At 31.8% G+C, this 72,089-nt stretch overlaps 4 protein-coding genes and 1 non-coding gene across 5 annotated transcripts; 3 read left to right on the top strand and 2 right to left on the bottom strand.

Moving 5' to 3' along the window:
* Positions 1–15,852: 15,852 nt before the first annotated feature.
* On the top strand, positions 15,853–17,746 carry LOC25499275 (H/ACA ribonucleoprotein complex subunit 3-like protein). Its single transcript, XM_013594457.3, has 4 exons — positions 15,853–16,009; positions 16,109–16,186; positions 16,294–16,336; positions 17,414–17,746. Exons 2-4 carry the CDS (start codon positions 16,133–16,135, stop codon positions 17,509–17,511), a joined length of 195 nt encoding a protein of 64 aa, XP_013449911.1. The 5' UTR covers positions 15,853–16,009; positions 16,109–16,132; the 3' UTR covers positions 17,512–17,746.
* A 387-nt stretch (positions 17,747–18,133) lies between these two features.
* LOC112416856 (small nucleolar RNA snoR1) lies at positions 18,134–18,218 on the bottom strand. The gene has a single exon (XR_003007367.1). It is a non-coding gene; the product is annotated as a small nucleolar RNA snoR1 (small nucleolar RNA).
* A 21,963-nt stretch (positions 18,219–40,181) lies between these two features.
* LOC25499273 (NAC domain-containing protein 21/22) lies at positions 40,182–45,072 on the top strand. Its single transcript, XM_013594455.3, has 3 exons — positions 40,182–40,662; positions 42,951–43,216; positions 44,294–45,072. Exons 1-3 carry the CDS (start codon positions 40,494–40,496, stop codon positions 44,732–44,734), a joined length of 876 nt encoding a protein of 291 aa, XP_013449909.1. The 5' UTR covers positions 40,182–40,493; the 3' UTR covers positions 44,735–45,072.
* Positions 45,073–53,207: 8,135 nt separating this feature from the next.
* Positions 53,208–60,359, top strand: LOC25499272 (putative lysine-specific demethylase JMJ16). The gene is made up of 9 exons (XM_013594454.3): positions 53,208–53,512; positions 54,607–54,878; positions 56,020–56,091; positions 56,176–56,253; positions 56,434–56,964; positions 57,064–57,294; positions 57,401–57,571; positions 58,486–58,854; positions 59,096–60,359. Exons 2-9 carry the CDS (start codon positions 54,654–54,656, stop codon positions 59,939–59,941), a joined length of 2,523 nt encoding a protein of 840 aa, XP_013449908.1. The 5' UTR covers positions 53,208–53,512; positions 54,607–54,653; the 3' UTR covers positions 59,942–60,359.
* A 538-nt stretch (positions 60,360–60,897) lies between these two features.
* On the bottom strand, positions 60,898–63,395 carry LOC25499271 (probable arabinose 5-phosphate isomerase). Its single transcript, XM_013594453.3, has 3 exons — positions 62,559–63,395; positions 61,965–62,188; positions 60,898–61,369 (listed from the first exon to the last, which is right to left on the bottom strand). Exons 1-3 carry the CDS (start codon positions 63,276–63,278, stop codon positions 61,213–61,215), a joined length of 1,101 nt encoding a protein of 366 aa, XP_013449907.2. The 5' UTR covers positions 63,279–63,395; the 3' UTR covers positions 60,898–61,212.
* Between the last annotated feature and the right edge of the window lie 8,694 nt (positions 63,396–72,089).

The raw sequence follows: 72,089 nt of genomic DNA, 5'->3' as shown, positions 1-72,089 counted from the left end.
CAGATTTTTTTTCGAAAAATAAGTTTTTTAAATTTTCTCAACAAAAAAACAAATCTGGATACAAATTTAGATTTTTATTACGATGTGTTACAAATTTGAGAATATTTTTTAATATTTAAAAATTGAGGATAAAAAAAATCTGGAAATTTTTTTAATATTTAAATTTATTCTTATCTATTTGTTACATGTCTTATTTGTATTGAAAATTGTGGGCATTTTTGAAAAGAAACAGCCAACCCAAAAGCTAAAACGGGTTGTTTTCTTTATATATATTTCCAATACTATTATATAAAAAAAAATTCATACACTTACTATATTTTGAAACTTTCGAAAAATTTAAAAAAAAATCCGAATTAAATTAAAATTTTAAAAATATTCGAAAAAAATAATATAAGCTAATTTTTGAATGTTTTGGTAAAAAAATTAATATTTTTATTTTTTGAAAAAAAATCCAGTTTTTTTTTTTCGTTTTAAAAAAAGAAAAAAAAATTCTTGATTTTAAATTTTTGAAAATTAATTTTCAGTTTTTTTTTATCTTTTTAAAAATAATTTATTAAACAATTACTGTAACGCCCTAGTTATTTATTTAATTAATTTTATACTATGTGGAGTATATATATATATTATTATATATGATGTTGGTGTTTTATGTGGAGTATATGCATGTATTTATATATATGTGATTTTTGGGTGATTTATATGGTGTATCATTTTATTATATGGTTTATTTAATAATAATTAGAATAAGTATGAAATATTAGTTATTTTGGAGTTAGGGGAGTTATTTAATATTTATTAAAATTAATGGGGAGTTAATGGAAATATTAGGGAGTTAAGTTAGAGGGAAGTTGGGAAATAGATGTCAGAAGCAGTTTACGTGAAACCAAGCCAAGGGAGAGAAAACCAGGAACAAGAGAGGAGAACCAAGAGTTGATCATTGCTGTGCATTTCTTCTTCAATTTCTAAGGTAAGGGTGAGGTTTACTTCAATAGTATAGATTTTAAAGTCTGATTTGAGTTTAACAGGTTTTTGGAGTGAAATTGAGGAATTGGGTTTTAATTGAATTTATGGTTTTTGGAGTAGATATTGCTGTTCTGAAGTTAGAATTTGGTTTTGGTTGCATAGAAACATTCATTTCTCATCTGTAAACTGATTTGGGGAGTGATTGGAAGGAAAATGGGATTTTTGGGAAAAACCAGTTTTCTGCCCGTACAGAAGTTCATCGCTCGCCTCGCGAGTAGCTGTGCTCGCCATGGCGAGTGAGCAACTTCATCGCTCGCCTCGCGAGCAGTCCCACTCGCCATGGCGAGTAAGCCCAGATAAAAGTTGATTTTTGAAAAGTTGTTATAAGATGTTTTGGGAATGGTTTAAGGTAACTAGATGATAATAAAGATGAATGGTGGAAGTTTTAGGTTAAAAAGATGAATAGGGAGCTTAGAATTGGAGTTTGAGTGAGAAAATAGCATTTTTCCCGAGAGCACCTAATTTTCACTCGCCTCGAGTTCGCCTTGAACTCGCCATGGCGAGCTAGTGTTTTTGTGAACTCGCCATGGCGAGCAGATGTGCTCGCGAGGCGAGCTTCTCAGTTCCTGAATGTTGAATTTCGTGCTTGAATGGTAGTACCTTAATGTTGTTGTGTTGAGCATAGTTTCATGTAATTATGCATTATTGTGGTTGTTTTGATTGCTGGATTGATGATTGCTGATGATGAATGAAATGTATGCAAAGTATCGAATCATACATGTTGTTTAAGTTGAGTCACATGGAGTTGCATTGCATGGTCAGTTGTATGTAGATATACACAAGTAGGTCCATTGCATATGCATAAAACAGCGATGAGGGCTTCGGTCCTGGAGTACTAGTTGCTCAACAGCGGTGAGGGCTTCGGTCCTGATGAATGCTTTAACCATTCAAAAGCGGTGAGGGCCTCGGTCCTGATTGGTACCACATGCATTATTGCATTTCATTTAAGAAGTCTAAGATGGTGTCTTAGCAGTGGTCATGTCATTTGCATGAGTCTTAGTGGTTATTCAGTTGTTATCTGATAAAATGGTTCCGGTGTTGAATATGTGATATATGTATATATATATATATATATATATATATATATATATTATACTTATTGTGATTATGGTGTGTTGTTGATGTTGTTGTTGCTTGTGGCTTATACCTATATATGTCTACAAGATAATGTGTTGTTGCTTAGGGTGTTAGATTCAATTGATGATTTTTAATATCTATATTTATTGTTGTGAATCTCACCCCTTCTGCTTGAAAACGTTGCCCTTCCTATGGGTAACTTGCAGGTGATCCTGAGTAGTTGGTGGTGGCTCAAAGTCGTGTCTAGGGCTCTGATACGTGGGATGGGATTTATCTTTATTGTTATTGTTGCTTTTCCTTTCCATGTATCAAATTTTGGAACTTGTGGTGTGGAGCCTTTTATTGTCTTTTGAACAATGTTGATGAATTATGCTAAGGCCTTTAATGCCGTAGGATGTTGTTGGATTGAAAACTATTCCGCTGCTATGTTTTCACATTTTATCAAGTGGATTGATTAAATAGTTCTATTTTCTATTTAAGAATTTTGAATTTGCAATGTAGCATGCCCGTTTGGTGAAATACTCTGATGTTTATATGCTATTTAATTGCTTTTGGGTAACGGGGTGTTACAATTTGGTATCAGAGCAGGTTGGTCCGTCCGGCCAAGTAGTAGAGTCGTGTTGAGCCACCTAGGATAGAGTGTCAACTTTAATGTTGCTTTTTGTTGTTGTTCTGAGTTGTTGTTTGTCGTGTAGAATCTCGAGATGACTGGAAGTAGTGATGCTGCTCTTGTTGCTGCGCTTGAGGCTGTAGCTCAAGCTGTTCAACAGCAACCTAAGGTTGAGATTGGTGGTGATGGAACCAGGATGCTAAAGACTTTCCTGAGGAATCATCCACCGACTTTCAAGGGTAGGTATGATCCTGACGGTGCTCAGAAGTGGCTGAAGGAAATTGAAAGGATATTCAGGGTCATGCAATGTTCCGAGGTTCAAAAGGTGCGGTTTGGGACGCACATGCTAGCTGAAGAGGCCGATGATTGGTGGATTAGTTTGTTGCCTGTTCTGGAGCAGGATGATGCTGTGGTAACCTGGGCCGTGTTCAGGAAAGAGTTTCTGGGCAGGTATTTTCCAGAGGATGTCAGAGGTAAGAAGGAGATTGAATTTCTGGAGTTGAAACAGGGTGACATGTCTGTCACAGAGTATGCTGCTAAGTTTGTGGAGCTTGCCACATTCTACCCTCATTACAGTGCGGAGACAGCTGAGTTCTCCAAGTGTATCAAGTTTGAGAATGGATTGAGAGCCGACATCAAAAGAGCTATTGGGTATCAGCAGATCAGAGTCTTCTCTGAGTTGGTTAATAGGTGCAGAATCTATGAAGAAGACACCAAAGCTCATTATAAGATTATGAGTGAGAGGAGGGGTAAGGGACAGCAGAATCGTCCTAAGCCTTACAGTGCTCCTGCTGATAAAGGAAAGCAGAGGATGGGTGATGATAGGAGGCCCAAGAGGAGAGATGCTCCTGTTGAGATTGTTTGCTACAAGTGTGGTGAGAAAGGCCACAAGAGTAATGTTTGTGGGAGAGATGATAGGAAGTGCTTCAGGTGTGGTCAGAAGGGTCACAGTTTAGCTGAATGCAAGCGTGGGGACATTGTCTGTTACAACTGCAATGGGGAAGGTCATATCAGCTCACAGTGTCCTGGGCCGAAGAAGACTAGAATTGGTGGAAAGGTGTTTGCTTTGACTGGTACGCAGACTCCTAATGAAGACCGACTTATCAGAGGTACTTGTTTCTTTAATAGTACTCCTTTAATTGCTATTATTGATACTGGTGCTACTCATTGTTTTATTGCTATTGAATGTGCATATAAGTTGGGTTTGGATGTGTCTGATATGAAAGGGGAAATGGTTGTTGAAACTCCAGCTAAGGGTTCAGTAACCACTTCTCTTGTTTGTCTGCGGTGTCCTATATCTATGTTTGGTAGAGATTTTGTGATTGATTTAGTTTGTCTACCGTTGACGGGTATGGATGTTATTTTTGGTATGAATTGGTTAGAGTATAATCGAGTTCATATCAACTGCTATAATAAGACGGTGCATTTCTCTTCTGCTGAAGAAGAAGGTGAGGTTGAGCTTCTGTCTACAAAACAGATGAAACAGTTTGAACGTGATGGTATTCTGATGTATTCTCTAATGGCACAATTGTCGTTAGAAAATCAAGCTCTGATTGATGGGTTACCCGTAGTGAATGAATTTCCAGAAGTATTTCCTGATGAGATTCCTGATGTGCCACCAGAGAGGGAGGTTGAATTTTCAATTGATCTTGTTCCAGGAACTAAGCCGGTGTCGATGGCACCGTACCGTATGTCAGCTTCTGAGTTAGCTGAGTTGAAGAAACAGTTGGAGGACCTGTTAGATAAGAAGTTTGTAAGACCCAGTGTTTCACCTTGGGGAGCACCGGTGTTGTTGGTTAAGAAGAAGGATGGTAGTATGAGACTGTGTATAGATTACCGTCAGTTGAACAAAGTTACGATCAAGAACAGATATCCACTTCCTAGAATTGACGACTTGATGGATCAATTGGTTGGTGCTAAGATATTTAGTAAGATAGATTTGAGGTTTGGTTATCATCAGATAAAAGTGAAGGATGAGGATATGCAGAAGACGGCCTTTAGGACACGTTACGGTCATTACGAGTACAAAGTGATGCCTTTCGGTGTTACTAATGCGCCTGGTGTTTTTATGGAGTACATGAACCGAATTTTCCATGCTTTTCTGGATAAGTTTGTTGTGGTGTTTATTGATGATATCTTAATCTATTCCAAGAATGAGGAGGAGCATGCAGAGCATCTGAGAATTGTATTGCAAGTGTTGAAGGAAAAGAGGTTGTATGCTAAGTTATCAAAATGTGAGTTCTGGTTAAATGAAGTAAGTTTTCTGGGTCACATTATTTCTGGTAGTGGTATTGCAGTGGATCCTTCAAAGGTTGATGCGGTATCACAATGGGAGACTCCGAAGTCGGTAACTGAGATCAGAAGTTTTCTGGGTTTGGCTGGTTATTACCGCAGGTTCATAGAAGGGTTTTCGAAGTTGGCTCTTCCGTTGACACAGTTGACCTGTAAGGGTAAATCTTTTGTGTGGGATGCTCAGTGTGAGAGTAGTTTCAATGAGTTGAAGCGAAGATTGACGACTGCTCCTGTTTTGATTTTGCCTAAACCAGAAGAACCGTTTGTGGTGTACTGTGATGCATCTAAGCTGGGCTTAGGTGGTGTTCTGATGCAAGATGGTAAGGTGGTAGCGTATGCTTCTAGGCAGTTACGTGTTCGTGAGAAGAATTATCCTACACATGACCTGGAGTTAGCTGCGGTGGTTTTTGTTTTGAAAATTTGGAGGCATTATTTGTACGGTTCCAGATTTGAGGTGTTCAGTGATCATAAAAGTTTGAAGTATTTATTTGACCAGAAGGAACTGAACATGAGGCAGAGGAGGTGGTTAGAGTTACTGAAGGATTTTGATTTTGGCTTGAATTACCATCCTGGTAAGGCCAATGTGGTTGCTGATGCTTTGAGTAGGAAAACGTTGCACGTGTCAGCTTTGATGGTGAAAGAGTTTGAGTTGTTAGAACAGTTCAGAGATATGAGTCTTGTCTGTGAATTGTCACCTCAGAGTATACAGTTGGGAATGTTGAAAATCGATAGTGATTTCTTGAACAGTATCCGAGAAGCTCAGAAAGAAGATTTGAAGTTTGTTGATTTGATGACTCCTGGTAATGACACTGGGGATAGTGATTTCAAAATTGATGATCAGGGCGTGCTGAGGTTCAGAGGTAGAGTTTGTATTCCTGACAATGAAGAGTTGAAGAAGTTGATTCTGGAGGAGAGTCACAAGAGTAGGTTGAGTATTCACCCAGGGGCTACGAAAATGTATCATGATTTGAAGAAACTGTTTTGGTGGTCCGGTTTGAAAAGGGATGTTGCTCAGTTTGTTTATGCCTGTTTGATTTGTCAGAAGTCCAAGGTTGAGCATCAGAAGCCTGCAGGGTTGTTGACACCGTTGGATGTACCGGAGCGGAAGTGGGACAGTATCTCTATGGATTTTGTGACGAGTTTGCCGAACACTCCGAGGGGGCATGACGCTATTTGGGTTGTTGTCGACCGGTTGACGAAGTCGGCACATTTCATTCCTATTAATATCAGTTATCCGGTAGCGCAGTTGGCAGAGATTTATATTCACAGTGTGGTGAAACTTCATGGTGTTCCGTCTAGCATTGTGTCGGATAGAGATCCGAGGTTCACTTCTAGGTTCTGGAAAAGTTTACAGGACGCCTTGGGTTCGAAAATGAAGTTGAGTTCGGCTTATCATCCTCAGACAGATGGTCAGTCGGAGAGGACAATTCAATCATTGGAAGATTTGTTGAGAGTGTGTGTGCTTGAGCAAGGTGGAGCTTGGGACAGTCACTTGCCTTTGATTGAGTTTACTTATAACAACAGCTATCACTCGAGTATTGGTATGGCACCGTTCGAAGCTTTGTATGGTCGGAGGTGTAGGACTCCTTTATGCTGGTTTGAGTCGGGTGAAAGTGTTGTGTTGGGACCGGATTTGGTACATGAGACTACTGAGAAAGTCAGATTGATAAGAGAAAAGATGAAAGCTTCGCAGAGTCGACAGAAGAGTTACCATGACAAGCGAAGGAAGGATCTTGAGTTTCAGGAGGGTGATCATGTTTTTCTGAGGGTCACTCCTTTGACGGGTGTTGGACGTGCCTTGAAGTCGAGGAAGTTGACTCCTAAGTTTATTGGTCCGTATCAGATTTCAGAGAGAATTGGTACAGTGGCATATAGAGTTGGTTTGCCACCACATCTTTCGAACTTGCACGATGTGTTTCATGTTTCTCAGCTTCGGAAGTATGTTGCGGATCCTTCTCATGTGATTCCGAGGGATGATGATGTGCAGGTTAGGGACAACCTGACAGTTGAGACTATGCCATTGAGGATTGATGACAGAAAGGTGAAGTCCTTGAGAGGTAAAGAGATACCTCTTGTGAGAGTCGTTTGGGGTGGAGCGACTGGTGAAAGTTTGACTTGGGAGCTGGAGAGTAAGATGCGGGAGTCGTATCCGGAGTTGTTTGCTTGAGGTAAGATTTCGAGGACGAAATTCTGTGATTTGGGGAGAGTTGTAACGCCCTAGTTATTTATTTAATTAATTTTATACTATGTGGAGTATATATATATATTATTATATATGATGTTGGTGTTTTATGTGGAGTATATGCATGTATTTATATATATGTGATTTTTGGGTGATTTATATGGTGTATCATTTTATTATATGGTTTATTTAATAATAATTAGAATAAGTATGAAATATTAGTTATTTTGGAGTTAGGGGAGTTATTTAATATTTATTAAAATTAATGGGGAGTTAATGGAAATATTAGGGAGTTAAGTTAGAGGGAAGTTGGGAAATAGATGTCAGAAGCAGTTTACGTGAAACCAAGCCAAGGGAGAGAAAACCAGGAACAAGAGAGGAGAACCAAGAGTTGATCATTGCTGTGCATTTCTTCTTCAATTTCTAAGGTAAGGGTGAGGTTTACTTCAATAGTATAGATTTTAAAGTCTGATTTGAGTTTAACAGGTTTTTGGAGTGAAATTGAGGAATTGGGTTTTAATTGAATTTATGGTTTTTGGAGTAGATATTGCTGTTCTGAAGTTAGAATTTGGTTTTGGTTGCATAGAAACATTCATTTCTCATCTGTAAACTGATTTGGGGAGTGATTGGAAGGAAAATGGGATTTTTGGGAAAAACCAGTTTTCTGCCCGTACAGAAGTTCATCGCTCGCCTCGCGAGTAGCTGTGCTCGCCATGGCGAGTGAGCAACTTCATCGCTCGCCTCGCGAGCAGTCCCACTCGCCATGGCGAGTAAGCCCAGATAAAAGTTGATTTTTGAAAAGTTGTTATAAGATGTTTTGGGAATGGTTTAAGGTAACTAGATGATAATAAAGATGAATGGTGGAAGTTTTAGGTTAAAAAGATGAATAGGGAGCTTAGAATTGGAGTTTGAGTGAGAAAATAGCATTTTTCCCGAGAGCACCTAATTTTCACTCGCCTCGAGTTCGCCTTGAACTCGCCATGGCGAGCTAGTGTTTTTGTGAACTCGCCATGGCGAGCAGATGTGCTCGCGAGGCGAGCTTCTCAGTTCCTGAATGTTGAATTTCGTGCTTGAATGGTAGTACCTTAATGTTGTTGTGTTGAGCATAGTTTCATGTAATTATGCATTATTGTGGTTGTTTTGATTGCTGGATTGATGATTGCTGATGATGAATGAAATGTATGCAAAGTATCGAATCATACATGTTGTTTAAGTTGAGTCACATGGAGTTGCATTGCATGGTCAGTTGTATGTAGATATACACAAGTAGGTCCATTGCATATGCATAAAACAGCGGTGAGGGCTTCGGTCCTGGAGTACTAGTTGCTCAACAGCGGTGAGGGCTTCGGTCCTGATGAATGCTTTAACCATTCAAAAGCGGTGAGGGCCTCGGTCCTGATTGGTACCACATGCATTATTGCATTTCATTTAAGAAGTCTAAGATGGTGTCTTAGCAGTGGTCATGTCATTTGCATGAGTCTTAGTGGTTATTCAGTTGTTATCTGATAAAATGGTTCCGGTGTTGAATATGTGATATATATATATATATATATATATATATATATATATATATATATATATATATATTATACTTATTGTGATTATGGTGTGTTGTTGATGTTGTTGTTGCTTGTGGCTTATACCTATATATGTCTACAAGATAATGTGTTGTTGCTTAGGGTGTTAGATTCAATTGATGATTTTTAATATCTATATTTATTGTTGTGAATCTCACCCCTTCTGCTTGAAAACGTTGCCCTTCCTATGGGTAACTTGCAGGTGATCCTGAGTAGTTGGTGGTGGATCAAAGTCGTGTCTAGGGCTCTGATACGTGGGATGGGATTTATCTTTATTGTTATTGTTGCTTTTCCTTTCCATGTATCAAATTTTGGAACTTGTGGTGTGGAGCCTTTTATTGTCTTTTGAACAATGTTGATGAATTATGCTAAGGCCTTTAATGCCGTAGGATGTTGTTGGATTGAAAACTATTCCGCTGCTATGTTTTCACATTTTATCAAGTGGATTGATTAAATAGTTCTATTTTCTATTTAAGAATTTTGAATTTGCAATGTAGCATGCCCGTTTGGTGAAATACTCTAATGTTTATATGCTATTTAATTGCTTTTGGGTAACGGGGTGTTACAATTACACACATGTCAGATTTAAAAAAAATTAAAATTAAAATAATTACACAGTGGCGTGCCACATCAGCGTCTGAATGGGGTCAAGGGTGTTTTGTGGAGAATCTTCATATTACAGGGGTGTTTTGTGGAGAATCTTTATATTATAGGGTTGGAATCTAAACTTTTTTTTTTTACAGGGGGGAAAACCGGAACTCGCCAAAATTACAGGGGGGTAAAGACATATTAACTCTAAATTTAATACAAAAATATGTCAAACTGAGTTCAGAAATATATTATAATGAGTACAAAAATATATAATATTATGTACCAAAATATATTAGACTGTGTTCCGAAATATTTTAGCAAAATTTTGGGGATTAAAAAAACACTTTCTAATACGAGGACTAATATCTTTTTCTAATCATAAAACACTTTCTTTTTTAGTGGAGTGAGGAGTTCGAAACCCGGACCTTACATATATTATGCATTGTGCTTACCAACTGAGTTGAGCTCTCGTGGACAATATTCACCTGAATATTTCAAAAACACTTTCTAATAATGATGAAAACATTTTTTTAATATATTAAATTGCATTTCAAAATATTTCATCAAAATTTAGGGATTAAGAAAACACTTTTTAATATATTAAATTGCATTTCAAAATATTTTACCAAAATTTAGGGATTAAGAAAACACTTTCTAATAATGATTAAATTAATTATTTAATTTAACATTTTCAAATAAAATATATAAATATATTTTTCCAATAATGCTTACAAGACTTCCACTTTTTTCAATTCAGTACTACCTAATATGAAAATTTGTGTTTATCTTTTAGCTCAATTTCCACACATATTCCAATGATGATGATTTTCGAGGGACCTTTCATTCTTTTACTTCATTAGCTAAACTTTAATTTCCTCTTGGTGCCTTAAATGAAATAGTCACATCCAAACATATATCAGAATCAAAAAAACAAAATCATCAAAAGCTGCCTATAAAAAATGAAATCCGCAAACAACAAATCAGCCACCGTAGAATCAATGATCTCTAAGCAATCGGGTAGACAATTCTATAATATTGATTCGTGCTATAATGGATACTTTTATATTGATTCTTCAACCACCACAAAGAAAAAAAAAATTGACAGACTCCGTTAAAAGATATTCATTTTAATCATGCAACATGAACACCAAATATAGGTAATGTTCGATACCTTTTTTTTTCCGTTTAACATGGTGAACAAAAATCATGAAAACTATCGCGACGAAATGTTGTTAAGACAACAGCAAACAATTGAACAAATTGATTGTCTCATTTGTTGGTTTTATGCTCTTGTCTCTTCTAAAACCCTTAAAATCTGAATTTATCAGTGGTTGATTTAGTTTTTAGAATAAAAACTTTCATTACAAAATCATGAAAAGAATTCCATTTAAAGAAACAATGAGAAATTAAGATACATTATATGATAATATAAATAATTTAATAAGATTTATGCAATCTTGTAGTTAGTTTACTCTGCCACAATCGCAATCTATAATGCATCATCCATCACAATCAAAATAGTAAAATCCTTAACATGGTTGTTGCCTCAACCGCAACTGCTATTTAAAACCTTGGGAATGAGTATGGATGTTTCTCTATATTTTTGTGTGTAAACATGGTATATATCCTCCGCACGCAACTACAGGGACTAATCATTGAGCCTTGTGGGATCCAAATTGACGACAAACTATCCTTGTAGAGTTTTAAGTTTGTTAGTTGTTACATATCCAAGACTGCATACGAATCCATAACTTTAATTAAGTTAAAAAAGATTCACGTCATCTCATCTAAACGCTCTTAAGTTATTGAAATATGTTGTTTTCTAGACAATGTTTGTCTATTTATCATATAGCTAAATATGCCACTTTTAAACACATGTACATAATTTAAACTAGATCTCCAAATTGAAGAATTCCGAAATCAAATGCAAAATAAGTAAAGTTGCTCACCATTTGGCCCAACTAGCTCATACTGAACCTAATATGGTTTGGATGGAGGAGGTGCCAGAAGCAACAAGTTCATTGTACTTTCAAGACCTTATTCATTAATATAAGTTTTCCTTTTTTTCAAAAAAAATAAAAAATAAAAAATAAAATTAAATCATAGTATTCATCATCACACATCAACATGATTATCAATAATCAACAATGCCATTCAACATCAACTATCACATATAGTTTCACCAATTCAAACATTTCTTACTTTATAAGTATAATAGCATACACATCTCATGATAAATATCATATCCAAAACAATCATTCATTCATACAACTTCACTTAGTTATATAAACATAGCCACCGCAATTCTTAAGACAATTGGTTCAAGAAACATTTCCGACTAAAAATTGTATCAAGTGGTCACCGACCAACATTGACATAACCCAAGGCAAAACGAAATAGACAAGTTGAAAACCTTCAAACAATCTTAATCGACAATGTAATCATGAAGTTAAGTCGCCTCCGGATCATTAACATTAACCCAAACACCACTTAAGTTCATATAAAAATCCCATTTCACGACTTTTCATATTCCCACCCGAAATATCACTTTTTACATGATTAAGATGTTTGACCAATCTTACAAGTATTACTTAAGTCTATATGAGCTGTAGGTTCAACTTGCAAGCTTCATTAATTTACAAAAGTTGTTTTCGACAAAAGTTTGGAATTCCTAAAATTTCCCAAGTTAAGACTCAATTCAAGAATTTCAAGTTTAGGCAAGCAATCATTGTTCCATTAGGTTTTAGGGGATTAACAGTAGTTAAACATGTTTAAAGAATCATTTAAGAAAGCTCGGATTGGCCCCCAAAGACCCGGAACAAAAGATCAAAGTGGCTGAAACTGAACATGTTCGCTTAAGCGACCACCTGGTTTGCTTAAGCGAACGAGTTACAGTAGCAAAACACTTTGTTCGCTTTCTGGTCGCTCACCAGTTCGCTTAAGCGAACGAATTCCAATAGCTACCAGAAAACTTCGCTTACTAGTTCGCTCGCAGTTCGCTTAGGCGAACTGAACCCAGAAAAAGTATGAATGTTCGCTTACCAGGTCGCTTAAGCGAACCTTCACAAGTTTGCAGAAAATTTTACGGGTTTGGACCCCTTTTCACCCCAAATCCCCAATTTTGATCCTCATTGCCCAAATGTGTTTCCAGAACATGTTTATAGGTCAATATGACTAAAAAGACTCACAAAGACTCAATCAAACTTGAAAACAATTGACAATTGGATCAATTCATCATTTTCATCAAAACACCAACAACATCTCATTTCTCAACAACAGATCAAGAATTATGCAAACCCAAGCCATGAATTATCATCAACAACATGACTAAACAACAACAACAACAATTGATCATGAAACATATCACAATTCATCAACAACAATGCATAATTCACCAATTGAGATATTTTCACATATACTCATTTTTCAATTGAACATACAATTCAACTAACAATAATTCAATCATTCATAACTTCATACATCTAAACATGTCATCACAATTAGAGCACGAATTTCATCACATATGAACAATTAATCAATTCATCCAATTAAGCACTTATCATACAATTAATTGAAAAATAACAAAAGTGATTATGATGAATTCTAACCCCCTTACCTTAGTAGGTTAATCTCCTAAGCTTAAGCTTCAATTTTGCTCCTAGCTTAACCCCAATCCTTGATTCTTCAAGTCCTCTTCTCTCTAACCCTTTTCTCCTCTAGCTCCCACTTTCTCTCTATTCACTCCAAAATATCTTAGTGTAATGAAAGTGTGTGGAAATTTCTCATGAGTGTATGTTTTTGTAGTGTGTCTCACAATTGGGCCTAACCCTCAATTTAATGGACTTAACCCACTGCTATTCAAACCAAAATATTTCTACACTCCAAACGGTATTTAACTAATAACGGTCAAATCTTAATTTACTCTAGTAACTTAATGAAATAACTATTCTCACTAATCACTAAAAGTAATTCTCACCAAAAACTATAATTTTACCCGTTCTCACAAAATGACCAAAATACCCTTCTAACACGGAAACCCATGGAAATGCACCAAATGATGATTAATCACATACAAACACATAAAACACATAATAAAAGTAATTAAAATAAATCTAACTAAAAATCGGACTGTTACAACACCCACTAACACAACATCCAAGACTACACATCTTATCTCGAACAGTCCTTGGGGTTCTAGATCCATTCATAGTACAAACATGGAGGGATTTTGAGCCGCTTTAATTTCCGTTGCCGAAATTAACTATATATTCTTCCCCATATCATTCCTAACTTTTTAAATCACCCAAAGCGTGGTATGCCCCGGTCCTATAAACAAAGTGATGGAACAAACCATAACTAAAATAATTTAAAAGAGAATAAAATTAAATGTTGTTAATTGATATGACTATTTATTATTTTTTATAAGGGATGACTACATTATTTTTGTTTAATTTTTTATTTTATGTGAGTGGTTCAAATATTTTTGATTTGTGATTGTACACACACAACAGACAACGATAGGTATACCTTTAAACGTGCACGTTTTTCTTGTCCATGTAATAGTAACTGTCCAATTTCCTTTTGCATATAATCCACATTTTCCTGTTTTTCATCAAGTAGTGATTTTGCATATTCAGCTGTCTCACGCAAATGATACAACAAAGTTTCCTCTTTCGGCAAAGTATCGCTTAGAAATCCATAAAATTATACATACATGATACATGTAATAAAATGTCGAATATATATATGAAGTCGTTATCAGGTGATTGGCTTGTTGTAGCAACAGGAGATCAAGTTAGAAAACATTGTGTGATCGTTTCTATCAACATCATGGGAAAGGATGTTAATAAACAACATGTGATGTTTAGCATGGGAAAGGCTACTTTTTCCCACCATGGAAAAGTTGTTTTTCAACCCTTTGATTAAATAAAGAACACAGTCTTATCATGCTCCATTAACACTGGATTTTTTTCTCACTTTCTTCCCCAACCATTCTCTCTCCCACATGTCTCTCTCTACCCATTCTCTTCATCTTGGACCTTTCCATTCCATCGTGCTATTTTTTTCCCAATATTTGCATATCAATTAATGCAATAAAATGGTACAAATTACATTTATAAAATGATACAAAAGTTGTTTGCTTCTGTTATCCAATTTCTGCATTCCCTCATCCTTATTATCTTGCTGTCAAAATAGAAATTGGTACAGAAAACCATTGCGGCGAGTTTTGTTGGGGATGGTTGCTGGTGGCGGTGAAAAGAGGGACGGTAGGGAGGTTGATATACATCGAATAGTCTTGCCATTATTAACAGACCACTAAGATGAGTTAAATTGTTTATAGAGAAAGGGATTGAACCAGTGAAGTTGTTTTAAGAAAGATCCAACCGAGTCAAACGAGTCAAGTGAGTTAAACTCGCCGAAGAATTTATTCTTCTTGAAGATAGATGTTACGAAGAAAGGTTAAATTGGAGAAATCGGCGGGGATCTCGCAGGTGAGGCCGTTTGAACGGAGACTGAAAACAGAATCGGAAGTGTTCCAATGAACCCGATTTGAATGTGGTGTTTGTGAAATGAAAGCAAGGAGTGCTTGCTTATCTTGAACCGGTTCTAAGTAGATCTTGAAAGGAAAGCAAGGAGTGCAGAACTGAAACATGTGGGAGAGAGAATGGTTGGGGAAGAAAGTGAGAAAAAAATTCAGTGTTAAAGGAGCATGATAAGATTGTGTTCTTTATTTAATCAAAGGGTTGAAAAACAATTTTCCCATGGTGGGAAAAAGTAACCTTTCCCAGACTAAATGCCACCTAAACAACAATGTTGATAAAGAAAGAAAAAAAAAAAAACATTATGCGAATCTTACATCCTTAAACGAAGCTAATAAACCCTAACAAAAACCCACATAACAAAATGTTCCAAAGAATCTCTTCACAAAATATATTATTATTGATTATGATTATATTTAACTTTGAATCTTTTTTTTTTGGTTACAATTCTGAATTAATTTAGAAAGACATGTATATTTGTTTTATAAATTGAGAATGAATCTTCTCATATATATTTTTTCTATAACGAATCTTCTCTTTTTTTTTTAAACAACAAATCTTCTCATATTTTGTGATAATATTTTAGGTTAACTATAATTTTAGGGTTCGTCTAGTATTTGTATAACATATCTTTAGGGTTAAAAATACTCAATGTTTTATACTTGTCTTTTTCTAGTAGATTGCTCAAGAAGGAATCTTGATATTGGAGATGCTCAAGCTGTATTCAATTTTTTTGTTTGTTTTTGAGGAATAAAAAATGGTATACATTCTTTTTGGTGGTGACTGCGATTCGAACCCCGGACCTAGCATATATTATGCATTGTCCATACCAACTGAGTTAAGCTCATGAAAAAAGAACAAAAATGGTATATATTAACAAAACCAAAGACGCCTCCTTAGCACAGAATATAAAATTATCACAAAATATTCCCACAAACAATGTTGCCTAGTAGCGATTGGGGGTACTAAGTAGAATTTTCAAGAAACAGGCCCGTTACATAAAAGAAAAGCCCATAGACCCATGTAAACAACCTTAAACCCTTCCTTCATCGCTGGTTCCTCGCCTCCATCTTAGGTTTTAGGTTTTCTTTCTTCTGTTTCTCAAGTTCTCGACAAGGTATATCCATCCTTCAACAACGTTGTCACAAACTCTGATTTCAGATTTTCTTTCTCTTGCAACACCTTTTGTTAACAATTTATTCAACTTTTTCTACAGCGACAAGGTTGTTTCAGTGTAACCATGTATCTTCAATTTTACATCAACGATAACGGTGACAAGGTCTACACCACCAAGGTAAAACTTATCTCATTTAAACCTTGGATCAAGATTTTATTTTATTTCATTTTCACTCGTTTATTTAAAAAAATATATGACACTTTTTTTGTTTTTTTTTTTTGCAGAAAGAGTCACCGCTTGGGTTAGCTACTCAATCTGCTCATCCAGGTATTTTGTGCTTCAGTCAATACACTCCGATCAATAGTTGATATTTGTTGTCAAAATATTCAATAGATTTTTTAATCAATTAAATAGATAAATGACGATATGTTTTATGATTCGCCACATCCAATCTTGGAGGTAAAATATTGAAACTGATAGGTCAGCTAGAAACTTTGGATTTGGATTTGCAATTGGATTTAGGGGAGGTATACAGAAAGAAAGTGACATAAAAAGATTTTCAAGTGAATGTGAAAAAACCAGAAGTCAAGAGAAACTTCAAACATGGAGAGGTGTGGGTATTAGAATTGAGACCCGCGACATATTTGAGAATAAAAAACAAGTCTATGTGTCATGAAAATTTAGGGCCTATTCTTTTTCATGGTCCACTCTCAATTCTCAAATGTGCAGCCACTCTTAATTCTCATTGCAAAGATGCACTTAACGCCTCTCCATGTTTAAGTCTATGTGTCAAGTGGTATTAACGACTTATTGTTTTTTTTTTAAAAGGCTTCCAATACTTGTTAACGTGATCACAGTGTATTGACACGTTAAGTACAATACTCACCAAAACTCACGCGTCCATGCTTCAAAAGACCTTTAACTCACAGTGAGTGATTTTGGTTACAACATTAAGCAGAATAAGTAACATTATAATGTTCTCTTACAAATCATGTCTACCGCTAAAACAATTTAACTTAGAGGTTTACATTATTCTCTCTATTGGGGCTTCTGTAGACTCTCATCTAATTCTTTTTTTGTTGATCAATATAGAAAAATTATTTCATTTGGAATTTGGTAGCTTAGTTTATCCTCTCTGTCTTTTTTTGCTAAAAAAAAATGAGACAAGGTGTGAAGCAAATGTTTTGAATTATGATTGTGAAGTAAGGGATACTTTATATATTTATTATGAATGTTTATTTTTGCACTCTTTTGATTCTGCATTGGTGAATTCATCACTGCTAATTTAACACTACCTTTTTTGTTTTGACAACTTTTACAAATGCCGTTCAATATTATTTAGAACCCACGATCCAATTTCCTACAACTATTAATGATTTTTTCTTTTGTTTTCCGGAATTGCAGCCCGGTTTTCACCTGATGACAAATTTTCAGAGCAGAGAGTTAAACTGAAGAAGCGATTTGGACTGTTACCTACTCAGCATCCAGCTCCTAAGTATTGAGCTATATTCAAGCTTTAGCTATTACGATGATTCTCCTTCGGTGCTTAGCAGAGTTTTGTGATCAATAGCTTGTGTGAAGTAGTTGAGTCGTTTATGCTTTTATGTTTTGAAACCGATCCGTGAAAATCTATCCCAAATGTTAGACCTATAAGTGGCAAATGTTGAATGAAGTTCACTGATGAAATGTTTGCAGTTAATTAATATGTTATCAATAGTTTCTTAGAATTTACTTAAATTCTATTGTTGCTTGCAATGTAAGTGCTGCTTTTGCAAGCATTCAAAACCGTATCAAAATTACTATGGATAAAAACAGGTGCATACGTTGAAAAGTTAGGGGGGAAGGCGTAGAGCAAGAGCACAAAAGGACTAGGGATAAAACTAACATCTTAAAATGTGTTTTGACTTTTGAGTCGTTGTTTTTACCAATTTCCATGAAATTGGCGGCCTTAAGATTCTTTTCATGGGTAATGTGTTCGAACATTACTCTCTGGAATCTTCTGGCGGTTTCTTTTTCGAGTGCAAGTATATTCGCATCCACAGAGAAAAATAAACTGCTCAAAAATTACCTCTAATTAGAAATAATTAAAGACAGGTAGTTTTTTTCCATTATTTTTTAATTATAGGACTTAGATATGCTGATAGATGAATCTTCTGATTCATCTTATACAAGAGGTGTCAGAATATAAATATCACTCTTCATCCTCGCCCTTATTTAGACAAAAATTCAATAAGATGAACAAAACATGAGGAGTTTAATAACACAACCTGGTGATCAAGCCAGAAAGTGGCTGTTGCTGCATCTGGGAAATTCTAGGATTCATAAGATTGATGAGATAATAATATATACTTTCAAGCTCAGAACAAATTTCAGATTTGCTTGTAGCTTATAAGAAGTAGCTGAGAGAGCTTCTAAAAGAGCTCAAGTACAGAAGCTGATTCCACCTGAAATCGGCAGCGAATATCTAGAAAAATAACAGTCATTACATGAGCACTTCTACTTTTCTGCACAAGTGTTTGTTCAGAACTTGTTTTTCTAGCTTTCTCCATGTTTTAGCTTCAAACGTGAGCAGGAGACGAATCATAAAAAATTTACACCATCCAAACCTGAGCTCTTAATTTTTTTATTAAAATGATTAAAGACAAGGTACCTAAATGATGTTTGAGTCTTGAAGGAAGGCTTAAACATGATTAAGTTGAAAGAGTTATAAACCTCTGCAAATTTCAAACACAAAAACATTAGATATTTCATTCACAACTTAAATCGATTTTGAAAGACATGTTTTCTGCTTGAATATAACGGTCCCTACAATTAAATTAGATCTTAATCAGTTTGCTTTAAGGCTGACATATGAAACAAACAAGAAAAAAAAAAAAAGGTTTGACCATTGAGGAATGATATTATCTTTTCTGTTGACTTTTAGGATGAGAAAGTTTGATGCTTATTCATCTCAACATGGTCAAGAGAACCTTAATGCCAAAGTTTACTTAATTGCTATTACTATAATGTGTCAATTGGATTTACTAAAAATTTGTTTAGTGTTTCTACGATTCAAGGTCATCTATTGTATTGATACCTCTTAAAAAAATTGTCTATTGATAAAAATAAACTATATACAAATTAAAAAATACTAGTACTATAACTTTCGGTACACATTACAAACTCAAACCAGCAATATATTTTCATTACATCATCTTTTACTGCTTGGTCTCGGGCACCACTATCCTTCCACCACCGTCATATCCGCCAAATACTACTAGAGGAGCTTATATCACTTATTCTTAAATTAAGTAGGACCTAACAAAGTATATAATTCTTTACATGAATGGTGATTGGTGACCTAACAAAGTAGGACCAAAGTTTCTTGTGATAAAAAACAAATTACAAACTACATTAAAATTTGGATCGTTCGATCTTGATCCATTGACTGCAAATGTGTTAAATGATTGAATGGGAAAAACTTTTAACAACAAGGAATCTCATTTCGCAGGGGTATGTTAACATTGGTTAGAAAAATCAATCAAACATTTGTAATGTAGAACAATATATTCACTTGAAATATGAATTAAAGAGTTATAAAGTATGATTGAATTTTTTTTGTAATTATGTCGTTCAACCAAACAATTTATTTGTGTCCTTAAACTTTTAAATTATTGGTAATTAGGTTCTTCAATTGAAGGACCAAAATTAAATTTATTCTAATGAATTTAACGTCAGACTCGAAGAAACGGTCGTCTCTAATGAAGACGACGAAGAAAATAAACCAATAGATCTCAAGGCCAAGAAAAAGGTCATGAGACCGATACCATACATATACTTCATCCTTATTTTGTTGGATCACGACCCATTTTTAAGCGTCATAATAGGGTCTGATAATCATTGATCTCTTAGAATGGAACTAATCATTTGCTTGAGAATAAACACATATTTATTTGCTTGGACCTTATCATAGATGCCCAAAATTGTTCACGTGATTGCTTGCTACAAAAGTCAGTTGGCTCGCGTAGAGCATAAGGAAATCATCGCAAGAGAAAATAGGAAGAGGCATGCTTGAAGTATACATGGACGACATAATCCTAAAGTTAGAAGGCTGATTATAGCACACAAAGCACCTGGAAACCATGTTCTCTTAAGTCTGCAACCACAATACGAGACTTAACCCTAAAAAATTATACCTTCAGACGGCCAAGAACCCATGCTGGTTGGGGTCCAAAAAAATATTTACCAGAGAGGGTGTATATAGAAATATTTGGTTTATAGGAAGTATATATAGAAAAGTTCATCGAAAGGTCCTAAATATTGACATGATGACTGGGCTGAAATTTGTTAATGTGTTTGGTACGATTTACTATATATTCCCTCATATAGCATAAATATTTCGATATACACCCTCCTTATTAAAAAATTTGGTTGTTCTTTATAATGTGAAAAAAATTATTATCAAAGAAATTAGTGATAGTTTTTTGGGCCCTTTATTCCTCATAATGTGCCTCACTAATATTAAAAATATTGGTGATATTTATTGTCCAAGAAATTGGGATAATTTTCGTAACAAAACAAATTATATTTTAGTTAAAAATGGGCCTACTAGATAAATTAATCTTAATCTTGTCTGTTAAAGGTTTCAAAAAATTAAATTGATTGAAATGATTGCAGAATTGAATTTGATAATGCAAGATCATGCGAGACATATTCTTGATCATGAAACTGATGTGAGACACATTTAGGATCATGTGACTCACTCAACTTTTTTTGTTTGTTTTTCTTCTTTTTCTTCAATAGCTGCATTTGACATACAATATTTTAGGGTACCAACATAGCTGAGATATCAACCGTCAAAATTAATGTGTCTCATCAATTTCAATGAGATGATTTTTTATCATAAGGGTGATAAAATTATTGATATAAATTATTAAGTGTGCTAAAATTCATCATTGAAGGTACACTTTTAACAACAATCCAACATTGATTTTGTATCATCATAATAAACTTGTTAGAGATACTTATAACATATAAAAAGAGGAATGATGTACTTCTAGCATACAAAGGAGTTTTTCTATATACGATTCCTCTAAAAAGTCTAACACTAATTTTGTATCATGTATTATTGTTGTTATGAGTTTAACATTGGGATTTCCATCCAAAAGTTTAAAATTTAATTAATTACGTGTTGATATATTTTTTGGTTCTATTATTCTTAGATGTTAAAATTTCAGTCTCTATTTTTCAGGTGCTAAAATTTCAGTCAACTTCGTAAGTGCTATTGTTCTCTACTACGGTATTTTATTTTGTTTTGATGTCTGTGAAGTATTTGATGTATTTTCATATGTTGCAAAAAAAAAAACATTTATTTGATAGTGAAAAGTGTTGGGAAAACGAAATGAAGAGGTAATAAAATCACAACAATGAACTAATAAATTTTATGATCTATTATATAAGGTTTTTTTTTTTATCATATTACACCTAAAACCTGTAAAACTCTAGGAACGACTCTCAGTTAAATTTCATAAAACATTATGAAATCTTATAAATTCTCTGAAGGTTTAAGAGTTATAGGGGAGAGTTGTTTTAATAAATAAAGAGTATATACTGTGCCATAAAAAATAAAAGCTCGAGCATTTTGATTGCTTGTATTTTCTCTCTTTCTCTTTCCCTTTCTGATAATCGAAGTTTAAGGAAGAGAAGGGTTTTTCATTCTCAAATGAAAGCATGCTAATCTTAAATTTTATACATGTTAATCTTAATAAAACTTATAATAACCTCGTACTAATTATAAAGTTTACTTGAATTGAACTCAACATCTATTTTGAGAATGAAAGTCCAACTAAGTTTTATCCATACACATGTCTTAAGGAATCAAACTGGAACTTTATAATATGCTTTGAAAAAGTTAATATATAGTTTGATGCATATATATTTTTTTAAAATTAAACGACTTCAATCCTATGAAAGCACACACTAGTGTATTTTAAGAACGAAGTATGTGAAGACGTGGTGTACTTTCCAGTCTATAGCAACCATGGAGTAGCTTTTAGCATTAGTTGCTTCATGAACATGAACACTTTTTTTATTAAAGTAATGAAGTTATGAAGATGAACACTTTAATTTTACCAACTAATGTTATGGAGAATATGCACCTCATATTTTTAGCCTTTAATTTAGGTTCATTAGAAAATTACGTTATGGTGTTTTTCACCATAACGGATATAGATATTTGAAGATACAAATATGTCTACGTATTCATTAACTGACGGATAATTGAATTATGAGTTTATTTTACCCTTGAGTATCCATTAAGCTACATGTACCAGTACCACACACCCATGGTTGATTTTATATGCACGTACCCCACAAAGCTACTCTTACCTCATGGTTACTCACTTCACCATCCCCATTCAGCAATGCGACAGTAGAGACCTTTGAGATGAGGTTGTTGTTGTGTTACTTTAGGAAATATCAATCAATCATACAACTTTTGAGGTAAATACACATACACGTGCCAAATAGCATTATCATTCCATGATTAATTTTCTTCTTCTTCTTCTTCTTCTTCTTCTTCTTCTTCTTCTTCAATAATATAAGAATCTAATTCCAATAATTTGTTCATGTTGTTCGTGTTTGTCTGTTTCCAAGTTCTAACACCACACCATCACTCATAAGGGTTATCATAACTCTTTCTCCATCTGGTTGTTAAATTCATAACGTTGTTGTGTATCCAGTGAAATTAAATAAAACATTCTCTTTTTTTGTCTATGTAACTCTGTATATATTGCTACCTTAGGGGAGCTGAATTATATTGCATGGTACGTACTACTATATTTATGTCTCAATCGACTTTAATTATAATTCCTAACTTAAGGATCACGGCATCTAAGTATCATTCAGTGATAGCAACCTTCTTGCTCTTTCCTATCTCCATTATTGAGACATAAGGAGGGAAAATTTAATGCGATGGCTAATTTTAATAAAATAATAGTAATGTTTTGCAGCCAATCAATAATTAAATGTTTGGACAAATGAAATTTGATTAAATTGATAAGGATACAACTCATGTTTTGTGTAATGTGCATAAGGAGATACAAATTCATGCAACATGTACAAGTTTTTTTTTTTTTTCTCCCATTAAATGAATAAGCCGCTTCATATCACATTGGTTCAATGATAAGACTTATTGATACAATAAAGAAAACAAAGTTTATACATGATGTGAGATTTGTCTCATTTGTGCCGTATAAAATTGACCTGCAACTCAAATTTTAAAAAGACTTAGTTATTGAATCATTGATATGAGATCTTATTGACGAGTAATATATAAATATTTGGGTTAATTAAGTTTTTGGTCCCTATAATTATCTGCAGTTTTGTTTTTAGTCCCTATAAAAATAAATCATACTTTTTAGTCCCTATAAAATTTTCCGTTAGTGTTTTTAGTCCCTGTTAAATTAAAATTTGTTTAATTATGCTTAAAATTTTAAATTTTTTAATGATTTTTTACATACTTGTTTAAAACATTATAAAAGGTTCCGCCACAATAAATTAGCTCAAAATTTTATTTTTAAGTCCAAATTTTCTTTAGTTTTATCTTGAATTTTTGGCGTTTTAAAAAAATTATATTTCATTCATTACATGTTTAAAAATTCTAATTTTTTATAAAAGAGATTATTATAATGTTCTTAACATGTCCGTTAAAAATCATTTAAATAAAAGTTTAAGTATAATTAAACAAATTTCAATTTAATAGGGACCAACACATACTTTTAGTCCTTGTAAAATTAAAATTTGCTTAATTGTGCTTAAACTTTTAAATTTGTAACATATTTTCCACATACTTACTTAGAATATTATACAAAGTTCCTCCGCAAAAAAGTAACTTAAAATTTTATCATTAGGTCCAAATTTTCATTAATATAATCTTAAAAATTTGGCTTTTAGAAAAATTTATATTTAATTCATTACATGTTAAAAAACTAAATTTTTTTATAAAAGAGTGTCTTACGATGTTATGAACATGTATGTAAAAAATCTTTCAAAAATTTAGAAGTTTAAGTATAATTAAACAAATTTTAATTTAACAGGGACTAAAAACACTAACAGAAAATTTTGTAGGGACTAAAAACAAAACTGCAGATATTTATAGGGACCAAAAACTTAATTAACCCTAAATATTTTATTCAGGGATATTTAAACTACAAGAATTGTCGTGATTTGGGAGTCTCGAAATCTAATTCATTAGTTTTTTTGTATCAAAATTATATTTACATGTTTTTCTCTTTTTTGAAGGAGGAAGGAACCTGCAATAATTCTCAAACATGATTTATATTACTATATGTCCCACTAAATATAAGTCTCATTTTGAAAAAAAAAAGAAAGATATTCTTAATTAAATAAAAATTCCTTTACAATTTTTTTTTCTTTTTGACAAATTTTTTTCCTATTATTATATAATTTTTTGGGTGATCATTCCCTTGATGACATTTTTGAAAATTTGGAGTTTTTTTTTCTGGGATGTCAAAATTTGGAAAGTTATATATAGCATCGTGCAGTTTTTAAAAGATTTGGTGATCATTCACCTAAAACCTAGAAGATGAATATTAGCATCATGCAATTTATTATTTTGGACAAAAAAACCAATATTGTTTTTAAATAATTTATTGGACAAGATTGTATTTTTGGGTTTTTCTATTTTTGAGGCCAATCATCTATTCAAACCTGGTCCAATTTTTTTTCCAATCCTCTTTCAGGTCATTTCCTTGTTTGGTTTTCCCGTTGAAACTATTTTTAGGTTATTCTCATTTTACTATTTCATTTCTATTTTTATTTATTTATTTATTTATTGTAGTTTGAGTTTACTTATTTTAACATTGGTATAAATGTTTCAAGTTTCAACTAGCATTTGGTATAGCACCCATGATACGGCATTCCTATAAAGACAGACGCATATAATTGAGAATTGGTGGTTTCTATTTTTTAAAAAATTAACAAACGTCTTTTCATGCGAAAGATTTTGTGGCTCTTTTTGTTTTGTTATTGTAGATTTCATGGCTTTAATTTGGCCACACTATGTTCAGCTAGCAACCAAATATTGCTATATTCTTGGACTTGAAGTATTATGGGAAAGAGAAACTATAATATTTTTTTGTTTAAAAAAAGTAAATGATTTTCTTTAGGGAAAAGTAAATGAAAATATACACATTGTTAATATACACCTTCTAAAAGATGATTTTTTTTTTTTGAAGGAACCTTCTAAAAGATGATAGAATTTAGATAAATGTAAGAGATTATATTTGAGATTTTTTTTTTAAAATCAGTTATTATCTTTGGACTTTTTGTCCTCACATTATTATCTTTGGACTTTTAAGTCCTAACGCCCACTTAAAATTAATCATCTTTTTAGGCATGACAAATGGTGGATAATGCTCTTTGTTGCTATCATCTAAATGATCACCATCATCCTTTAAAATGACTTGTTTGAAACGATTTAAAAACTAAAATGATTTGTTTGGGACTTTTGAAACTTAAAAGAACTTGTTTGGGACTTTTGAAACTTAAAGGACGACTTTGAGAAAAACGAAAAACTTAAAGGACCTTTAGATGCATTTGACCTATTAAATATAGTGTTGTTTTTATGTATACTTGGATTAATATGTTAATTTTGATTACCAACATTAATTAAGTTCAATATAGTGGCGGCTTACATTGACATGTCAAATTACCTGCTCAGCACACCACCAACAAAAATAAAAATGAGCTGCTCAGCAAATGATTAATGTACTTTTCCTCTTTAAAAAAAAAAGATTAATGTATTTTTCCCTGCCCCAGCGTGGTTTCATAATATTAACTTAGTTTATAAAGATTTTCTAAAAAATAATCAAATTAATTAAGATAGATAAGTTGAGTTTAATCAAAACCTAAAGTTACTGTAATATTTTGTATGATAATTTAGTTTCCTTTAAAATACGATGCTCACTTTATAATTTCTTAATGACAATCAATCATATTCGTGATCTCTATACGTGATTGACGATGCTAATGCTTGCAGAAATCAATTTCCTAAGTTTTCAAGCTATAAGAAGAATCTTTGGATGTGGTTTCCTTTTATTTTATTTTATTTTGTCTTTCTTTATATTTTTAAATTGCACCAAATTATTAAACAGAAAATGACATAAAGTCTTTGATTATGGGTCACGAATCATTTATCCATTTCAGAGAATCATCCATCTCAACTCATTGCCAAATCATCACTTATTTTAGGTGATTCGTGAAATTGAATATATATGATGATTGATGCATTTCCTCACAATATTACTAAAATGATAAAAAGGAGATATGATGCAATATATTAGCTGTTTGACAAATTGATGGCCAGTGATTCTGTGGTTAGCCTGGTACTGGTATCATTCATAGACAATTACCTCCTGAGGTATTAAATTACATTTTAACCATCTTATTATGTACCAAATTTTCATTAATTTCAGCCTGAATAACCTGGATAACGTACTCGTGCTATCATTAAAATTAGGGCATATTGCTATTGATAGCAAAGTAAAAAAACCACGAAGCTCTCACGAAAAGAATGTCACCGTTAGATCTAAATTGGTGGACATCATGGGTGGTTGGATAAAAAAGAAAGAGTCGATTGTAGTTGCAATAAAAAAACTAGCAACAAGGTCGTCATCTTTTTGCTAGAAATATGTCGCGAGAAGTAGCATTATCCTTAAAATTAACAAGATTGTTAACTTCATTCAAGAACAAGCCATACGCTAATCCATAATAACACTTTTAACCTCATCGGTTTTCTTTTGATCTTAACCTCAACATCATAAATATTCATTTGGTCTTTATCGATCCGCTTGTATTCATCAAAGCCATGACCAACGATTTTGCAATGACTACAAAAATTCAGGCAAATATTCATATCTAAATAAAAAAATAAAAAAAAAAAGCAAAATCTTTCCTTTCAATAATTTTTTCAGCCCCCATTTCCTAGATTTCTGGAACATGCACCATACCCGAAACTATTGAGTTGGGACGGGTCTTCATGTTGAGTTGGCTCATGCGCACCCCTATTTGAATATAATCACACAAAGCAAAACAGTGTAATAGGAAGATATATAATGAAATAAGAACTAATTATTCCTTCAAAAAAAAAAAAAAACTAATTATATATTTTAGCTTATTTTACACGAAAAAAATAACTAGGTTAGTTTTCTTCGCAAATAGAACAATACTTTTCTTTTTAGTGAAAGACAGCAAGACTTTTTATGACGGCAAAGTGTTCAATATAAAGTGAATAAGATGTTTCTCCTTTTCAAAGCGGACTGTGGAATTAAGGTACAAAATATGTAAGTGTTTAGTTCGTAAAATAGCTCAATATTTGTGTTTACAGAAATCTTATCTTCTTATATATTAAAGTTAACACAAGCATATTTTAGCCCTAATTTTAATCTAAATCTATTGCATAAATTTACTATTTTAACCATGATGCTAAATTCCTTTGTTTAACCTTATTGAATTTTCCCCCTTCTCAATTTCTCGATACATCTTATTATATATCTTCTTATATATATTAAAGTTAACACATAAGCATATTTTAGCCCTAATTTTAACCTAAACCTATTGCATAAATTTACTATTTTAACCCTAATGCTCACACCTAATCTTCTTATATATTAAAGTAAATCCGTAAGCCCTAATTTTAACCTAAACCCTATTGAATAATTTTACTGTTTTAACCCTAATGCTCACACCTAATCTCCTATTTTCATGAACAACCCTAATGCTCACACCTAATCTTCTTATCTTCTTATATATTAAGTTAACCCGTAAGCCCTAATTTTAACCTAAATCCTATTGCATAATTTTACTATTTAAACCCTAAAGCTCACACCTAATCTCCTATTTTCATGAACAACCCTAATGTTCACACCTAATCTTCTTATTATATATTAAAGTTAACACAGAAGCATATTTTAGGCCTAATTTTAACCTAAACCCTATTGCATAATTTTACTGTTTTAACCCTAATGCTCACACCTAATCTCCCGTAAGTCCTAATTTTAACCTAAACCCTATCTTCTTATATATTAAAGTTAACCCGTAAGCCCTAATTTTAACCTAAACCCTATTGCATAATTTTACTATTTTAACCCTAATGCTCACACCTAATCTTCTTATATATTAAAGTTAACACAGAAGCATATTTTAGCCCTAATTTTAACCTAAACCCTATTGCATAATTTTACTGTTTTAACCCTAATGCTCACACCTAATCTCCCGTAAGCCCTAATTTTAACCTAAACCCTATTGCATAATTTTACTATTTTAACCCTGATGCTAAATTCCTTTGTTTAACCTTATTGAATTTAGCATATTTTAGCCCTAATTTTAACCTAAACATATTGCATAAATTTACTATTTTAACCCTGATGCTAAATTCCTTTGTTTAACCTTATTGAATTTTCCCCCTTCTCAATTTCTCGATACATCTTCTTATATATTGAAGTTAACACAGAAGCATATTTTAGCCCTAATTTTAATCTAAACCTATTGCATAAATTTACTGTTTTAACCCTAATGCTCACACCTGATCTCCTATTTTGATGAACAACCCTAATGCTCACACCTAATCTCTTATTTTCATGAACAAAGCAAATCGGCATCGCTTTATTTCCCCTATTTCTTCAAAACAAATCGCCCTATTTCTTCAACAAAACAAATCGCCATATTGGAATAAAAGGGTTTTGAAAGATTATAGCAACATTTTTTTTTGTTAATATTACAAACAGGTGGAAGAAACATTTCAACAAACAGTTAAAGGGTATCATTTACGGTAAATGTCAAATATTCGATAAAAGGAAAATTATTTAAATAAAACATTTTACATGTTGAGGTTAAGAATGAGCTATTTTTAGGTAACAAAATATAACATTAACATATAATTTTTACAAAATAATGAAGTAATATTTTGTCAAAAAAAAGAAAAGAAGATGAAGTAACATACCAATAATATAACAGTGACATATAATTTTAACAAAAGAATGAAGTAAGACACGATTGATAAAAATTAATATTTTTAAGGTGAATAAGTGTGGTGTCTGAGGTTCGAATTCCAACATCTGCATATATTTGGGACCACATGTTTTATTCTCTTTGATATGCATTGAAATTTGTTTTTGTCTACTACATCTACAATATATATGACCCGTGCAAAGTCTAGTGTGTGTGAATTTTAGACGACATTTGTTCTTTCGTTTGCAAATCCAAAAAAAGAAGCCTAATTTGTAGTTAAATTGAAGGTTTGTCACATAAACATTATCTTCTTAAATAATAATTTAGACATTATGGTTTAATGAACCTTTTTTTTTTTTGTTATGTAAATTAGAGGTATCTTGTCCGGAAGAGATGGTTCCATCGGTAAGTTGAAGGACGTCTAAAATATTTTTAAGATTTGCATGTTATTTGAACAATCATTTGGTTGACAAGACAATCATAGATTTACAAATAAAAAATAAGTATTGGCATGAAAACCAAAGTAATAGAGAGATAAATTAAAAACATAATGTGAGTATGAGAGAAAGTTGTCACAAAAATTGTTGTAAAAGGGTTGTCCAAATACCATTTATCTATTTTTAAATAGAGGTGTTTCCAAGTTGAAGTACGTCCATCGTTCAAAAAAATTTGAAGGACGTCTAAAAATTGATTTACTAAAATATTTTTATTAATTACAAAAGACATTTTTTCTAAATCATTATTTTGGTTATTTTTCAGGAAATAGTTATAATTATTTAAACTTCTAATTATAGTCATTTGACATATTGGCATCGAAATCTCGATCATTTTATATAACATATATAATCGACAAAAAACTATTTTTTGAATCATTTAATTAGTTGATATATATATATATATATATATATATATATATATATATATATATATATATATGAATCTCTTTATGTTTTTAAATAAAAATCTATTTATGTCCCCCATGAACCTTGACATTGACACCCTTCCCTCCCTCTCTTTATCTCTCTGCCTCTCTAACTATCATCTATATATCAATCTTTTGAACATGACTATGATCTGAAAATCTTTGTGAGCGAAAAAAAAGCTTCAGTAGAAATGCTTTATATATTGTTAATTTCTTCTATGCATAAAGCTCTGAACAAAAGTACACGAGATCAATCATATGCTATAAATATATATTTTTATATCATCCTATAAATACAAGATGTTAAATGTTGTGGGACTACTGACGTTGGAACTCTTGTCTACACTTACTGTGTGGGAGTCTCCTCGTTAGATCCTTTGAAAAATACAAAGAGATAGAGGGATTGGGGTGTATTGGATTAGGATTTTAAAAGATTATTTTAATAAAAAAAGTCTTTAAGATTTTAAAATATTGTGTAAGATTGTATTGATTCTGTGAAATTTTAAAAGACTTTTTATGTAAAAGAATTTATACACTCAAGATTTTAAAGGATTTTATGTGATTTTAAAATTTCAAAGGATTCAATTAATTTTAGGGGAAAAAGAACAAACTTACAAGCGTGAATGATAAAAATAATAAACAAATAAATTCTAACATTTGAATAAAGAAAAATAAAACCAATAAAAAATTCTTTTATTATTGATTTTCAAATTTTAAGAATTTTATGGATGTTCTAAGATTTTAAGGGACTAAAAAATACTCTAACACATTATTCTCAATACACATTTTTTATATGTTAAAAATGTTATTCCCACAAAATTCAATTGTACATATTAAAATTATGGCAACACTTTACAAATCTTTCAAAAAAAAATATTGTGTTAGTCATTACAAATCGGTCGAGTTACACGAGTTTACTGAGTGTTAACTCAGTCAAACTCGTTAAATCTTCCAATTGTACCAGAAACCGATTTTACCTCAGAGTTTACACAATTTTTGTACCTAAAAACGTAAACTCGGTAATCTCGGAGAGTTAACACTCGATTTGCGGAACATTGATTACGACATACTCTCTATCATAATATTCTCAATACAATTTTTTATTTTTTTATGAGATAGAGAGAGGGAGAAAGGGGGATGAGAGATGAGAGAGAGGGAGAATGGAGAGATAGAGAAACGAAGAGAGAAAGGATAGAATAGGGAGGGGGAGGGGGAGAGAGAGAGAGAAAGGAGAAGAAAGAGATAGTAACTTTTAAAAGAAAAACAATCTCAAGAAATCTCTGTTTTTCATGAAAAACTTTTTCTTGTTAAAGTTACACTACAAAATCCATCAAAATCCAATTTATTAAACAATCTTTCGTAATTTGAACGATTTTGAATAACACAAGACTTTTTTTAAGTGATGAAAAGTCTTGATTGAATATCTCAAGACTTTTTTAAAATGACAAAGAGTCTTGATTGAATACCACAAGATTTTTTTTAAGTTGCAAAAAGTCTTGATTGAATACCACAAGACTTTTTCATAATTAAAAAGTCTTTTAAAATTCTATAAAATCCTAATCCAATACATCCCTTTAACGATGCTTTACACTCTAGTTGTTATAAATTAATATTTGAGCTTAGTATCATCGACCGTAACTAATATTTTTCTTTGACGGGATTGTAACTAATAACCATCTATTTTTTAATGTGCTTTTTCTAAATCTTTTGCAGTTGGTGGCTCGTTGGTGTGTCTAAGTTTTGGCTGCTAAGAAATATGATATAACGAGCTACAAAGTAGCTAACTTATATTATTTCGTAATGAGCTAGGGTACCACTTAAACACTCTCACTTATTTGTATTTCCTTATCTAAAATATAATATAAGATAATAATATTAACGGCAATAATTTGCTTGTCATACAAGTATTAGGCCAATCGTTGGAAATAGTTCTTAAATAGTCATTGATGAAATAACATACTATAATGTCTAATCTATTCGTGGGGGCCTTAGAGAGTTGATATTGACAATGATATCTCACATGAAAGTGGCAGAATGCCACGTATGCATTACGAAGCTTAATGTGCTGACCTGGATCGAATTTATTGAGTAAACTGTTTATAGGCAGAAACGAAAACATTCGAGACTGATCAATGGTAATAATTACATCATGGCCCACTTTAAATCAAAAGGACAAAGAATGGACAAATTAATAATTCAAATTCGATTATATTATTAATCTGTCAAAAAAATAAAATAAACGATTATATAACTATATTATAAATGTAAATCAACGTATGTGTGCGTCGGTCTTTCCGTTTTTATGGGCAAATGATACAAGTAGGTAAGTGAATGATAAAATTAAAAGAAAAAATGTTATATCAAGACACAATAATTTTTAGAATTTTGCTAACCAATATGCTGAATGTATTGGTTAAAAAATAAGAAATGATAAACAAACACAAGAAATGGGAAAGAGGGAGGAAGGGAAGAAAGAAGAGAGACATCAGCCTCAACCGAAAATCAAGGAAGGGATAGAATTAAATTAAAAAGGTTTATTCATGAACAATATAAACGATCCATTCCAAAATGAACATGTATATAATGTCTGTATTGTACGTGTTAAAAGAAATTGTGTCAAGTTATCGTTCCTGTATAAAAAAAATTAATTAATAGAAACTTTATTTTGAAAATACGAATTTTTACTTTTATTTTAGCAACAATTACATCATTTTTCAATACTTTAACCAATGTCATAGGGACATTCTCCTATTTTTTATATAAAGTCAAAATAAGATTTTTTTTACAATGTTCATTTTTGTTTCTATTGTTGTGTATTATTTCTCTTTTAAAGGGATATTTAACTAATTCTTTTTAATGATAATTCAAATAGTATGATAAAATAGTCTAAATTAAGGTATAGATGGAAGAAAACATCCAACCTAAAAGGATGTATCCAATTTATATATTGTTACGTATACTATCATAAATATAAAGTATAACGAAATATCAAATTGAAAATGACACGTACTAAATTGGAGTACTAAATTTGTTACGAATGTAGCTACTATAATCAAATTATCTTTGTGTATAAATATATTTAATGTTTACTTTTTACATATCAAGATATATTGATAATGGGTGGTGTATTTGCAAAAACAATATATATGCATCTATAAATTTGTAGACCTTATATTTAGATACATAACTTTTTTCCCGTAAATATTCTTATTATTAGAGACATATAGAGTATCAGTTAAAAATTACATTACAAAAATTGCAATTTAGAAGTTAAAAATATATAGAAGAAATTCTTTTTACAAATAGGTTAAATATTGTGGAACAGTGTAATTATTTACATAGTATTAAAAAGGCAAAATTACATAATTTTTCCATTAACTTAATTTCAAATAACACTTACATTTTTTATCTTTTTTCGATTTCATCATTTATGTTATAATTAGATAATATTTTCGTCCTTTATCTTTTTCTTTTCCCGATTTAATTCTTTATGTTATAAAGTGTCAACATTGTTATCCTTTTTATGGGATTTTTTTCAATGAAATTTGAGTTTCTATGTTTGTACGGCGAAGATTTGAATTTGTTTATGACTTTGATGAATTTCTTATAAAAATTTTTTTATGATTTTTTTGATTTTGTTTTGATAAAAAAAATACATTTTATAACATAAAAGACAAAATCGAGAAAAGAAAAAGATAAATAATGAAAATGTTTACCTAATTATAACATAAACTATTAAATCGGAAAAAAAATAGACAAAGACTAAAAGTGTTATCTGAAATTAAGTTAAAAGAGAAATTGTGTTTTAAAAATGGTAAAAAGAAAAAATCTCAAATAAATTAGAACGCAATTTTTTTGTAAGAAAACAAAAGAGGTTAATATCCTTCAAAAAAAAAATGAGGGGTTAATATTGTAGGTTTGACTCAAAGAAAAAAGTCACCAACCTTGTAGACTGAGTCAAAAAGAAAAAGTTAATATTGTTGGGGCTATTGTAAGATTCTAGTGCAATAAAATGTATCCTATATTTGTCCATAGAGTTAGATAACCCATAATATGTAACTTATGCAAGTAAAATAACTATATTAGTAAGCTAGCTAGGGCAATTAAGACTTAAAGGACACACCTCTTTGAAGGGCTATGGATGAAATTATTGGCACTAAAAGAGGAGTATCAAGCCGTCACTCTTTCTCCAACATCATCCCTCTCAACCCACCCAACAAAAGTTCCATCATTAGACAAAAACCCTAACCTTCGCAATCATTTGTATCATCTCTTCTTTGGTAGGGATAGTAATTATTTTTTTTTAGAATAATCTTGTGCGTCACACCCTTCCTATGACGTGTATTTTTATATTTCTCAACAAGAAGATTGCTGCTCGTATTACATGTGTCTTCTAAAGGATGATTGACTTCCGTTGATTTAGGGTTTGGATGTCAAAGAATATATTGTGAAGTAAAGCATTGGATGATTCAGCGCATAGTTGTATTTTTTAGCATGAAAAAAAAAAGATTTTAATTAGGAAAATTTGTAAAAAAGAAAATGTGCAATAAAATTCATAGAACTAGTTTGAGTTTACTTGCTGTGTAGATGTAAGTTAAAAAAAATAAAAATAACCAGGTAATCAAGGGTAAATTTATCAAGAAATAGTTTCAACCAAAATTAGCATGTGTTTGTTTTAGCGGTACAACTCAATCATACATACGTATGGAGAGAAGCTATGATTCTTGACTTTTGTTTTTTCACGTTGGAGTGGATTTGTAACGCATAGATGTAAGTTAACACAAAATTAAAATAACGAGGTAATCAAGGGTAAATTTATTAAGAAAGAGTTTCAACCAAAATTAATATGTGTTTGTTTTAGCAGTACAACTCAATCATACACACGTATGGAGAGAAGCTATGATTCTTGGCTTATGTTTTTTCACGTTGGAGTGGGTTTGTAACGCACGAAATGCTTGTCAAACGCCAAAATAAACACACGATTAGCAAATAAATATTGTTAGTTATGAAGTTGCCCTTATATATACTAACGGAAACGTGTCTGTTCATCTGTACTTTTTTATTGCATTTTATTGTATACGTACATATTTCATTGTATAGATAATGGTTATATGTTAAAGATAAAAAATTATTATTTATTTTAAAAGCTTTCTTGCGGAGTAGTATAGTTGTATGCCAATTTATTGCAATGAGCTAAAAAGCTGCACTTGGACTTGCACACCGTTGTGACCTTAGTTTTGTCACTTTTCACACACTTAATCTCTCTTCCGTCTAATTTAAACACACAATTAAGTTACTGTCTATTTAAAACTCTGTTAATGACTTAAAAGTCCATACCAGCCTCGATAACATATATAGTCTTTATATAAGTAAAATTGACTTTTTAGATTCATTCATTTAATGATGTACATAGTCCATATTATAAACAACATACATCATCAAATGAATGAATCTAAAAGGTCAATTTTGCTTATATTTAAAAATGGAGGGAGTATCATTCATTCTCTTAATTTTACCTTTGTAATCATAATTAGTTAAAAAAAGTAGTACTTGAAAACATATTTTATATGTCATTTTATATTTATAAATTAGTTCAACCGTTAATTTTATTAGAAATATAAATTCAATCAACTAACTTACATGTTATGAGTTATAAATAAGTTTATAAACTATTTGATGTATTCATTTGTTCTTTTTTTTTTCAAAGATGTTATAAATTCATTTGTTATAAGCTAGATTATCTAGTTTTTACTAAAGAGAGCTTTAATGAATAATATTTACTCATCCAAGGTTTACAAAGTTTTGCTACCCTACGACTTTGGAGCAATTTTTGGACCCTCCATTTAATCATATATACATAAAAAGAAAAAAGTATAAAAAATTATCATTAATTTTCAAATGATTATAATATGTTGAAACACTTGCTTGGTCGCAAGCATAAATATGTGGCGTGCGCACATACATAAAAAGGAAAAGTATGAAAGAGAAAAGAATTAAAAAATATATCTTTTTGAAATAATTAAATGATAAATATTTTAATGAGTGTACCTAAGTGATTTTGATTTGGTGTTGTATCCATATAAGTTTCTCTCTAATTAATATGTGTATTTTTTTGTGTGTGACTAGATAAAATGTCTAAATTCTTGTGTCTATCAAAGAATTATCTATGACTTTGTTGTGATAGTATTGCTTTTTTAAACTGGGTTTGATAGTATATGTATATCTCTAAAGTATCGTTAATTTCTCTAGCGAACTAATTATTGTTACTCTATTTGGTTCCAATGGTTGGTACTAACTACACAATCACTGTTTCTCCGACAGAGTCACATTAAACGATTAATGATCAAGTTCTCATCCAATAATAACTGTCTCATCCACGTCCATGCCACGTAGTATAGTTAAATTCACATATGGGACCTCTCAGTTTCCCTTCTTGCAACGACTAATTAACTAAAAAGGCCCATTAATCATGCATACGTGGAAAGGGACTAATTTTAACAAGTAATCCGAATTTTCACATATTTTAAAGTGCATATTTTAGACTTTATTATAGTTAATCAGTAAAAATTTAGAATTATATTGAGTGTAACTAAATTGTACACGTATATTTAATTAATATCATTCATACTAATCATTATGTGTTGTCCTCATATAGTGGAGGAGAGCAAGCTAGCTAGAGGAGAAACAGTAAATGGATAGTCATTTGTCACATGCACTCTCCCAATTATTATATAATTTAGATGATACATGTTTTGACAAATATCAATTTTGTCCTCATCTACATTATTATTGCATCCCTCATCACCCAGCCAGAAACAAAAAGCAAAGAAACAGATACATATAATTATAATAGAAACTCTCCATTTTAGATAAGTGGAATAGTATATAATGGCTATAATATTACCTTTTATAACAAAAAAAGTATTATGATTGTAGGCTTGGAGTGGCCCTAGTCATGGTGGATGATTTTTTTGCAGCATTAGTGCACTTGGGAGTGATCAAAATTTGAAAGAAAAATTGTGTTTTTGTATGACACTCCATAATTTAAATACTTTAAATGCTGATAAATAGACATATCTTCTATAATCCAATTCCAGATGAATTGGAGATATATAGTAGGTAGAACTAAGATACAATTTTAAAAATAGTTCAAGACGAAAGGAAACGGATATGTATAAATAAATTATGAGTGGTGGGTGAATCTTTTAGATTGTGTGTAAAGTAAGGAATGTGATTTATTTGTTATTAAAAAAAAATCACAATAGTACAAAAAGAAATTGTCTTAGCAAAAAAGACAAAGTTATTATTACTCCATTTTTGAAAGACAAAGTTATTATTATTATTATTATTATTATTATTATATCCTCGAAATTTCTTAAGGGCCAAAGTGACCCCATGAAAGACAATTAGCTTAGCTAGGTTACCCTACACCCTACTACATGTATCAATCTGTGATGGAGGACGGAACAGATGGGACTTGCAAGTTTATGATTGGCATTAAATTCTATTTCCAGCTACTAGAATTATTTCCTGTGTTTTTCTTAGAGCTGTCCATGTTCAACTTGGGCTCAAGGAGTTTATCAACCTCACGTGCTTCTCTAATTGAATCTTGGTACTTCCCTCCACTAATTAATTTATCCAAAATCAATCAAGATAATTGAGTGTTGTATACTTGGACACATAATTAACAAGTTCCCCAGCTTTACTAATTACTACTTATGTATGATTATGATTGACAACAGTACTATGAAAGTATATGAATGAAGCATTGTTTTTTGCTAACTTATGTTCATTGGATTAAAGGGAAGGATTGATTTAATTATATGCATGACGAAAGTACATAAAAGAAAAACAACGAATAACGTTATTTTAGGACGATCTACAAGTAAGAATATCTCTATTCAATGTACCCTAAGATAAAATATGAAATAAATTAGTTAATTGATGAATTAATTAACGTCTATGATCCAGTAAACCAAAGCTAGGAAAGATTTGTACTACTTCAAACTAGGTCTCCTAGCTAGCTCAACATTTCGAACAAACGACCAACAAAAAAAAACTATACTTTGCACTAGAAGAGACATTTGATGTTGATTGATCCCGTCGGTAGTAAAGAAAAATTATCATTAGAACATTATTGGTTGGATCTGTACATTGGATTTGGATTGCAAATAGTCATGGGTATACATTCATTATTCATGCACAGTCGGCATATTCGTGATTGTATGATTTAAGATTAGACGATTCATAGATTTATAAAGTAGATTTTTATTTCTTGGTTGGATATGCACATTGGATTTGAATTGCAAATAATCATGGCTATGCATTCATTATTCATGCACAGTCGGCATATTTGTGATTGTATGATTTAAGATTAGACGGTTCATAGATTTATAAAGTTGATTTTTATTTAAGAAAATCTGAGAAGGAAGAAGGAGAGTTTGCAAGCGCGTGGGATTTGTTTCAGAGTAGAGAGTGCGTATGATTTTTTCTCATTAAAAAATTGCTTTTTCCAAACCATTTAATCACGACCATTGATTTTATTTTTTTCCACATGTCACACATCCATGTCTTGAAATGGGGTAAATTGAGCAAAGATGCACTCAGGCTAGGAGTCGTAAAGTAGCAACGTACAAAGGATAGATGTGGAGCCCCCAATGGAAAACTGATACACATGTGAATCAAAGGAAAAATCCAAAAAACCTATGGGAAACGCCTCCTAACAAATGACTATATCCGAAATCAATAAATAGAAACACCAAAACAATCCACCAAAACAAAGCTAACACCACAATCAACGAAACAACATAAACAAAAGTTGTTACAAAATCCTCAAACATTGTCACAACTGCCACAAAAACAACTTCCACCACTTACTCACACACAACCCCTGAACACCAAATTAAAAACCTACACAACAACCAACAACCTTTGAAAAACAGTCGGGAATACAACCCCAAACACCACCATTAGCTCTCCCAAGCACCCTCACCCTAAACACACCTCATAAAGAACCGCAAAAGTCAACCAAAAACCTTTGTACCATCATACAGCAAGGAAAAACATAACCATCACAAACCACCACCAAAAAAACACCACGAAAACCAACACCACTACCACCACCGTCACCAAAACTACCATTGACCACCATTTACCCTCACCAAAAAGCAACACCAGCCACCACGCACAGCACCACCAAAAACCACCACAAGCACCACCACCAAAAACCATCACAAGCCCAGCCACAAAAGACCCAAAATCAGCACCACCATGAAAACTGCTATGAAAAAACTACGAACCAACCTGTTAAAGGAGGTTTGTTGGCTTCTCGCCTCATTTTGTTCTAATTAACAATTGTTAGGGTGACAAATGGGTTTGGGCTAATAAAATTAGCAAAATAAAACTACAAAGGTTGTTATTTTGAGTGAAATATATAGTACATTGTCTTAATTTTCCTAGACAAATTTTTTTAACACTATTATTTTAGCCACACCAAAAATTAGTCTCGGATCCATTTATGTTGTGCTCAGTTATAAGATCCATCTTAGATTTTTTTGTCTTTTTTATAAATTGGTTTTGAAATTTTCAACTTTAATTACTAATTTGGGTCCTTTTTATAAAGACATATAGGTCAACAAAAGTTGATATTTTGATCCAAGTTTTGAACTAGATACATCAATTTTTGTTGATCCAAATGCCTCTTATAAATAGGATTAGAATGAGTATTTAATCATCAAAGTGCCTCTTATTATGTTGTATATTTTTTATCAATCATGTAATAAATGTTTTGAAGAAAACATAAACTAGTATTCTCTTAAAAGGTAACTTGTAAAATAATATAAGTTCTCAATAAATTTGATATTATTGTAAATTTTCTTAAATCTTGTAATTTAGCTAACTCTATTCCAGGACGGATAGGATATCCCTAATTTAAGAAGATGTACATCATTAAAGTGAAAATTTATCAAAGTTCGTAAAACATAGAATGCATGAATGAGACCCTAGTTAATTGTTAAGCAAGCCAAGTTGAGTTAATTGGCTTGGGAAGTTTTTTTTTAAAAGACTATTCAGTTATCTTTAGATAATAGTTTCTCCTCTAAATAATGGAAGAAAAGACACTTTTTAATATAATAACAAAAGTAAAAAAGTGCATTTTGGTGGATTTGTATTTCTCAGTTACATATAAGTTGTTCTCCCCTTATTTGTTAGAAGATTTCTTGTAACTTTGGTTTATCTTAAAACTTCCTACTATAACTAACCATTTACACAAGCATTCCCCTCCTGGAATATTGTAGTTAGAAAAATCTAATTAATTAAAATGACATCCTCTCTTTATCTTCCTAACTATATATAAATACATGGTACCAACCTTTCTGCCAACATCTTAATATTTCCAAACCAAGTGATTAACTCTCTCCAAGCTTCAATTATACACATTATCCACATTCCTTTCTTTATACAAAACTTTGATCCACAAAATCTTCATTAAATTTCCTTTTCTCTTTCATTCCTTGAATCTCCTTTCTTTTTTTATTAGTTAATTTCCTTTGAATCATGGGTTTGAGAGACATAGGAGCTTCACTACCTCCTGGATTTCGGTTTTATCCAAGTGATGAGGAATTGGTTTGTCACTATCTTTACAAAAAGATCACAAATGAGGAAGTTCTTAAGGGTACTTTGATTGAAATTGACCTTCACATATGTGAACCATGGCAACTTCCAGGTATATATGTTAATTATGCATAATTTTTAAAATATGTTAATTGTATATATTTATCTATTAATTATCTGAATTATCTTCATGGCTTGATTTAATTTATATAGTTTTAATAATTTCTTTGATTTCTGAAATTTTTGTTTTGTTTTTCACTGCATAAATTCTTCTCATTTGTTGTTTTCCTTTTGTTTGTGTCTTTCTTACAACAAATATAGAATAGCCACCTCAAAACATAGGTTATTTCACATCATAAAAAAACATATGTTCTTTTTTTCTCATAAACCTTTGTTCTATCTCTAGTTGTTGTGTTGTCTTCCTTCATGAACTTGATCTGACAATCATGTCAGCCATATTTTGTTAAATATGGAAAGTTAACAAGCACACTTTGTTAGATTCCACAACCAAAAGAAAATGAGAGAGAGAGAGAGAGATGAGAATACAAGAAAAATAGAAAGGGATGGAAAGGTAAGAGGAAGGGATCATTATGCATTCAGATGTGTAATGCATTTATGAATAAGTTTTTAAATTTTTTAATAATTAATTTATCTATTAGATATACTTCATTAATTGATGTGGATTTGCTGGTATAATTGTTTTTGCCTTTTGTATATAGTTGTCTTGTACTATAATACATTAATGAAGATGCAAGTGATGTTTTTTGAGTTCTATTTTCTACAAGGTTTCTTCTTGTCTTTTTCCTTATCTCATCATTTTTCTTCTTTCAGTTAAAACGGATTTAAAAAGCAATCAATTTATGAAGATAATATTTATCCTTTTGCAGTAGAATACAAAGTATAAGACAACAAAGATTTACTTTAATTTAATTCAGATGCATCAATACATCACATGAATAATATAATATGATTTGTACCCAAAAAAAAAAAAAAAAAGTTTAATATGATATAAAAGATTCTGCAGTTTGCACTATCAACGAATCAAAATATACAAGCACTATGCACCATACAGTAATATTATTCTTAGATGATAATAACCTCATGCTACAAAGTTCGGGTCATGACAGTATATTAGTATATGTCAGAAAATAATTCCAATCATTGCAGCAAGGATTTCCTTGTATTTCTTCATATAAAAAACGTTTTTACTTTTTCCTACATCATATACGATCGTACATATTTTTATTTAAAATATTAATTTATTTATGAGTTGATTTTTTGTCACTTAATTCTGTCAGTTTATTATTTTTTTTGACAAATAATTCTGTGAGTTGTTGGAGCATATATAAATGAATTCTCTTGAGATTTATTTAAATGAGCCTCCCTTTATTATATTAATTAATTTCTTACCAGTCCCTTCAGTTTTACGTTTAAGATAGATAAAAGAATTGGCAACTATTATTATTTAATTGAACAAAGTTGACAAAGTAATACATTTTCATCAAGCAATCAACACTGCTGTCTTTAACGGTATTATTATTCAATCACATACGTGTATAAGTATACATACGCATGAATTACCTTTCTTTGATATGACTCTCTATCTACATGATTATGACTAATTATTATCATTCATATTATGTTTAGATATGTCATTTTTAGTGTCCCCTCATGATGAAATATAGGAAAAGCTAATTTTTATAAGAGTAATGATTTTTTGTAATTGACATCAGAATTTTGATGTTGAAATAGTGTCTTTTTATTTTTTTTTTGTGTCCCTTTTTTAAATGTGTGTAACCCGGGTTAAGTAAAAAGTAAGAGAGATTTCAAATAACACAATTTAATTGGTATAGTCCATAAAAATTAAAAAGCTATTTTTTATACACGTAGGGGACGTATACATAATTTTTTTTTCTCAAGATTAATTACTTCTTGTTCATGTACAACATTATGAAAGCATTGAAATGAGATAATAAGAAGGAAGGCTACACATAAATAGAAAATACTCCTTTAAAAAAATCAGTAGCAAAATACTTCCCTAAAAAAAAGGCAATTAGAGTAACTTGGAGGCTTGAAACTTCAAAATTTGTAACCACCATGGTTGATGTCATGAAATACCATGTTGGTGTCTTCTTTGTCTGGTAAAATTTAGAACTTGAAAAAATTGGTGTCATAATTCGTAGATGACATGTGATTCCAACACACAATAGACAAACGACATTTATTATTTCTAAAATTGAACTACTAGACATATTAATTGCATGTACTATCATACCTTACCTTACCTTAACTTAGTCACGTGTTGTTGTCTATATAGTTGTTGGTATTCCCTTATTTATTAATGTGTATAAAACAATTGACCCATCATGTCTATGTGTTAATTTCATGCATTGCATGCAGAGGTGGCAAAGCTTAATGCAAATGAATGGTATTTCTTTAGCTTCCGGGACCGCAAATATGCAACTGGATTTAGAACAAACAGAGCAACTATATCTGGGTATTGGAAAGCAACTGGGAAAGATCGTATGGTGTTAGATCCAATCACACAAGAGGTTGTAGGGATGAGGAAGACATTGGTGTTCTATAGGAATAGAGCTCCAAATGGTATCAAAACAGGGTGGATTATGCATGAATTTCGCTTAGAGACACCACACATGCCTCCTAAGGTGAGTTTTCTATGTATTGCCTAATCAATTTTCCAATGTGGTGTAACTACGTTTTTTAAATTAAAAAAACGTTTTAGTGTCATTTCAAAACATTCAACACCATTTAGAGTTTTTGATAGAAAAGTATAAAACATGAATGGTATCCGATACTCTTAACATTGTTGAGAATTTTTATGTATTTGATTTCAAAATTATAAAACATGTGAGCTCTCATATGTGATGTCAAAGTAATTCACAAAGTCATGTGTTTCGCATCAGCAAACTAATTTATATAATACAAGTGATTGTGTTATATAAAAAACTGAATACAATTAATGACATAATATCATCCATCTTCCGTGGATAAAGAAGAAAAAAGTATAGTTTCTCAAATACTTCAAAACATTGAACCACATCAAGAGTATTTGATGGCTTAAGTATAAAACATGAAGGGCATCAAATACTCTTGACATTGTTGACCGTTGTTTTTATGCATTTGAATTTCAAACTATAGAACATGCGAGTTCTAATATGTGATGTCAAAGAAATTCACAAAGTTGTGTCTTTCGCATCAACAAACTATTCATATATGTGCAAGTCTTGTTGGACACGAATAAGTCCTAGTTTTTTTGTGTTTCTTAGCGTGCCTGCTATGTTGCTATAACACTCATTTTCTTTTTGGTAATTTGTTGTAACTCATACTTTTCTTAGCTCTCTTCTCTGAGACCTCTTATGTTTGATTAGTCTCTGATTAATATATATCTCATTTTAGCTTCAATTTTTTTTTTTACAAAAACAATACATCCTCTCAATACAAAAACAATACTCTCTCTGTTTCTTTTAAGCACGTTTAAGTATGAATTTTGTGTTTACATTAAAAAATAAAATGTCATTAAATGATTGAATGTAGGATACTAAGGGAGAAATAAAATGCTACATTTTTTTGATGACAAATGATTATTTTTTTTGAATGAATGACAAATGAAAAATAAAAGGTTACCTTAATTTGATGGCGTGTATTTTTGGCGTGAGGATAAAGTATATTTTCTTGTTTTACATATATATTTGTTAATTAGGTCAAATTTTTGTTGATCACAGGAGGACTGGGTATTGTGTAGAGTCTTTCACAAAAGCAAAGAAGAGAACAACAACAACAATAATAGTTCCAAACTCAACACACAACAATTCATGTATGAGACAACACCTCCATCCCTAACTTTGATGTCATCATCTCCAACAAATTACCAAACCATCCCTAGTGGCTATAACAAACTTGATTCTTTTTCTTCCCCCATGACAACACTTCATCATTTAAATCCAAACCAAAACAATTCTTCCATGATGAATCTCCTTCAATATTCACGTGAAACAAATCCAAATGATAATAGCACGGTTACTCAAATTAGTTCCAAAGGTGATGATGGATATGGATTCTTGTGGAACATGGATTTGGAAGAAAATAGCCTAGAAGATGGTGTGGCTTCAAACTTGGACGCAATAAGATTTGAGGTTGATGATGATAATGTGGTCTTACTATAAAGATAGATAATAAAACATGCATTCTACATGTACATATATATTATTATTATTATAAGGTTCTTTGTGTCATATATTCTCAAATTTGATTTATTTGTGAATGTATTCATTGTGTTTAGCTTTTAGTGGCAAAGGCACATGCTAGATTGGGATTTGGTGTTTCAAGATTGGGGTATATATGTAATAAGAGGATAATATAGTGTGGTAAGTTAGTTAGACTTTTCGTAATTACTATGATTTCCTAAGTATATTATTTCCGGGGGGTAGGCCATTAATAATATCCTTTGTATTGTCGATTAAATGATTAATATTTGTAATAGCAATGCTTATTTTTTGTGTTATTTTCATGGATAGTTATTTAAGATGAGTATTTATATTAAAATTTAGATACACTCTCAGATTTTTTATATAAACTCATCCCTCAGAAAAGAAATCAATAACATATCATCATTTGTCTAAAATTTAATATAAATATGATTAAAATCACAAATTTTTTAGCGATTCATCAATTGTATTTTCTTTCCAAGAAAAATAAAAATCAATTGTGATTGTACTGTCGGTATATATATGAACTATATTGTTTTTTTAACCAGAAAAAGATTTTCCTTCAAAAAAAATTATATATGTTTGTGTCAGTGTGTGTAAGGAGGCCTATGTATGTATGTAATGTAGGGAGTACAAACGGTTGTATAATCTAATTACAGCACTAGAATATTAAGTTGTGCAACAACACATTATGGAAGATGAAAATAAACATATCGAACACTAACAAAATACTCACAATGTAGCGGTCTAGTCACAAATGAAGTGAGTGATTGATTATGCAAGAAGGGCGTGTAAGGAACGTTAAATCTCAAGAGTTTATTTTGACAATGTTCATGACTCTATTTTTTTTTAAGAGTAAATTTTATTAAACATCTAGATCCTTTCTCAAGATGAATAGAGACTAGGACGTCCTTAAACTTCAATTACATACTGTTATTTTATTGTTTAAACTTTTCTTTATATATTTAAAGTTTTATTATTATTATTTCATATAGTTTAAATTTCCCATGAGTATTTGACCTTATGTTGATTATTGTATATGGTGTGAACTTGCAGTTTGCATGACAAACAAGTGAAACTGAGAATACAAACAAGAGACGTTGTATATAGACGGAATACCTAAAAATAAACACCCTGAAAACAACTATGAGGACAACATCCATTAAAAAACACATCACCACCATGTGCAACGTTTATGACTCTATTGATTGGAGCTTTCTGAATTATCTTAGAAGGTTGTATTTATTTTTTTAGGGAAATTTACTTAGAAGGTTTGGTTTCAATGAAAGGTGGAAATAATGACGAAGTTAGTTTGTACCAAAAAAAAAAAATAGACGAAGCTAGTAGAAATTTTATGAGGAGTTAAAAAGAAATGGTTTTCTTCAATAGAAATAATGACAAAGTTAGTCGAAATTTTATGAGGAGTTAAAATATATTTTTGTAGAACATTTCTAATGCAACTACAATTCAAAAAATTATGTGAAGAAATTAGAAACCTCTAAGTTATAATATGTCTATATATACGGAAGAATTGTTGATAGCTAGAAGTATAATTTAATTTATTGATTACTAATATAAACAAAAATTAACATTTTAAATTCATTTAATTAATGACATATATGATCTTCATTTGTTAATGAATGAATTTAAAATGTTAATTTTAAATGTTTTAAAATGTTTTAACATCACTTAATGAATGAATTTAAAATATTAATTTTTGCTTATAATAGTAATCGGATGGTGTACATCCTTAATCAATGGTATATGTATAAAGTAAGATTTTTTATGCCAGGTGTCACTTCTACATTCATTCTCAATATTTTTATTATTTTTTCTATTTTTAAAAACAAATATTTTATTTAACATAAATATCTCAACAAATTTTTGATCTTATGCACTCAATATTTTTTTTTTAATTTTTATTGAATTTCTAATATTTTATATAGCAGAAATATCTCAACAAACTACACATCAATCAATCAATAGTATATATATAAAGTAAGATTTTTTATGTCACGTGTCACTTCAACATTCATTCTCAATATTTTTATTATTTTTTCTATTTTTAAAAAACAAAATTTTATTGGGTTTATTAAGTAAATGGTCCTTGTAAATATTCAGAATTTTGTTTTTAGTCCCTATAAAAAATTTCCATCAAATTTTTGATCCCTAAAATGCTTAAGGAAAATGTCACAGGGACTAAAAAGTGTGATTTTATTTTATAGGGACTAAAAACAAAACTGTGAATATTTATAGGGATTAAAAACTTAATTAACTCTATTTTATTTAACGTAAATATTTCAACAACATTTTGATCTTATCCATTCAATATTTACTTTAAATTTTTATTGAATTTCTAATATTTCAACTACACATAATACTTTTAACAAAGTTTACATATACGATCTTATTTTATGATTAAAAGACTCCAATTTGTTTATTTGATTTTAGGAAAGGAAGCTTCAATTAGTTATTGCTAATCTTTTAGAACTATATCATTCAATTAGTTTTTATGTTTGAGGAAAAAAAAGGTTTGATTAGTTTTTTTTCTTGATAAAAAAAAAAGTTCGATTAGTTATTATGTTATCTTTTAGCCGCATATTCTAGTGCAAATATTAAATATAAATAAATAAATTTTCATTAATCACATATTTACATATTTTGAGCATAAGCAGAAACCCCAAACCTTATTTTCATCTAACATTTTTCATTCTTCAAATTTGCCAAACACCAATTTTATTATTTCTCATACATATATTGTAACGAGTAGAGAGACAGAGAGAGAAAGAGAGATAGATAGAGATAGAAAGAGAGAGAGAGAGAGAGAGAGAGAGAGAGAGAGAGAGAGAGAGATGACCGTCGGAAGTAGGTTGTAGCCAGAGGTAGGCGCTCGCTGGAGGTAGGTTGTAGCCAGAGGTAGGCGTTTGCCGGAGAGAGGTGCTCGTCGAAGAGAGGTGGCCTTGAGGGAGAGAAACTATCGCACAACATAGTTTTATTTTAAGAGAGAGAAAGTTGAATTAGAATGAGAATGTCACGGGACTCACTTAAGTGATAATTTAATCTCAGCCATTCCTTTTAATCTGAAGGCTCATATTCATTCTCATAAAAACATGCTTCTGAGAATGATGAGAATGAATATGAGCCTTCAAATTAAAAGGAATGGCTGAGATTAAATTATCACTTAAGTGAGTCGTGTGACAATGTCATGTGTCATTCTCAATCCAAAACAATTATCTCTCCTCCATAATCAGAAATAACTCCCGCCCTAAATCTTCTCCTTCTTCTCACCCTGTCTCTTTGTATTCTACATCTTCTTCCCTTGTCTCTCTGCCTTCCACTGTTCTCATCTCACGCATGGGCCACGAAACAAACCCATGACCACATGTTTAAAGGGACCCAAAACTCTTAACACTTGGACTAATTCATTATTGATTTTATTACACTTTTTATTCTTGCATTGGACATTCATCTCATCATTTATATTTATTTTTATGATATTATTATAATTGTAAATTTAAATAAATTCAATATAATATATTGACACGTGTATTCGTGCACATAAATTTATAAAATTTATTTAATATCTAACCTGAGCAACGCCGGATCTCTAAACTAGTTAAGTTAAAAAAGTTAGCTACCAAATAATTAAGTTAGCTACCAATTAAGTTTAAAATAATGTAACAGCCTTAATACCACAAATTTATACATAAATTTTGGCACCACGACCTATTTTTTTTTTTGGATCTGTCGTTGTTGTTGATCAATGATCATGCTCTTTTTATGATTTTATAGCTTTTTGGTGTGAAGAAATGTAACATTTTCTCTATCCAAATTTGTTTTGCTTATGTATAGAATCTTGGGGAAAAAACAAGAGATTTAAATTCAAGCTTCGTATTTTTAAAGTAACAAATACTAAATTGATTTGACTTGAAAGAACATGAAAAAACATGTGACATTTAACCAAAGTTCAAGAGAGATTTGTGTAATTTTCCCTAAATATTAATTAGGTGGAGTGCTTAAATAATTATGAAACGAAATTCGATGGAGTTGAGAGATCTTGATCGGATTGTCAAAACAAAAAAGATTTAATTTTGATTATAATTCAAACTCTGTCTAATCTTTATCAAATAGTTGTAGACTTCTTGAATATGTAAATGCAGAGGGAGCAGGTCCAATATTTTCATGTGTCATAGCCATATCTTGCAATTTTATTTTTTTAAAAAAGAAGTGTCTTGCAACTTAAAACCACCGCAATAAAAAAATAAAAAAAAACATCAATAATTTGATTAAGTAAAAATTTATCTATATAATACTAACTGTTAATTATTGCATGCATGGAATCTTCCGTCTATTCATGCATTTTAACAAGCATGCATGGATTAGATGTCTGATTTGATATTTCTAATTAACATAGAGTAAATATATTGTGTATGTAATTTGCATTTAATGAAATGCATGCATGGAAAACATAGATTCAATGAGTGATAAAGTTGAAAATGACAAAAAGTGTACATAAATCTTGCACGAAATGTAGGTAACCAAAGAATCCAGCAGCATACTGCAGTCTGCGGTTGTTGAGAATCTAATTTTATAAAAAAAAAAAAAATCTCTTCTCATACATTTTTTTACTATATCGTTTCAATTTTATCGGATATTTTTAAAAGGAATTCTCATACAATTTTTGTAGTTACACATTTGGACTATTATATTATATGAAGTGTGATGTTTGTGTTTTCAATAGTAAATTGAATATAATTCAATATATCAAGATAAAACATGAATTGTCTGATCTTTATAAAATCGTGTATATATTGCTTTGACTACGTGAATTTCTCGATGTCGAGTATCCAAATTCGAAGAAAAGGGGCTTAATTAAGATAAAAGGAGACATGCAAAGCTTGTTAAATATTATTGGTTTGTCTCTCCTTTTTAATGTACTTTTCATTATCAATAGGTAAAAACTTTGATTAATCAATGAAATTCATAGCATGTGGTTCTTGAATTATTTTAACGCATTTTGTGTGTTAGTTATTTGTCGGCTCACTTATTGACATGGTGACCGGCTGCACCATGGGCTGATCAGGTGAAAAAAGATTCTTTGATTCCTCAATCATATTTATAATTTGCTTTTGCTTTGTTAAGTCGTTTTTTCTTTGTTTATTGCACTTTTTATAACAATGATATTTTAACACCTAAATTTTTAAAGCATTCGTTCAATATTTTATTTTCTCTTTATCTATATCTTCATATCACATTTATCTTGTTGTTCTCTCATCATTTTATCTCATAAGGAGTATCCACTTGGGGTGTCTACCAATTATTTATTTTCCATCCATTTATTTCTAAAACCACTCTTTGTGTTGAAATTACATTTATGAAAATAATTTAAGCTTCAAAGGATGTGAGGTTGGGTAGTTCAACTAATTTATTTTAAAAAATAATACCATAGACCAGTTAGATACGGATTTAGACACGGATAACACTTGTGACGGACAATTCCGTCTCTAATATCCCTCTCTAATGTTAATATTTCAAATTCCGTCTCAAATTATAATATTTCGTCTCTGGATCCGTCTCAACTAGTGACATTAAATTCCTTCTCTAAATTCCGTCTATATATAGAACTTTTCTAGTAGTGCTAAGCGAAAAGGAGTTTGAGGTTTCGGTTCGAACATGGACAAAGTAAATATCAGTGTAATAGACTAACTATTAACATTTGTCATTGTTTCAAAGGTAATAGCTAGCTTTGAGTCGATAAGCACTAGAATATGAAAGCGGCACAACTAATTGAAGAAATGATATTTGTATACATAATCATTTTTTAACAATTTTTATGACAATATTCTCTCTCCGACTCTTATTATTCTTATTCTCTATTCTCTATCATCCTTTCTCTCTTTATTTCTTTTATCCAATTAGAAAAGAGAAAAAAATATTATAAAAAAAGTTGTATAGAAATGACCATTCAAATATGATTCTCAAATAATTAAAGCTATGAATCTATGATCCATAATTGAGGTGAGGGTAAATTTAGATGATTTTTAAAATAAATAAAAAAAATATTTAGGGACTAAATATTTCGTCATACATATACATTTGAACAAGTTAAATCTTATAAGACATAGAAAAATATGGAAAATGCTAACAAATGTTCTAGAGATATTGTTTAAACAACTAAAAGTAACAACTTTTGTATATAAACACGTGTAATTACTACTTTTATATGTTAAAGAGCATAACCCTTTTTTTTTAACTACTACTACTACTTTTTTAGGGTTAAACGATTCATCGTTCTATAAGCTATTTATATTTTTATAATCACGGGGAAAATTTTCTTATTTTTTGCCTAAAATTTGATAGAAATTTTAGTCCTCCATATTCTGTATATTTTAATATTGTAAAAATTTGTAATACAAACTTTTTTTATAATGTTTTAAACTTGTTTGCAAAAAATCATTTAAAATTTTAGAAGTTTAACGATTATTAAATTAATTTGAACTTAGGAGAGATTAAAATTTCAAAAACAAATGTTGTAGTCATGCACACAAGACATTTTTAATTAGAACAAAAATTAAATTTGATAATGTTATAGAGATAAAAACTTATTTAACTGATAAAAAATAGAAAAACACTATAACTACACAAGTTAAAATGCCAAATGTAAAAAAATAAATAAAAGGGTCTTAGGATTTTTTTTTTAGGGAAAAAGGGTATTAGGATTTATGCTTTCTTAACGGTTTCAAAATTCATTTTTTTAATATAAAATTTGTTTTTAGTTATATTTTTAGCTTGTGTTCTAAAACACAAATTATCATGATAAAAAAAAAAAAATAGACGACATGTATTTCTAAAAGTGTACTTTCTAATAACACATGACAAATAATCATTTTCAGCTCTGATTATATTTCTAGCTTGTGTTCTAATACACAAATTATCATTATATAAAAAAAAAGACAAAGATGATAAAATAAAAATAACACATGGACAAATAATCATTTTCGGCAAAGGTTATTATGCATAAGTCATTTCCTTATGCACCCTGCATAAACACTTCACAACCATCATATTTGATTGCACTTTCACAATCTGATCGCACACACGCAGAAGCTCATCGTAGCTCCGACACCGACGTGATTCTCACCCTTGCTCGCCGCTCTGACGTGATTTATCCGGCCAGGTTCACGACGACATGATTTCACCGGCGAGGTTGCACGGATTTCTCCAGCGATTGCGACGTGATTTTGTTGTGTTTGTGTTTCTTCAAAACGAAGAGTTGTGGTTGCTGGGTTCGTACAATCGAGGCTTGAATCTGGACTTTGGGTTTGGTTTAGATGACCTTGGCACTAGCCGATGGTGGTCGCCTCCTCTACCCGAGGCTGATTTCTGGCGGTTCTGTTTTCAATTGCACCCTGATGGATCAAAGAAAACCATTAAGTATATCTAATGGTTTTGGAGTACAACTCACAGAAACCATTTCCACAGCAAAATGGTTTTGGAGTCCAACTCACATAAACCATTTCCATTGCAAAATGGTTTTGGCATAATTTTATACAAAACATACTATAATAAGGATATTTGTGACTATTGAACCAAATCAACACTTTGAAACCATTTCCAACTAACATATACAATTTTTAAACTATTTATTTGAGTGATTTTGGTGAATGGTGTTGATGATTCCGGTACGGTGATGATGGTTTCGGTGAATGGTGATGATGATGATGATTCCGGTAAGGTGATGATGATGGTGAATGACGGTGATGATGGTGAATGATGGTGTTGTTTCGTTTGGTTTCGCTTGGGGGTGTACAAAGCAATTATGTTAGGCTATCGGTTAATGAGCTGGGATCTATGCAGGGTGCATAAGGATTCCTTATGCATAATAACCGCACCCATCATATTCGGTTTTGATTGTACGTATAATGTGTAGTCATAATAATTTTTCAATATATTAAAGCATCACACGCATGATGTGGGTGTCTTGGTTCGATCCATGCCAAGATAATTTTGTTTGGTCTCCTTTTTATACCAAAAAAAAATTACGAAGTAGTTATTGATTGTACACTTTGTTTGTCCAATAATTTTTGACAAGACAAGATCATGAAATGCTTACATCTTCATGCCTACTCGTTATTTTAACCTACCACGCTTCAATTCTTCTCACATCGTAAAAGGAAACATTCTATCATTAAAAGCTATTTATTTTGTTTTTTTGTCAGATAACATAGTGGCTTGATTCACATATATTATGTATGGAGAAGCGGAGAATCCGATATTCAAACTTTAACATCTGCACATAATATCTTAGATAACTACCAATTGAGCTACACCTACGAGACAAAAGACTATTTTAACTACCAAATATACGATGAGAATGACGGATGTATCCTCATATCTACGGAGATGGTAAATATCAAATTGACACTTTGTTTTCCAAGAAGAGGCCCATCAAATCAAATTAGACAAAAAGATTAGACAGCAGCAACTCATCAAACACAAAAAAAAAAATCGAAGTCTCACCGAACTAAAACTAGCCGGAAATCGCGGCAAGTGTTCCTCCTCCGTCCGTCCGTCCGTCCGCCAACACATACAGTGACAAACTCTGCCCTTAAGGTTTTCCAGTTCTTTCCAGCACGATCTGCCACCGCGCTAATCACCTCCGTATCAAGCAACGCCGTAGATAACTGCGTCGCAGCAGATCAGAGCTTCGCTTCTGCACCGACATTGACAATATAGGTAGGATACTAAATTTAGTTCTTGGAAATTCTTTCCTATTTACTACTGTTTTCTTTAGATCATTCCACATTTTTCTTGTGTCATGCAAGTGCTAAGTGGTTGTCTTTTCAATTATTCTATCACCGCATTTAGTTTGGTTATGCGGCCATAAAATTTGATTTTTTAATAAATTGAATTGATTTTTGTAAAATTGATTTTGGTTAAAATTGAGTTGAATCTCAAGTAATTTATACTTAAACACAGTAAAAGTGAGCTGATACTCAAAAGCTACCAATTCTAGCTTAATTAAAATTTAGAATTAACTTTGGAGGTAAAATTAATTTTATACCTTCGTAATGTAGGATAAAAAATACACTTTGTAGTTCACGCAGATATTCATAGATAATTATTACTCTCTCCGTCTCATATTAAGTGTCACATTTGGGTTGTGCATGGTTCTTGATGAAATTATTAGTTGAGTTGATTAAAATGGTAAAATTAGTATCATTTACTAAAATACCTTTAATAATTGTAGTTAGTAGATTAATTAAGTTAAGTGAAATTCAATGAACAAGGGCTTATTAGTGGGACAAAAATGTTGGGTGATCCAAAATGACAGTTATTTTGAGACAGCGGAAAAAATACAAAAGTGACAATTATTTTGAGACTGAGGAAGTATTTTACTATTTGATGAATTTTACTTCTTATCATATACCATTTTTGGTTAAGTTGTTTTGACACTGAATTTAGCCTTGCACATGTAAGCATACAATTGCAGCTCAAGAAGTGATAATTGATATATCTGTAGCTCAAATAATGTCTATTGTATAATTTATCAAGTAATTATGTGAATTTTTGTTTATGTTGCTTCTGTGTCCTTTATGTTCAGATACATAACATCTACGCCATCATTATTTACAATCGAATGTTTTGCTTTTGATTTCTTTTCCAGACTTGCTTCTGTTTTATCTTCCCTTGCGCTTCTGTTTTATCTTAATGAAATGTTTGTAATCATGTTTTTGCATATATTCTGTTCCATTATTCATTTTATGTTTATGGTATTTTTAGTGTGAAGATTGTTTTTTAATATCATATTTGATTGGCTTTTGCTACAGCGATGATGGAAGCAGACTAAGAAAGTATCTTTTACAAAATCAAGAAGATGAGATTTTCCTCGGTTCCGCCTGGTTTTGCATCCCTAACATCTTTTTATCTGAAAAGGGACGACAATGTTAAGTCGGACCCAATCACCACATCGACTAAACCTGAGATGGATGACAATACTTCGTATAAACAGATTTGTACACAACGGCCATGGATAATATCCGACGAGAGCAAGTGCAAACCTGAGGAATCTCACACAGAGCATCCTCCTATGACTAAATTGGTAATTTGCAATATTTTTGTTAATGGTTATATCCCAGAATACTGAGTCTGAAATGAGATGCATTAGCAAAAGTACGGTAATATGAACAAATTTTAATGATCTTGTCCATTTGAAAAATCAGTGTTGCTTTTGTTTTAGTAATGATTTTCATTGATGACCGAGACACCTTAACAATTGATATGTCCTCAGGTGGTGGGAAACTAAAAACTATTGAAATAGAATCTTTCTGCTTTTATTTTATCTTCTTTTTCAAGTTTTACTTTGTTATGAAGACCTGACTTACATACATATAGTGTGGTATAATCTGCATATGTGATTGTGTGATGTGTCTGGTAATCTGGCATAGGGTTGCAAACTACTCAGATATTTTTTCAAGAATTTGGTTTGAATAATGCAATATCTAATTACTGCTACCGATAGAATACACACTTAGATATTACTCCCTCCGTCCCAAATTATAAGTCGTTTTGGTCATTTCACGTGTATTATGAAATGTAATTAATTTTGTATGGGAAAAGATACTATGACTTGTTTTACAAAATTGTCTTTAATAAATGGTATGGGAAAGATAAATTAAAGAATTGAAATAAGAGAAAGTAATAAAATAGTTAAGGGTATAATAGGAAAAGTATTATTTAAGTTTCATTGGTATTGTAAAACGGCTTATAATTTGGGACGATTTTTTTCCCAAAGCGACTTATAATTTGGGACGAAGGGAGTACTACAATTATGATTTACGCTTTAGATAGCCCGTAGCAACTTTTGTGTGTTTTTTGTGTGAACGATCTCATGATTGTTAGACTATATGTCCAGTTACGTTTGACGGCATTTAAGTTAGTTTTATAATCAATCTGTTAGTCTAAGAGCGTTGTCAGGTGACAGCTCAGAATCATGTCTCTTTAAGCAGAGTCGGTAATCTGTAAGAACTTATAAGTTAGATAGGAACAGTTAAAGATAACTGAATTCAGGCTACACTATAAATGTAAGAAACCTGTTCCGTGTTAAATAAAATTAAGAATCCTAATTCAAAGAGTACTAATTCTTTCTCTGCTATCAACCGCTTTGCTTTAAACGCTTGATGACTGGTTTGTTTTGAGTATGAAGGCAAAATAACTATGGATTTAAACTTCTTTTTTTCCAGAAACCCCCTACAAAGTCTTCTCTTCCAAAAGGGACCAAATATGGATGTCCAAAATGCAGTAATTGTTTTAAGGTAGACATGTCTCTCACCTTAACTTTCCATATTACTATAGAGATGACCACTTTTGGTTGTTTATTTATATAAATCTTGAACCAGGTAACAGCAAGATGGCATCCTGAGGATGCAAGAAGAGAAGTTCTAGAAGAAGCTCCTATTTTCCGTCCAACAGAAGAGGTACTTACCACTTAAGCGTGATAGCATGCATTCACTCTTGTGTTTTCATGTGTATCTCTTGATTTATGTCATCAAATGTGGATTCATATGTCGAGTTTATAGAATACAATTGAATACATTGTCAAGGCACTCAAAGGAACTTCAATAATGTGGATTTGTATGGTTGTATACATGATGCAGGAATTCAAAGACACGCTTAACTATATCGCGAGCATACGTTCCGAAGCAGAACCTTATGGAATTTGCCGTATTGTCCCTCCTGCTAGCTGGAAACCGCCATGTAGTCTTGAAAAAAAGAATGTATGGGAAAACTCTGAATTTGTTGCTCAAATTCAGCGAATTGATGGGCACCAAGTTCAGTATGCACCAGAAGTTGTGACTAGCTCTCATGATACTACAGAAACCAAGAGAAGAAAAGTGATGAAAGTAGCCATGGACTCTCATCTTGGTAATAAAAGTACTTGCACCCCTAATAATGGGAAGGTTAAAGACTGTGACAAGGAGCCTGAACCTGGTCCTAAATTTAGTCTCAAAACTTTTAAGAAATTGGCAGATGAATTCAAGATCCAGTACTTCAACCATAAGGATAAGAACAAGATTATGGGTTCTGGTAAAAATTCAGCCAGACATCAACAGCAATGGGAGCCATCTGTTGAGAATATTGAGGATGAATACGGACGAATTGCTCAAAATCCAACTGAAGAAATTGAGGTATATTGATGAAATATAAGTGAAACATGTGATGCCTTCTATAGTTTTAGTCCTTGATAAGTTGTGAAAATATTATGTAATTCTGCCTCATTGTTCTAGGTTCTCTGCGGTGACACTTTGGAGGCTGGAGATTTTAGCAGTGGATTTCCAATTCCAGCGATTTCTGATTCTCTGAATGCATGCACTTATCCTGAATATTTGAAATCTGGATGGAACTTAAATAATATGCTTTCACTCCCAGGTTCCCTTCTTTCCTTTGAAAGCCCTGAAGCTGCACAGAAATTTTCCCCTAGGGTACATGTGGGAATGTGCTTTTCACCGCTCAAATGGGTAATGTCATTGATTTATTGCAGTATACTTGCATGTTCATCACATCTTTGTTTCTTTCCTAATGAATCTCCTGTTTACTATTCTTTATAATCATTTGACAAAACAGAAAGTTGAAGAGCGCCAATTAGACTCATTATGTTACATGCATTTGGGTGAACCCAAAGTATGGTATGGTGTCCCAGGAAGATGTTCTGTTGACTTTGAAACAATTTGGAAGAAGTATCTCGTTGGAGCGCGAGATATGTATGCAGGACAGCCAGATATGCATGATAATCTGGTAAGAATGTGATTGCTTTTTGCATTGAAGAATTGTTTTAACATTGAAAAGTGACAGTGGTGTATGCTAAACACCCATTTGTTTCTTTATATTAAAGATAAATTAAGCCTTTCAATGTGAATCTGTGCATGCTAATATCATATCATTGATTAGATGGATTCTGACTCTATTGGACTATTCATATACTAGTTCTACCCTTTCTGTCATTATGTCCCAACTATTACTATTTCCGGAACGTGTTTCTCAATCATCCATGTTTTAATGCCATAATTTTTCCATGAATTTGGATTTTAGAAGTTTCATCGTCATACACACTGCTTTTTGTTTTATATTTTTCTTGTTACCTTTTGTAAGTAGTTGATTCCCAAATTTGAAGGAATGATAATCATATGTTTTTTTGTTTCATCAACTGAAACTCAATTGGGCAATGAGCACTCGAAAAAGGAAGCATAGGTTTATCTAAGAGGAATTTTATTTGTGGGTTCTGAAGCATATTTAGCTCGGCCTTATTTATAGTTTTAAACGTTAGATGTAATGGCATCGTGTTAAGGTTTTTTTTAACCCCTCATGCATATGTAAACCGAACCTTCTGCTCATTGTTTGACCCTAGTAAAACCTTGCACAATGCCATGTTTATTTACAAGACCCACTTCAGTAAAAAGCTTAAACTCCTTTACTTCAGCTTCCAATATTCTTTGGTTGTATTTATTCTTTTGGTTCTGTTAATGTAACGTTTAATGTTATAGCCATCAATGTCCAACAGAGAACAGAAATAGAAAATATTTTTCAATGCACTCAATTCTATGTGTGGGTAACTCCCAATGACATGAAATATAAGGTCTACAGTTCTTTTAGTACACAAGGGAAACATTACTATCTGATAAATTGATTCTTAGTTTGAATATTTGGTACAGGTTATGCAGTTATCCTGCTCAGTATTGAAGGGAGAGGGTATACCAGTGTATCGGTGTATTCAGTATCCTCGTGAGTTTGTTCTTGTCTTTCCTGGAACATATCATTCAGGATTTGATTGTGGTTTCAACTGTTCTGAAGCAGCAAGTTTTGCTCCTCTTGAGTGGTTGCTTCATGGACAGAATGTTGTAGACTTATATAGTGAACAGAAGAGAAAAACTTTAATTTCATACGACAAACTGTTACTGGGAGCAGCTAGGGAAGCTGTGAGGACCCGATGGGAAACCGATATATGTATGAAGAGCACGCCTGACAACATAACATGTAAAGATGCCTATCAAAGAAATGGGATCTTGTCAAAAGCTTTTAATGTACGTACTTCAGTCCTAAATCCTAGATTCGATGACATCATTTATTAGTCAGTCACAAATCATGTTAGTTTTTCACAAATATTCAACCATTCATCTTGAGGAATGAAAATGAAGAAATAGTGGCACAAATCTTTAGTTTTTTAATACGCAAGAAGCAAAATGTAATTGGATCTGGCTTTACATTTTGCTTCTCTCATGTTGAATACCCTATGCAAACTAATTATGTTTGTTTCCTGTGTAGTCTCGTATCAGGAGTGAAAGTTTGAAGAGGAAATTTATTTCCACTTCTTTGAAGTCACAAAAGATGGATGAAAACTTCACTGCCAGTTGTAAAAGGGAATGTAGCGTATGTCTGCGTGATTTATTCCTGTCTGCTGTTGGTTGTCCGTGCTCAGATGACAAGTTTGTGTGTCTTGATCATGCAAAACAGCTTTGTTCTTGTCCTTGGACAGGCAGAATTCTCCTTTACCGTTATGAAATCAGTGAATTGGAGGTTCTTCATCAAGCTTTGGATGGAAAACTAAGTGCAGTCTATAAATGGGCCAAAGAAGATCTTGGTTTAACTGTGCGCTCAGTTGCCTCCCAGAAATCAAAACTAACCCCAGAAAAAGTAAATGATTCAGAAGACTCGGTAAAAGAACCTATATTGCAGTCAGCGCGGGATGCATACAACAAGTGGAAACAGCGTAAATCACAGGCAACACCAAATTCTTTGGTGGAGAAACAGAGCGAAATGGCCTTCCAAGCCAAGCGGACCCCTGGTAGTATTCACAGTAGTCGGTACGCCATTCACCCAAAAAAGAACACAACTTTACTTCATTCAGCAATATCAAATGATGTCAAAGCTAAAGAGAAAATGGTGGGGACCAAATCTGCTGCAACAAGCATTGGTAAAGGAAGTAATTCTGCCGGGATCAAACCTGATAGCAAGGCAATTGAGGATAAGCTCACAATTTCAAAGAAAGTAGGAGACCCAAAAGTTTCTGAAGTTTCTTCATCAACTCCAGGCTCGCGTTTCTTGTCTTTACTACAAGAGAACATTTGGATTGATGTTTCGTCTAGTTCTTCAGAATCCGATGAGGACTAGAAATCTAATCCAGAAAGAAAGCTTTTACTTCTTATAATGTCCTCTTGGTTTATTGCTAATAATTTATTTTATTATAATGTTATTAAATTATGCTAATTAGTATATCTTTTTTCGATGGTGAGACCTTGTACTCACTGTTCTTAACAAAACATGACGCCTAATATGCATGTTAGAAACAATTTATTTTGGGAGGCCTGCTTCACAGCTTTCGCCTTATACCAGCTCTGCTTCTGTGAGCCAATTCTATTCCAGGTCCATTGTTGTTTCTTCCCCGTTAGACTGTGGCAATAGTTGAATAACTTTAGATTGCTGAAAGTGAAAACTTATTAGAATGTGCTCTCTTTTTCCTTGTAATGAGTTATACTTTCTTTGATCTTTAAATAATGTATGAGAAGCTGGAGCAAGTCATTAGGGTCTATGTACGTGTTTTCATGTTTTATTTTTCTCAAGAGAAAAATATATTCGTTGTTTTTTTCGTATTAGTGAAGTTACACTTTGTTGGCAACTATAGATCAAACTTGGTTTTATTTTTCTCAAGAAAATAATCTATTTGTTATTCTGTTCATATTATAACATAATAACAATAATAAAAAACTTACTCCATCTCATATATAAACAAAGATTTATTTTTCTAATCTATTGAATAATTAATGTATCTGCTTTATAATATAAATAAAATACATCAATTATTTAATGAATCTAAATAAAAATATCTTTGCTTACAAATGAGACACCGGATGGAGCATAAATAGTAAAGGCCAAAGCTGAATTATTGATATGTACCGAAGCTTTCTTCTTCTTTGAAGAGGCCATTGAAGTTCATATTTCATGCACTTCAAACTAATTTCTTTACGTGCTGAATCGTTAGCAACTAAACATTCATTTTCTAGATCGCATTATTTTCATTAGATTTGATTCTCGTACAACACGTGTTTTTGTAACCTTGTATTAAGATATGTTAAAAAGAATTGAAAAGTATTTCAATTCAGACCAATATACAAGGATAAATTAATAATATACAAATCTTCAGTTACAACAATATCTTACTTCCTGAAAGTACATCAATAATAGACACACGGATAACCAGTACAACAAAGCCAGGCATAGCATAAAATAATTTGCATCCTTTTGGACCAAAAATAAGATGAAAAAAATCCTATTGACGGTAAAACAAGCTCGGAATAGGCGGATTCAAATGCTAATAGCATGAACTGGAAAGAATGATTCAATAAACGAATGGTAAAACAAGCTCTAAGATTGACCCGAAATAATTACAACCCAGCAGAAACCAAGCCATGCAACGTGACAATCCCAATCACAACATTGTCATCATCTATCACAGGCAAAAACTGAACTGGTGATGGAGGTGCTTCCATCTTCTTCATGGCATCCACTGCCATAGCATCTGGACCAATAGTTCTCGGATTCCTGACATCCCAAAAACAAAGGTTCAACATCAATATATTATTACATCCATATGTTTGCATCCATAGACCTTTCGTGGACCAAGCATCACATGCACATTATTTATTTCGCTAAAATTTAGTTTGAATAGACATGATTTATATTCAAATCAATGATAGTATCACTCTTTAAATATGATAGCATTTTATCTAACATTAACCAAACACTTATATTTTTATTAATAGAATCATGTTATAACCAGTGTAGTCAATCTCGGATTGCAAAAACAGAGGTTGGTCCAAACTTCACTACGCTATAGCGCAGCAATTGACAACACTTTGTACGAAATGGTTTAATGCAAAATGAAAGTTGTTCAAATTCTGCTATGCTATATAACCCCACTATAGCAGCTATTTGAGAACACTGGTTTTAACAGAGGCAAAATCATACAGTTCCAATGTCCGCAAACAGAACACATATCTAGTATAAATTCTAATTAACTCCCTATATTAGAGTGCGCAGAAACTACAGACTACACTATTGAGTTTGAACAATTATGACAGGAAAATGATGATTAAGGTTTTATAGTCGATATGCTTCTGCAGATTTGTGTTGTTACCTGTTGCACATTTTACCCACAGTAAGCTTGAAAATGGCTTCACCACTAGCTTTGAGTGTACGACGCAGATCACCATCGGTAAATGTTCCAATCAGACGACGATTGTCATCTATAACAAGCAAACATCCACATCCTTTACTTGTCAGCTCCACAAGCTGATCCATAATCAAATCTGATTCTCTGCAAATCGGAAGCTCCTCGTCCTTCTTCATCACATCTCTTACCTGCACACATACACAGTCACGGCCAAATTACATCTCGTTCACAAATTATTTTCACTGAAAACCTAATTGATTCAAATAATTCACTGATAGAAAAGTACTAAATCCTGATCCACAACCACAATTTTAGAGATCTATAACTACATTGTGATCGCAAATTCGCAATACCAAATGTTCTAAATTCTTTTCATTAAAACCTAATTAACCTGATTAATTAACTAATATAAAAGGTTCTAAATCGCAATCCAGAACAATAATAATTACCAGATCTCAAACAAACATCGCAATTCGCCATAATTTATACGAAATGCAGAGTCTGTTATTTCAATTTGATCACAGAACAAAAAAACTCATACGAAAGAGAAATGCAGACCTTGAAGATAAGGCTCTTGCCGATTTTACCGGCAGGATGATTAGCAGCATACTCATCCTTGGTAAGATTCCGTGCAGCCATAAGCGCAATAGCAACAGTATCACCAAAAACCATTTGAATCGCCGTAGAAGTAACCGGCGCAAGGTTAAAAGGACATAACTCTCTCTCCAACGGCAAATGCACGGTCATATCACACACCGCCGAGAGCGCGTTCCCTTCAACAGACGTAACAGCGATTAAACGTGCGCCTTTCGCTCTAGCACATGGAACAAGCCGCAGAAGCTCCTCCGTGGCGCCGGATTTGCTGAGAAGAACGAGTACATCGCTATCGGAGAGAATTCCGATGTCTCCGTGAAGAGCGTCGACGGGGGAGAGGAAGGAGGAGCGGATACCGAGGGAGACGAGTGTTTGTGAGATTTTGTGAGCGACGAAGCCGGATTTGCCGACGCCGGTGAAGAAGACGGTGCCGGTAGTGTTGAGGAGAGCGCGGGTGAATGATAGGGTTTGGGAATGGTCGATTCGGTCGAAGAAGAAGTTGAGATGGTTTTGTTGGGATTTGAAGAGATCAGTGAGGGTGGTTTCGTCAATTAGATCGTTAAGGCTTTGTTTGGGAGAAACACCATTTGGCAAATGTGGGAGAGAACCCATTTTAGAGATTTTAGAGAAGAAGAAAGAATGGAAGATACTTTGTTTTGTTTGAAGAATATGGTTGCATTGCATTAATGGGTGAAGTTGGAGTTTCGTTACTTTACGCGGTAAAGATGGAACCTGGTGTCGGTGGCAGGGAATTGCATTCGCAAGGACAACTAGTTGTACATCTAATCCGTTTAATCTCAAAGATCGTTTGTGGGATATTTTGTAGAGAAATGATATTTCTATTTGATACAACTTTTTTGACAACTTTATCTTTTTTTATTCTCTCTCTTTCTTTTTTTCTTTCCATTGATTTTGACCAATGAAAAAAGAAAAAAAAGAAATTGTCACATAAGTTGTTACATATGATTGTTCAAATATCAATACTCTATTTTTTATCATGTTATATGGACCATTTGATTTTAGATAAAACAATGATACTCGACACTAATCATCGTTTTTATGTCCTCTTCACATTGTCGTCTATCCGTAGTTTCATTTGGATGAACAAGACTCATTCTTCTATAGCCAATCGATGGACAGTAATACTCTACGCTGATTATCATTCTCGTGTTTCTGTAATTGAGACAACCATTAATTTTATCCTTTAAATCACACATTGTAACATTAACATGAACCCTCAGCAGATTGGGTTTTTTCATTTTTTTTTTGTTTGAAATAAGGTTCTTCATGTTTTAGTGAAGTGTTATTAAGTTAGGGTTCATTTCTACTAGATAAGTATTCTAAATAAACATTCATGGTTATGTGATATGGACCGCAAATGAATCAAATTCACAAATTTATAAAAGTTTTTGTGCAATTTGAACCACAAAAATTATCGATGCATTGTAAACAAAGTAAAATCATGTATTTGTTGTTGCACATGTGAAGATTGGAGGCTAATATGCTACTGACGATGAAAACTTGGCAAATAAATGAGTGTGATTTGCTATCGTTATTATTTTTTAGGCCAAATACCTCTCTGGATCCTTTAAGTTTAACATTTGTTTTAGTTAGGTCCTTTAAGTTTTTAAGGTTTCAGATAAGTCCTTTAAGTTTCGAGTTTTATTTTTTAAGATAACCTTTAACAAATGTCCTTACGACATTGTTCACAAGTGTTTGACCAATATTTTTAAGATAAAATTTCTATTTGTAGATTTCTTATACAATGAACTTAGAGCATGACCATCGGTTGAATTTAATGGTGTCTTAATTAAAACCAATGATAATGTGTCATAGAAGTGTTGATATTTGGTTTTGAAAAGCATTCTCAAAATGGTCATTGTTCCCCGTTGAACTACGATGACTTATGTTTGTGTTGGAATAAAATGATATGTAAATTTAAAAGAACACTTACTTTTGGGTTGTGATATGTTAATGTAGATTTACTTGGACCCATTTTAAAATTTTGGATGAGTTGTATGGATATTTCAAAAATGTAATTGAATTATTTAAAAAATTGACAAGTATGAAGTAATATAATATAGAGAGTGAAATTCATTTATACCACCAAATTAAGTGGCATGGATATGGATGCTAGAGCATGAATGTTTGTAGGTAGTTTTCTACTCTTCCTACACCAAACCTATGGACTACCACATGACGAACATACATTTGACAAAAATGGAATGTTGCATGTGATGACAAGTAGCAAGGTGCATGAAGTACACATGAAGTAGTGTATGAGTAACACATGTTGTGGTGCATAGTGTACACATGATGTAGTGTATGAGTAACACATGTTGTGGTGCATATATTACAAAAGACACATGGTGTGGTGCATGCATTGCATGGGACACTTGATGTTTTGCATGAAATGCAAATGACAAGTTTCTTCATGCACGTAAGACAACTTTGGCTTGCTTCTCCTATAAATATGACCATGAGCAAGTAATCACAACACACCACAAGAGAAGAACAACAAAAAACAAGAGAGAAAGGGAGTTTTGCTCAAAAGAAAAGTAATCCTCATAGAGAGTTTTCCTTGTGAGAGAAATAATGAGCCAATTTGTGATAGTGTTCCTTACAAATTGAGAGATATATTGTAGTGAGATCCACCTAAGGTATCATTATAATGAAAGTTTTAAGAGGCTCGAGGGTCCCGTGGTTTTTCCCTTTCTCGCATTGAGAAGGTTTTCCACGTTAAAATTCTCTTTGTGTCATTACATTTATATTTCATGTTTCCGTCGGTGTCTATTTTAAGTTCATGGATGATAGAAATTATGCATGTATTTCCCAACAAAACCAAAGACACCATGTCAGAGTTCCATCGATAATTATGCTATGAAGTCAGTTCCTTTTTTTTCACTGCCGTTTCTATGCATGGCCACGCTTCTTTCATGCTTTATTGCATTAAAAAAAAAAATTAGAACATATTTATTTTTTTAATACATCATGGGATTTTGTGTGATCCATTTTAAAATTTTTGACGAGTTATATAAATATTTAAAAAATGTAGTGAAATTGGTTAAATGATTGGACTATGTGAAATAATACTAAAAAAAATTGTGAGGCCTATTTAAATATAAAAAAAATGTGTTACGAATGTGTATATTCTTAAGGTATTTCTTAACTAAATTCTTATTTTAACATATTAAATTTGAAAATCCGAATATGACTTGGATCTTTGGATGCGTGTCCGTGAATATGACAAAGTCAACGCGGAGTTACCCTTCACTCCAGTTCTTTCTAAGAATCAAAAGCAGCTTTAAATTGGCAAGCCACCGCCATATAAAACCCGCTCTCAGGGAGGATCAAATTCAGGTGACCAATGAACTATCTTGGAATGTTCGCGGTTTCGGCACTTCTGACACCAAAATCGTTTTTTGGCGGAGCCAATGGTATCACTTGCACATGTTCCATCTTTTGGGAACCTGTGCGGACTTGTCATTCGATACAAGGCAAGGTTTGGTTATCGGTGTTGCCTCAGACTCTTCAAATTGACTTCTTCTTGGACCAGAGAGGGTTCCGTCGTCCTAGGTTCCCGTAGACAGATGTTTCTTTTTATGTCTGCTGTTTTCTTTCTGTTTTTTGTTCCTTTTCTGTTTCTGCTTTGTTTTTTGAGGGTTTTGGCCTAGTCCCCCCTCATGTACTTTTTTCCCCTTTTTTTAATAAATTTTTTATCTGAGATTGGCGGCATAGGATGGGGGTTCTGCGGGGTGCCAACCTAGTTGGGATGTCGTTGCTTCCCCCTGATGCCTGTCCAATCTCTAGCTTAGCAAAAAAACAAGAAAATTAAAAAATTAAATAATATTATAAAAAAGAATAAAATAATAAATAAAATAAAACTAGGTAAATAAAGGGTAAAACTAGAAGAAAAAAGACACCTCAAAATGGTGTAACCCTTTATATATTAATATAGGTAAATATGTTTATTTTATAGTGTATTTAGTTTGTAACTAAATTAATTTTGCAAAATAAAATATTAAATTAGTATATATCAAGGTTATTGTTTTTTGTCATCCTTAAGTATGTAATTTAGGAAAAAAAGACTACGATGTTGAGTTGTTCGGCAAAGCTCATCCAAAGTCTTGGAGGGTTTGCTTGCTAATGAATCGGCCAAGGATCTTGTTTTGAGACTTGACACTAGTGCGTGGAGTGCTACAACCAAATTTAGGTCTTTGACTTGGATGGAGCGACTTTAAAATGATCTATGATGTACTAAAGGTTTCATCCAGCCTTTTCCCGAGTTCAACTAGACATGTAGAACTCTTTTGAGTTATGTGACTCCTGGTGAAACGAGTCACGAAGATTCTGACTAGTTGTTTTAAGGTTTTAATAGATCTCATTGGTAAGTGGGAGAACCACACCAAAGGAGCTCATTTGAAGGTGAAAGGGAACACCATGCACTTTAGGGTGTCTGAGGCCTATTCTATTTTCATCCTAGCACTGATGTCTTGAATAAGATCACATACTCTTGTGGATCGAATTTACCATCATATTCTTTCTTGGTTAGAAGTTGGAAGCATCTCAGTATGGGATCTTCGTTAATTTCAAGAAAAAAATGGAGTTTAGTAGCGTGACATATATTTTCTTTATGTATTTTTCTCCTAGAAGGGCCTCAAGATTAGTCCCTGATCTTTGCTCTTAAGCTATTGGTGTTGTCATAACCACAATAACTATTTTATTTTGGAGGAGAACGAGATTGTTTCCTCTTATGCTTCTCAATTTAGCTATTCCTGTTTTAATTCTTTTGACTTGAGCATGCATCTTATTCACGTAGGACATCGTGTGACTTCGAACCTTACACCTTTGAGAGGGAGAACAACTTCATGAGATGTGATGTTCCTAGGACGGTGACCTGCTTAAGATTGTGGAGCGCTTCGATGCTTTGTTCGTGCCTGAGGTAAGAACGAGGTGGTTTCCAAAGAAACATTTATATTGGGTTGCGCATCTTTCGATATGCAATGTCTCTTGAGATGCTGCATGAGGTTAGATCTTGTTTGCACCATGTCGTAAGAGAAGGCAGCCACCTCAAATAAACTTGGGTTTGGTTCCTTTGTTGCAACTATGTTGTATATTCTTAATGGATTTTGCTATTCGATGACTCAACTGATAGTTAGATCAGACCTTTAAACCTATATCATGACAACATGCCATGCAAAACAAATTTTATAGGGTCCAACAGAAAAGTGACATAGAAGACTTGAAAGTGTAACATTGGAAACTCAATGATCAAAATGAATAAAAAAAGTTAGGCTTAGTTTGCGAGTTTGGAAGGGAAAGGAGGGAAAGGTTTTGGAATGAAGGAGAAAATGGAAGAAATAGAATAAATTGAGAGGGGAGAAGAGTTTTTGGAGGATTTTGAATGATTTATATGAATTATTCAAATTTAATATATGTTATTATAATATTCTTAAAATAAAAAATATATTAATTATAAACTTTAATTTATCATTCTCTAAAAATACACTCTTTGAAAAAATATAAAAGATTTCTCCATTTTTTTTATATTTTACATCCTCCAAAACCCTCATCTCCATCTCCTCCAAACTCTTAAACAAATCTTAAAAACTAGTCGTAGTACAAATAGTATATTTTATCTATTTAGCTTTTCCTGCGGATTTTTGTATAAATTCCGTTGGAAACACATTTCCTGCAGATTTTGCCAAGGATTTAGGATCCGCAGAAAATGTGAAATTATTCGTAGGAAATATGAAATTATTCGCAGGAAGAAGATAACGTTTTGCGATAACTTTTTTGTCCGGACTCTATAAAATTCCTGGACTCCGCCACTGATGTTTGGAAACAAAGGGAATTTTCCAACATTATGTTTAAACATTGTAATTTTATAAATGTAAACTGAACACTATGTTGCTCTTCTATAATTATTGTAGTATTACAAAACAAACACTTAAAAAAGATAAATCCAACATCTGAGATATGTAATAACCATAAATAGTTCACATTTTTGTTTCAATATATTGATATGTCTCAATCAAGTATGAAAGACTTTGTGAAAAATGATAATCTCAGATTGAATAAAAATCAAATAACCATAAAATTAGTGTATAACTCTCTACGACGTTGTTAATTAGATAGCGAAAATTGTGAGCATTTCAAAAAATCTGAAACTCTGTTAAAATATCACCTTTATTTCTATATTTAACAATTTCCTATCAATTATATCCCCGTGTTCTAACAATTCCTTATCAATTTGATTTGTTACTGACATACTCTGTTGTTATATAGTAGTTTCCTAGGCACATCTTGTATTTGGAAACTGCTTTTTATTATGGTTATATAATTCCATTTTAATTTGTTAAAAAAAAATTTGATTTATATTTTCAATGTTAATTTATTCTCTAAAATATTCTTAGAAAGACTAATATGCAAAAAAAATTGATTGAGTCATAAAATTCTTAAATATTCAAAATTTCAAAGATATATTTAAGAGCCCTCTACAAAGTTAGGGATAAATTTGGTGATTTATTCAGTAAAAATTAAGGATACCAATTAATTAATTTGAATTGTCGAAAGAAAAAGAATGATCAATGGCAATGCATAATTTAGTTTGCCATAAATTTATGAGGAATGATATTTGGACATCCATTTGATGACAACCTTGTTTTTCTCTATTTTTATTGGTCAAAAACAATGGAGAAAGAAAAATGAAGAGAGAGGATAAAAATATCATGTGAGTATGAAAGAAAAAGTTGTCCAAAAATTATGAAAAAATAATTATACATATATCATTTCTCTAAATTTATTCTTGTCCACCTTGGATCCAAATCCAAAATACAAATAGTGCAAGTTCCACATGCTAACCTGCCACCATTGCATGATGAAATGACAAGACATTTCTTGGTGGGTCTCACCACAAAATAACTTCAAGAAGCTTTTACGTTTAAGAGCATTTGCAACGAAGACTCATTTTTAAGTTTTTAAATATTTATCATGTGTTTATATCATTTATTTATATTTTTTTAATAATAATGTCTAATAAGCATTCAATTTTTCAAACTCAATATCTCACACATATTTCTTAAATGGAACTCATTAGTCAACAATCATTAATTTTACATCATTATATTTTAATTTTTTTAATATAAAAAAAGTGTGTGTCTCATTTGGTACGAGGGACTTGTGAGATATTAGATCTTATAAAACTCTAAAACAAAATTCTCCTTAATAAAATACCTAATAGATACAAAGTCTTAAAAGTTTGAGGCCCCCTTTGAGAATGGTCTAAACGTTTCAATTAAAAAAATAATTAAAATTTAGCTTATATTTAATGCATAAGATAAAATAAAGATAAATGATATTTGTACAACTATTATTTTTGTCTAATAAGAAGAGAGAGAGAGAACGATTGTCCTAAAAATTATCATAAAATAGTTTTTTTTAGAGATTTAAAAAATTATCACGAAATAGTTGTCCAAAAAATATGATACGATAATAATAAGATAAATGATTATTCTATCACGTGTATTGATGCATACATGATTGTAATTGGTGTAACATTATTTACTATTCTTAAAAAGTTTAAATATTTAACTGTTTTTTCTCAAGCATGCAACATTTTATTTTAGCTATAAAATCTAAATGACAAGATCGGACAAAATTTAGGTACAAATTTTTAGGTGTTTTTTCGTATGGTTATTAACTGAAAATACACACCTATATTAGATATAACAAACTTTGAGAAAATTATAGATTTAAGAAAATTATGATAAATTTAGTTAAAAACTATACGAAAAATACATAAGAAATTGTACAAAGTTTTTTCCTATATATTATACATAAATGATAAAATTACCTTTGCAAGAAAGTCATATTTAATTTTTTTTGACTCTCGCACCGGTTTCGACCCACCAAAGATGAGCGACTAATCCGGTTCATGCGTAGAGGCATGTGCACTGACCAAGTGAGCTCATTGCCACTAAAGCTCAAACAACTTAGTTATATTTAATTTGTTATTACGGAAATAAGTTGATTATATTTTTTTCTTTGGGAAATGTTAACAAGTGCCTTCGGAGCACTGATTAAGCACTTTAAATGATAACTTTTTATAAAATATTTATGTAATAAAGTGCATTGGAAATTAAACACTTTAACATTATTAAAAAATTATTACTTAATTTAAAAAGCTTAATGAGTGTTCCAAAGACACTCGTTAACATGACTTTTTCTTCAAAGAAAAGCCATTATCAATTTTTTACGGTGAAAAAGTCATTTCATGTTTGGATTCCACCGAAGAATCGTGTTAAGTTAACATGGACCCCAACCAGAATCTACGTTAGCCCTATAGGACATAAGCACTGTCAGTAACTCTACAACGTAACCGATGGGACATGTCTATGTCTCTTTTTGTTTTTTTCATTCTTTAAAAATGTTTGAATTACACTATCATTCTCTATTAAGTTAAAATATATACTTCTTTCCCCTCTTATTCAAAATATATTAGAAAATATTTCACTTCCCTCCCTTGAGAGAAACTTCAATTACATTTTCCTCCCCTTTTATGTTAAAATCTACAATTTAGTCCCTCAATTTTTTTCCTAACAATCTAACAAAAAAATAATTTAACACACTTAAAGAAAAAATAGAATTGCGGGTTCATTTTAATATAATCAAATTTTGAATACATATCTTTCTCTATTTTTTATTCACAATTTCATTAACATATAGTTTTAAACCCTATTATAATTATAAAATATGAAACAACCCAAAATAAAATTAAAATATGTGAAAAATTACTAAAGTCGATTAAGTATGGTTATTTGAAAGTGAATTTTATACTCTAAATTATAAAATTAATAACAAAATATTTAAATTTAAGTGTTATTGTCATTTAGATTATAAAGAAACGAATTTATATTTTTTAAATGGTGATTCAAAATTAATATATATTATACAAATATTTATTTATGTTAAAATAGATTAAAGTGTAGTCCATATTTAATTATTAAGGGAGGGGGTTGTAATTCAAACATCTTATAGGGGAGGGGAGTGTAAATTTTACTTTTCAAGAGAGTGGAGTGTATATTTTAACATAAGAGGGGAGGGGAGTTTAATTCAAGCATCTTTGAGAGGAGGGAAGTGTAATTTACTCTAAAAGATAAATGGTTTTTGAATTTTTGTTCAAAAAATTTCGCAAATTAATTAATGTCTAAAAAACATTGTTTGAAGAAATGTCTTGTTAACAAGTGTTTTTGACTTTGTTTGTGAGTTTGGATAAGAGGGAAAAGAAAAGTTTTGCAAGGTGAGAAATATAAGATTAATGTTTGGATAAGAGGGAAAAGAAAAATTTAAAGAGTGATAAATTAATGTTTATGATTAATATATTTTTAATTTTAACAATATTATAACATTAATAAAAAAATTATAACAAAATAGATTAAACTTGAAGAATTATTCATATAAACTTTTCCAAACCCCGTTAGTTACTCAATTGAG

This window comes from Medicago truncatula, chromosome 7 (assembly GCF_003473485.1).
Source record: "Medicago truncatula cultivar Jemalong A17 chromosome 7, MtrunA17r5.0-ANR, whole genome shotgun sequence".
In the NCBI taxonomy this organism is placed as follows: domain Eukaryota; kingdom Viridiplantae; phylum Streptophyta; class Magnoliopsida; order Fabales; family Fabaceae; genus Medicago; species Medicago truncatula.
Note: the sequence above shows the minus strand (reverse complement) of the source record. Positions and strands in the feature narration are given on the sequence as shown.

Bases quoted from the DNA above. Each gene is read 5' to 3' on its own strand.
- LOC25499275 (XM_013594457.3), top strand. From the start codon at position 16,133: ATGTATCTTCAATTTTACATCAACGATAACGGTGACAAGGTCTACACC. The intron at 16,187-16,293 runs GTAAAACTTATC...TTTTTTTTGCAG, and splicing joins ACAAGGTCTACACCACCAAG to AAAGAGTCACCGCTTGGGTT. The intron at 16,337-17,413 runs GTATTTTGTGCT...CCGGAATTGCAG, and splicing joins TACTCAATCTGCTCATCCAG to CCCGGTTTTCACCTGATGAC.
- LOC25499273 (XM_013594455.3), top strand. From the start codon at position 40,494: ATGGGTTTGAGAGACATAGGAGCTTCACTACCTCCTGGATTTCGGTTT. The intron at 40,663-42,950 runs GTATATATGTTA...CATTGCATGCAG, and splicing joins TGAACCATGGCAACTTCCAG to AGGTGGCAAAGCTTAATGCA. The intron at 43,217-44,293 runs GTGAGTTTTCTA...TGTTGATCACAG, and splicing joins CACCACACATGCCTCCTAAG to GAGGACTGGGTATTGTGTAG.
- LOC25499271 (XM_013594453.3), bottom strand. From the start codon at position 63,278: ATGCAATGCAACCATATTCTTCAAACAAAACAAAGTATCTTCCATTCT. The intron at 62,189-62,558 runs GTCTGCATTTCT...GTATGTGTGCAG, and splicing joins GCAAGAGCCTTATCTTCAAG to GTAAGAGATGTGATGAAGAA. The intron at 61,370-61,964 runs GTAACAACACAA...TTGGGATGTCAG, and splicing joins GTGGGTAAAATGTGCAACAG to GAATCCGAGAACTATTGGTC.
- LOC25499272 (XM_013594454.3), top strand. From the start codon at position 54,654: ATGAGATTTTCCTCGGTTCCGCCTGGTTTTGCATCCCTAACATCTTTT. The intron at 56,965-57,063 runs GTATATTGATGA...TCATTGTTCTAG, and splicing joins ATCCAACTGAAGAAATTGAG to GTTCTCTGCGGTGACACTTT. The intron at 58,855-59,095 runs GTACGTACTTCA...TTTCCTGTGTAG, and splicing joins TCTTGTCAAAAGCTTTTAAT to TCTCGTATCAGGAGTGAAAG.